Source organism: Lepidochelys olivacea, assembly GCF_965140295.1.
Source record: "Lepidochelys olivacea isolate rLepOli2 genome assembly, chromosome: 26".
Taxonomy (NCBI): domain Eukaryota; kingdom Metazoa; phylum Chordata; order Testudines; family Cheloniidae; genus Lepidochelys; species Lepidochelys olivacea.
In genome coordinates, this window is record NC_140436.1 from 15,013,568 (window position 1) to 15,083,579 (window position 70,012).

Sequence of the window (70,012 nt, forward strand, 5' to 3'; positions counted from 1 at the left end):
AACTCCCACCTTCCCCCCAACCCCCATGTCCTGTGTCCGCGAGCTGAGGGAGATGCTGTGAGGTGGGGCCAGGTGGGGTTGGTTGCCAGGTTTGATGTCCTGGGGATGGGATTTGCCGTTGTCTGGATTCTCCATGGCTATGGAGATCAGGCCTCCTAAGGACACCTGGGTGGCCTCTCACACCTGTGTCCTAACCTGCCCCCAGAGCAAACAGCCCTTCTCCCACTAGGGAACAGTGTAGCAGCTGGGGAAACTGAGGCACACAGGCTTCATAACAATATTACAGAGAATTCTCACTTCCTCCTAGCCCCTGACCTCCAGGCTCTGCTGCCTCAGTCTGGGAGCCGAGAAGCTGCCCTGCTCTGGCTGCTGCCTCTGGGCTGAGCTCTCTGCCGGTGCAATTGCGTTGGGCTGGGAGCCGCTGCACCCCAGGGACTCAAACCAGCCTGGCGGAGAGCACTCAGCCTCGCCCGGAGGTGCCCTGTTCCTATTGCAGTAGCAGGGGTTGGGGTGCTCAGCCCCTGGGGGCTCATGCTGGCCCCCGAGACCAGAGGCCTCTTGCGAATGAGTTGGCCTGGAGGTGGTGTTACGGTCTGAGAGGTGGCTGGGGGCAGAGCTGCATCCTTCTCCCAGCTCAGCTTTGCTGCTGGACGTGAGCCAGGCGCTTTGCTCCTGGTGGCGCCGGGCTAGGGTTGGGGTCTCTTTTGGCTTGTGCCCCAGCACAAGACCCTTCCCCCAGTTCCTAAAGCAGGGCCAAGGGCTGCCCCCCGCCAACCTCCTTGGTGGCCAGCTTTACTGCCGGCTACAGCCCAGCTCCCCTCTCTGGTCCCGGCGCCGGCAGTTCAAAATCACTGGGGCTTGTGTGAAAGGAGGGTGAGATCTGCAGGCCCCATAACACACCTGGCCCCCCTAAAGGGGCTTGTAGTCACATCTCTGGGGCAGCATCACTCTCCCCACATCTGCTCCCAGCACGGGACATGCTTCCCCCTCCGCCGGGGACAGTCGCCCCGAAGAGCCACGGTTCAGCCCTGCCCCATGCCTGGGTCCGTCCCGTTGCCACGCTGCCAGCCAGCTTTGAACCCGGGGCGCAGGGTGGGGGAAAGGACCATGGAAGGCCAAAAAACAACTGGAGTTGCAGCGAGCAAGGGATTTGAAGGGTAACAAGAAGGGTTTCTACAGGTACATTAGCAACAAGAAGAAGGTCAGGGAAAGTGTGGGCCCCTTACTGAATGGGGGAGGCAACCCAGTGACAGAGGAAGTGGAAAAAGCTGAAGTACTCAATGCTTGTTTTGCCTCAGTCTTCACAGCCAAGGGCAGCTCCCAGACTGCTGCACTGGGCAATGTTGTCAGATGCCACCGGTGTAGTGCTCTGCTCTGTTCGATGGCGATACCAGTCGGCTGCGTGCGCGTTCCCTCTGTGTACTGCCCCGGCTCTGTGCGGATCGCTGACGCAGCAGACCCCGAGAGAACCTCCAGAGACCACAGACTCTAGTGAGGTACGAAGGCACCCGGGCAGGTTTATTGTCGAAGAGAAACACAGTCTCTAACTCCCCGATTCATATAACTTATATACGGTTTGTTGCTAGTCCCTATGTGCTCCCTGACAACGGACACAGCTCAATCAGTGGTGGGACTTTCCACTGCCCCCTAGGCCGGACAAAGACATCCACTCAGGGATGTATCTTATACACAGGTACAAACCAGTTACAGAACACCCGTGACGTAGTGAGATGCAACCCCGCTACGTAACAACGCACCACGCTTCTACTGCCACCTCTCGCCTTGTACATGTTGGTTCGAACAAAACAACTCTCTCCATCATCCTAGCCCTTTGCCCCTGTCCTTGTTATCTCTGTGGACGGTATAAGAATGTTCTTGTACCATTCATGTATGGCTCTGGTATCCAGCCCCCTTTAGATATATGTTTATGCAACATCAGCCCTCTCCTTGCCAGCGTCTGTGAGCAGGGCCAGCCTCTGGCTCACAGCTTAACTGTGCTTTATGTCAGCAAAGTCTTGACCATTACTTTAGCCCAGGCCTTAGGCCTCCTACCGGGCCTCTGATACCAAGGGTTTATGTTTCAGGGCCTCATCTTACGACAGGCACACAGCATGGGGAGGAGGTGAGCAGCCCTCAGTGGTGGAAGAACAGGCTCAGGACTATTTAGAAAAGCTGGACATGCAGAAGTCCATGAGTCCAGATCTAATGCATCTGAGGGTGCTGAGGGAATTGGCGGATGTGATTGCGGAGCCATTGGTCATTATCTTTGAAAACTCATGGCGATCGGGGGAAGTCCCGGACGACGGGAAAAAGGCTAATGTAGTGCCCATCTTTTAATAAAGGGAAGAAGGAGAATCCGGGGAACTACAGAGTGGTCAGCCTCACCTCAGTCCCTGGAAAAATCATGGAGCAGGTCCTCAAGGAAACCCTTTTGAAGCACTTGGAGGAGAGGAAGGTGATCAGGAACAGTCAACATGGATTCATCAAGGGCAAGACCAACCTGATTGCCTTCTATAATGAGATAACTGGCTCTGTGGATACAGGGAAAGCGGTGAACATGAAATATCTTGACTTTAGCAAAGCTTTTGACACCGTCTCCCACGGTATTCTTGCCAGCAAGTTAAAGAAGTATGGGCTGGATGAATGGACTAGAAGGTGGATAGAAAGCTGGCTAGATTGTCGAGCTCAACGGGTAGTGATCAATGGCTCCATGTCTAGTTGGCAGCCGGTATCAAGTGGAGTGCCCCGAGGGTCGGTCCTGGGGCCGGTTTTGTTCAACATCTTCATTAATGACCTGGAGGATGGTGTGGATTGCACCCTCAGCAAGTTTGCAGATGACCCTAAACTGGGAGGAGAGGGAGATATGCTGGAGGGTAGGGATAGGATACGGAGGGACCTAGACAAATTAGAGGATTGGGCCAAAAGAAATCTGATGAGGTTCAACAAGGACAAGTGCGGAGTCCTGCACTTAGGACAGAAGAATCCCTACAGGATGGGGGCCGACTGGCTAAGCAGCAGTTCTGCAGCAAAGGACCTGGGGGTTACAGTGGACAAGAAGCTGGTTTGAGTCAGCGGTGTGCCCTTGTTGCCAGGAAGGCCAATGGCATTTTGGGCTGTATTAGTAGGAGCGTTGCCTTCAGATCGAGGGACGTGATCGTTCCCCTCTATTCAGCACTGGTGAGGCCACATCTGGAGTAGTGTGTCCAGTTTTGGTCCCTCCACTGCAGAAGGGATGTGGACAAATTGGAGAGAGTCCAGCGGAGGGAAACGAAAATGCTTAGGGGGCTGGAGCACATGACTTAGAAGGCGAGGCTGAGGGAACTGGACTCATTTAATCTGCAGAAAAAAAGCAGGGGTGCGGGGGCGAGGATTTGATAGCTGCTTTCAACTACCTGAAAGGGGGTTCCAAAGAAGATGGATCTAGACTATTCTCAGTGGTGGAAGAGGACAGAACAAGGCGCAATGGTCTCAAGTTGCAGTGGGGGAGGTTTAGGTTGGATATTAGGAAAAACTTTTCCACGAGGAGGGTGGTGAAGCACTGGAATGCGTTACCTAGGGAGGTGGTAGAATCTCCTTCCTTAGAAGTTTTTTAGGTCAGGCTTGACAAAGCCCTGGCTGGGATGATTTAGCTGGGGTTGGTCCTGCTTTGAGCAGGGGGTAGGACTAGGTGACCTCCTGAGGTCCCTTCCAGCCCTGATAGGCTGTGATTCTATGTGCGATGCCAGCTGGCAGATTCACGGACCAGCCGGTAGAGGGCACCGACGGCCAGCGCTTTCCTAGCGCCGGTTCTGCTGGCACATGGGGGTTCCCAGGATCTGGTGTGGTTACAGCCTGACCCTGCATAGCACAGGCCAGAGACCTGCCCCACAGTCATTCCTGGGCAGGTCTGCTAGAAAACCAGCCCTTGATGTACCGGCTCCGGGGCGGAGAAGCCTCCGGCCCGGGGGAGTCATCCCAGGGGTTCGTTACCCTCCGAGCCCAAGGTTGGTGCCCTATTTTAGTCTAAACTCCTCTAGCTTCGCGTTCTGGCCCCGGCTCGCGTTCGGCCTTGGCCGTGCAGCGTGAAGAGCCCGTTTGCAGGGGTGTGAAGCAGGAGCAGCCGCCTCCCGGCTGTGCTGAGCGCGAGGGGTTTCCTCGAAAGCCGAAGGGAGGCTGGGAGCCACCGGCTCCCCACTGACCGCTGGTGGCAGAGGGAGCGTGGGCTAGTGGTTCCATCAAACCTGGGTCCCACCCGCTAGTGGGGGTCAGGGAGGGTCAGGGAGGGTCCCCCCCCCATTGTGTTCTGGGAGGTTTTTTTTAAGTCGCTGGCCTCTGAAGCATGGGGGTGGTGCCAGCTGGAGATGGGCCCGTGGGGAGGGCCGGGCTCTGCGGGGGCACCGGGCTCTCTCTGTCTCAGGCCCGTGGCTGGCCGGCTCTGGCTCACACCCCCAGGTCTCCCTGGTGGCCTGAGACGGGTCAGGAAGAAATTTCCCCCAGGTCAGACGCAGGGACCTTGGGGGCTTGTCACCTTCCCCTGCAGCGTGGGGGGTGGGTCCCTTGCCAGGGTGTATCTCACGTCATCGTTCCCTGCCACTGCGGGGCACCGGGCACCTCAGCCCCTCCTGTTCTCCGCCTGGGGCACATGCCAGCCCGGGCTCCCGAGGGCTGGGATCTGTGGTTGTTGGGTCCATGGGTGGGGGTGGTCTGGGATATACAGGGGGGTCAGACTGGGTGAGCTGTTCCCTTCTGATCTTGACCCCTCCGACTCTAACCCTGCTGCGCTATGTAGTCTGGTCAGAGGGGGAGACCCAGGCTCTGTTCCGTTCACTGCATGACCCTGCTCCGTGCCTCAGTTTCCCCACCTCTAACATGGGGATAACGACCTACCTTGAGAGGCTCAGCAGATGAAGGTGAGGGAGACTGTCACGGAGTGTGGGGGAGTCCAGGCCCTGCACCCCTCTTCCTGGGATTCACTGAGACTCTCAGCCAGCCAGTAAAACAGAAGGTTTATTGGACAACAGGAACACAGTCCCAAACAGAGCTTGTGCGTACACCCAGGACCCCTCAGTCAAGTCCTTCTGGGGGAGCAGGGAGCTTAGACCCCAGCCCTGGGGTTCCCTGCGTTTCTCCACCCAGCCCCAAACTGAAAAGGAGGACTTGTGGCACCTTAGAGACTAACCAATTTATTTGAGCATAAGCTTTCGTGAGCTACAGCTCACTTCATCGGATGCATACTGTGGAAACCAGCCCCAAACTGAAACTAAACCCCCCCCAGCAGGCTCTCTCCTGCAGCCTGTCTTCACATTCCTGGGCAGAGGTGTTACCTCCCCCTCCCCCTCCTGGCTCAGGTGACAGGCTCTCAGGTCTCCCCTCCCCAGGGCACATTCCCAGGTCAACACTCCCCCCTCCCTGCTGCGTCACATCCTCACATCTCTCCCCCCTTCGAGACTCAACTGAGCGGGGTCACGCTGACCAGTGACCTGGGGAAGTTCGGGGCCCCCTCTCCGGGACAGCGCATCCCCTATCAGGTTGGCACTTCCCTTCACGTGGACCACGTCCATGTGTCCATGTCGTAATCCTGCAGGAGCAGGCTCCATCTCAGGAGTTTGGCGTTGGTCCTTTCATCTGGCGCAGCCAGGTCAGGGGAGAGTGGTCGGTGTAGACGGTGAAGTGTCGCCCGAAGAGATAGGGCTCTAGTTTCTTGAGGGCCCACACCATGGCCAGGCACTCCTTCTCGAAGGCCACGTAGTGTTGCTCCCGGGGTAGCAACTTCTTGCTCAGGTACACGATGGGGTGTCTCTCCCCCTTTTCATCCTCCTGCATTAACACTGCCCCCAGTCCCGTGTTGGAGGCGAAGGTGAACACCACAAAGGGCTTGTCAAAGTCTGGGTTTGCCAGGACTGGGCCACTGACCAGAGCCTCCTTCAGCGCCCGGAAAGCCTCCTGGCACTGCTCGGTCCAGACCACCTTGTCTGGCTTCCCCTTCTTGCATAGCTCAGTGATGGGGGTGGCTATTGTGCTAAAGTGGGGCACAAATCTTCGGTAGTATCCTGCCATCCCAATAAAGGCTTGGACCTGCTTTTTGGTGTGGGGAGCGGGCCAGTCTCTGATCACCTCCACCTTGGCTGGTTCCGGCTTTAGGCGGCCACTCCCCACCCGATGGCCCAGGTAAGATACTTCAGCCATCCCCACCTTGCACTTCTCTGCTTTTACGGTCAGCCCCCTGGAGTCGGTCCAGCACTTGTCTAACCTGGGACACGTGGTCCTCCCAGGTCTGGCTAAAGACACAGATCTCATCAATATACGCCACGGCAAAACTCTCCATCCCCCTCAGGAGTTGGTCCACTAGGCGCTGGAAGGTGGCCGGCGCTTCCCTTGAGGCCGAAAGGCAGGGTCAGGAACTCATAGAGCCCCAGAGGGGTGATAAAGGCCAATTTCAGCCGGGCATCTGCATCCAGGAGCACTTGCCAGTAGCCCTTTGTAAGGTCCATGGTGGTAAGGTACCGAGCTCCTCCCAGCTTGTCTAGGAGCTCGTCCGGCCTGGGCATGGGGTAGGCATCAGATACTACCCCTTCCGATAGTCACGGAACCGGACCGACCCGTCCTTTTTGGGGACCAGCACCACCGGCGAGGCCCAAGGGCTGGCAGAGGGCTGGATCACCCCCAAAGCCAGCATGTCCCGGACCTCTCTTTCCAGGTCCTGAGCAGTTTTCCCTGTGACTCAGAAGGGGGAGCATCTTATCGGCGGGTTCCACCCTGTCTGCACCCGGTGGACAGTCAGATTTGTGCGTCCAGGCTGGTTGGAAAACAGCTGTCGGGACGGATGCAGCACCCCCCTGACCTCAGCTTGCTGGGCAGGGGTTAGCTGATCCGAGAGGGGAATTGTTTCCAGGGGGAAACCAGCTCTGGTCCCAGGGAATAGATCTACTAAAGGGTCATCTCCCTGCTCCTCCCACTGTCCACACACGGCCAACACCACATTCCCCCTGGCATAATATGGCTTCATCATATTCACATGGTACACCCGGCGGTGGTGCGCCCGGTTCGACAGCTCCACCACATAGTTTACCTCATTGAGCTGCTTGACGACCTTGAAAGGGCCCTCCCAGGCGGCCTGTAGTTTGTTCTTTCTCACTGGGATGAGAACTATCACCGGATCCCCGGTGGCGTAGGCACGGGCCCGCGCCGTGCGGTCATACCAGACTTTCTGCTTCCTCCGGGCTCTGGCCACATTCTCCCTGGCCAGGCCCGTGAGTTCAGCCAGTCTCTCTCGGAAGATCAGGACATACTCCACCACTGACTCTCCATCGGGAGTGGCCTTCCCTTCCCACTCGTCTCTCATCAGGTCCAGGGGGCCCCTCACCCTCCTGCCATATAACAGTTCGAAAGGCGAAAATTCGGTCGACTCCTGGGGCACCTCCCTGTACGTGAACAGCAGGTGCGGTAAGTACTTGTCCCAATCCTGTGGGTGCTGGTCCATAAAGGTTTTCAGCATCATCTTTAGCGTCCCATTGAACCTCTCCACCAGCCCATTGGACTGGGGGTGATAAGCTGAGGCCCAGTCGTGCCGGACCCCACATTTCTCCCACAAGCACCGGAGCAGGGCCGACATGAAGTTGGAGCCTTGGTCTGTCAAGACTTCCTTGGGGAACCCCACTCGGCTGAGAACGGTCAGGAGCGCATCGGCCACGGTGTCGGCTTCAATGGAAGCTAAGGGCACTGCCTCGGGGTAGCGGGTGGCAAAATCTACCACCCCCAGAATGTATTTCTTCCCCGACCGGGTCGTCTTGGTGAGAGTCCCCACGATGTCCATGGCCACCTTCTGGAAAGGCTCCTCTATGATGGGCAAAGGTCTCAAAGCCGCTTTCCCCTTGTCCCGGGCCTTCCCCACCCTCTGACAGGGGTCACAGGATCGGCAGTACTGCCGGACCGTGGTAAAGACCCCGGGCCAGTAAAAGTTCTGTAGCAACCTCTGCCGGGTGCGCCGGATTCCCTGGTGCCCTGCGAGGGGGATGTCATGGGCCAGGTACAGGAGCTTGCGGCAATACTTCTGGGGGACCCCCAGCTGCCTCCTGATCCCACAGGACTCCACTTCCCCTGGGGGAGCCCATTCTCAGTACAGGAACCCCTTCTCCCACAGGAACCTCTCCTGGCAGCCTCTCCTCATGGTCCGTCCCACACCGAAGTCGGCCAGGTCCCTGAGCTTCCGCAAGGAGGGATCTTTCCTCAACTCGGCCTGGAACTCAGCGGCTGGGGAAGGGATGGGGACTGGTTCCCCCTCAGTGGCCAGGTCTGAGACCACAGTCTCTCTGAGCCGTGCCCCTCGGCGCTCCCTCCCCACCAGGGTAGGGTCCTGCGCCTCCGGTGTGGTACCCTCAACAAGGTCAGGGAGCAGTGCCCCTCGCCGGCTCTGGCTACAGGTCACAACCAGGGCGGCCTGGGGCTTGCTTGGCCAGTCCTCTAGGTCTCCCCCCATCAAAACCTCAGTGGGCAAATGGTGGTGTATCCCCACATCCTTGGGGCCCTCCTTGGCCCCCCATTTCAGGTGTACCCTTGCCACGAACACCTTAAATGGGGTCCCGCCCACCCCTGTCAGGGTCAGGTAGGTGTTGGGCACCACCCGATCTGGGGCCACCACCTCAGGCCGGGCCAGCGTCACCTCCGCGCCCGTATCCCAGTATCCATTGACCTTCCTCCCATCCACCTCCAGGGGAACAAGGCACTCTCTTCGGAGGGACAGTCCCGCGCCCACCCTGTAAACCGAGCACCCTGAGTCCAGAGCCTCCAGCCCTCTGGCGGAGCTGGCCTGGGGTACTCTTCCCTCCTGAGCAGGTGGTAAACTGGCAGCCCCCCTTGCCTGGGCCGTCTGCCCCTCGTCCAGCTGGGTCCCTACCCAGTTAACCCTGGGTAGGTTGGGTCTGCTCAGTCTGTCCCTGAGCCCGGGGCACTGGGACCGTACGTGGCCTCTCTGGCCACAGTGATAGCAGCTCAGGTCACGTTGGTCCCCTCGAGCGGGTCGGAGGGGCCCGACGCCAGGCGTTCCCCGTGGGAGGGGGTTCTCCCTATTTCCCCGCTGGGAGGCCCCCTGGTGACTCTCTCTCTGCATCGGGGGGGGGCCTGTTCTTTTGGGGCTCCTCCCGGCTACCCCCTGACCGACTGTTCACAAACTCGTCGGCCAGCTGCCCTGCGTGCTGGGGGTTCTCGAGCTTTTTGTCCACCAGCCACAGCCTCAGGTCGGACGGGCACTGATCATACAGTTGCTTCAGTACGATTAGGTCAAGCAGGTCCTCTTTAGCTCGGGCCCCAGCTGTCCACTTGCGGGCATACCCCTGCATCCGGTTGGCCAGTTGTAGGTAGGTGACCTCAGGCGTTTTACGCTGACTCCGGAACCTTCTCCGGTACATCTCGGGGGTCAGCCCAAACTCACGGAGCAGGGCCTGTTTGAACAGTTCATAGTCCCCTGTCTCCGGCCCTGTCATCCGGCTGTACACCTCCACGGCTTTGGGGTCCAGTAAGGGGGTGAGGAACTGGAGCCTGTCTGCAGGGTCAACCCTGTGCATCTCGCAGGCATTCTCAAAGGCCGTCAGGAAGCTATCCATGTCCTCCCCCTCCTTCCGCTGGGCCAGGAAGCACTTATCAAAGTTCCTTGCAGTCTTGGGTCCCCCCTCACTCACCGCAGCCGGGGCCCCACTGCTCTTCAGCCTGGCCAGCTCCAGTTCATGCTGTCTCTGGTTCTCCTTCTCCTGACGCTCCCTCTCCTTCTCCTGACGCTCCCTCTCCTTCTCCTCCTGCTCATGTTGACGTTGTTTCTCCTCATGTTGACGTTGTTTTTCATGATCCTCCAGCTCCCTCATTTTCATCTCCCTCTCCCATTCCAGCCGCATCTGCTCCAGGGATGGGGAGCTCCGCCGGGATCTTCCCCCAACCCCTCCCCCAGGCCTAGGTAGGAAGGGTCTCGGGATGTCCTCAGCAGCAGTCTGACCCCTCCCAGCCCGGTCAGGCCCCAGGGCCCACGCTGCGTCCCCCGGGCAGCTTCCCTCAGGGACAGGGATCGGGTCATCCAAGCGATCCCTCTCCTCCAACTGGGCAATCAGCTGTTCCTTGGTGGACCTCCCGATGCGCAGCCCCCTCTGCCTGCACAGCTCCACCAGGTCGCTCTTAAGGCGTTTAGCGTACATCTCCCTGCTGGCCACTCGCAGGCCGGGCAGCTTCCCACGGTTTCCAGGAAAAACCCTTAGTGTGCCAGTCCTTCTTGAGGTCACCACCTCTTTGCCAGGGTCGAGCTGCAGACTCCTCCGCCCCTGGGACCGCTCGCTGCAATCCCCCGGGGGACCCTGTTACTGCAAAAGTCCTTCTCTCTGGTCACACACTCCCAGGGGTTAACTGCCCCCCGAAACCGTCTCTCTCTGAATCTTCAGCACGCCTGGTCCCCATCAATCCCCCTTCGTTTTACTGTTCCCCAGTCACTTACTGCAGGAAGCGCCGTTCACGGGGTGCAGTACATCCCACCGCTGCCACCAGTTGTCACGGAGTGTGGGGGAGTCCAGGCCCTGCACCCCTCTCCCAGGGATTCACTGAGACTCTCAGCCAGCCAGTAAAACAGAAGGTTTATTGGACAACAGGAACACAGTCCAAAACAGAGCTTGTGGGTACACCCAGGACCCCTCAGTCAAGTCCTTCTGGGGGAGCAGGGAGCTTAGACCCCAGCCCTGGGGTTCCCTGTGTTCCTCCACCCAGCCCCAAACTGAAACTAAACCCCCCCAGCAGGTTCCCTCCTGCAGCCTCCCTCCACATTCCTGGGCAGAGGTGTCACCTCCTCCTCCCCCTCCTGGCTCAGGTGACAGGCTCTCAGGTCTCCCCTCCCCAGGGCACATTCCCAGGTCAACGCTCCCCCCTCCCTGCTGCGTCACATCCTCACAGATTTCAGAGTAACAGCCGTGTTCGTCTGTATTCGCAAAAAGAACAGGAGGACTTGTGGCACCTTAGAGACTAACCAATTTATTTGAGCGTGAGCTTTCGTGAGCTCCGATGAAGTGAGCTGTAGCTCACGAAAACTCAGGCTCAAATAAATGGGTTAGTCCCTAAGGTGCCACAAGTCCTCCTTTCCTTTCCTTTCCTTTTCACATCATCACAGAGACACTTTGAGATCCTCAGAGGAGAGTGATTGGCCAAGGCCAGAGGATTACAGCAAAGCAGGAGACCCGTAGAGCCCTCTGCCATGCTGAGATTTCCCCACCCTGGGGCCCCATGTCAGGTAGCCGGGGCTCATCCCCGCGGCCAGGCTGCATGGCAGTGCACTAGAGGTGCTGTGTCCTAGGCCTGGCCTAGGTAGCATAAATCAAAGTGACCCTCAGCGTAACCCAGACTTGGCCCCTCTGGGCTCTCCTCCCCTGGGAAGCTGGGGGCCGGATGGCCCAGTGGGTGCAGCTGGGAAACCCTGCGTCAGTTCCCTGCTCTCCCCCAGCACCTTGGTCATCGCTTTGTCCGACTCTCAATGGTATTTAGGTGTCGGACTCCCACTGACCCTCCTCAAGCCCTTGTGGCTCAGGCTCTCCATGTCAGCTGCCCGTGGGGTCCGGGGGGGAGAGGGGCTGCCCTGCCTCCCCAGCGGGTGGCGAGATGCCCAGCCCCTAGGGCTGGGGAAGTGCCTCAGAGAGACATGCCCGGCACATAGCCCAAGGGGGCTTACGCCACTGCAGGGGAGGGAGTGTCGCCTAGTGGGTAGTGTGCACTGCCCAGGGAGGGGGATCGGCGTGGCCTGTCCGCACTGATGTCCCGGGGGTTGGACCAGCCTGGCTGTGGGGGATGCCCTGTGGGATCCAGGGTGGGGCCTCAGGCAGCTCCCTGGCTCAGCTGCCCCAGGCTCTGGGCTGCCTTGCTCGGGGTACGCGGCTGGGAGAAGCGAATTGGGCCTTGGCCCTTTGAATGGGGCTGGTTCCACAGGCCCAGTGAGGGGCCTGGAGGAATTGCCTGCCCCCCTCCAGCCCACTTCAGCGCCGTGCCCCCCCTGCCCCCCACCCACAGCTCCTATTGCCAGCTGGCCCTTGGCAAGGGAAAGCAGAACGCAGGGTTGCTATGGAAATGGCACCGTTTCCCTGGCAACCCTCACTATGGAGACTGGAGGCTCTGGTGGGACCACGGCTGGCTGCGTCTCCCAGCGGGGCTGGGGCCGGGGCAGAGCTCTCTGCAGTGGGGGGCACCGGGGTGTGGTGGGACCCCATGGCAACTACACAGGCACCATGGCAACCTCTCCCCAGGCCCGGGTGGGGCAAGGCAGCTCCTGAGGGGCTATCAGCCCCCCTTGCTCCTCTGGGGGGCACCCCCAGCTTCTCCGGCTGGTCCTCCCCCAGCCACCTGCCGGTCCCACCCCAGAGCACAGCCAAGGCAGAGCCCAGGACATCTTCCGCCGCCTGGCTCCCAACGCCCTCCAGGGCTCCCACCCACTGTGGCCAGGTTCCCAGAGACCCCGCGAGGCCAGGTCGCTCTCCAGCCATGCCCAGAAACATTGGGTCTGATCCCCCCATTGGAGTTACCCTCCTGTCTCCGGGAGTGAGGGCTGCGCTCCCGGCCTGACTGGTGGGTGGGGAAACTGAGGCCCCGAGAGGGACAGGGAAGTGGCAGCTCAGGGACTAGATCCCTGTTGTTGCTCTGCCCAGTCTCTGTGCGCGGGTCAGTCACCGGGATGCGCGGCACGGCCCTGCGGAGCAGGGGGCATGTTAACCTGCCTGCTGAAGCGACGCCCAGCACAGCTTGTCGGCTGGGTGTCGCTGGGCTGGGTCTAACGAGGATTCTCCGCTGAGTGGGCGTGGAAGGGGCGTCCAGCTGCACACAGGGGCAAAACTCCCCAGGCCCGACCCAATGGCCACTGACTCCAGTGGCTCAGCTCGGGCCCCTTTCATTCCCAACGATCAGTGCCCTTTGCCAACATGGGCCCCACCTCCACCCAGCTGGGTGTTATCACCCCCATTATACAGCTGGGGAAACTGAGGCACAGAGCGGCCTCCGCAAGGCACATGGAGAGTCACCGGTGGAGCTGGGCTGCCCTGACCCCCTCTCATGCTCTGACTCCTAGGGCATGCTCCCCTCCCCCTGCGACGCGCCGGGTGCCCTTCCCAGGGCACGATTTTCTGTGGCCGTGAAACACAACGCTGCTGGGGGTGACACCGCTGTGGAGGAAGCCTGAGTGATCCGTGCGCCAGGGCAGACGAGAACCCAGCCCTGGAGAGTTGGCTGGCCAGACGGGCTGGTGGGTCGGGGAGCCGACCCCCAGGCTGAGGCTAAGAGGGGTGCGGGAGGGACTCCCGATGCTGGGCAAGCCATCCCTACGCCCCCTCGTTAAGGTTCCTGCACAAGGCCCCACAGTGGGGGGCCCCCACAGATCTCTGGACATGGCCATTTGGCCAAGGGGCCAGCGTGTCCCGCAGCATTCGTGGCAGAGCAAGGGCGGCTCTGGGGTCAGGGCGCCCCCATTGTTCTCTGCTCGGGGCACAGCCTGGGTCTGCCCACAAAGCCGAGGGCGGTTAATGGGCAGCCACCCTTGCTTCTGCGCCAAGTCCCAGGATGCATTGCTGCGGGGCTGCTCAGGTCGAGAGAGAGACGTCTGGTCTCTGTGGGCCGCCGGACCATCCGCAAGATCCCTCGTAGGCCACGTTGTGGGAGCCCTGGGCTGCATGAAAGGAACCAGAGATCCATGGGCCAGGGAGAGAACCCAGGAGTCCTGGCTCCCAGCCCCCTGCTCTAATCACTAGACCCCACTCCCCTCCCAGAGATGGGGAGAGCTCACCAACCACAAGCTGCGTGCTTAAACGGTGAGAGATTCGGGCTCTGGCTAGTGGCCACCTGAATTCTGAGCCATGCCGGGGGGGACGGGATGGGACGTTTCCAAGCCTTCCTCTGGGTTATTTTGAAATGAGCGCTGGGATTCTGACATGATCATGGGACTCCGGGCGCTGGGGCTTTGTGGCCATAGAGCTGGGCTCACAGTGGAATCGTTCAACCTGGCAGTGTTGCCCCTTGCAGAGAGACAACCACACGGCTTCCCGGGGCCGGTGCAAGGATATTTTGTGCCCTAGGCGAAACTTCCACCTTGAGCCCCCCCCCCCAAGTTTTTATCAACTTCGCTCACCACTGGCCACAGAAAGTGGGAGAGTCAAGAGGATGCGAGGAGCAATAGCTGTGTTGGGGACACTGTCTGTCAGCTTATCTTTCCATACGAAGTTCAATACCTCCTGCGGTGATGCACTCCTCTCGACTCGTCTTGCAATAGCTTGCAACTCACTGCACAAGTCAAAGGCTTCGATATCTTTGGATTCACCATGTGGCAAAGCTTGCTCCCGATTCAAGCAATGTTCCCTAATTTGCTCTGGTGTTGTATTTTGCAACCTAAACATCATATAGGAAGCCAAATACTGAACTCATTTGCTGCATCACTGTGACTCTTTCTTCGGCCCAGTGTATTGGTGTGTCGACGGCTGCAAAGTAAAAGTTGAATGTTGCTTTCGGGTTCGTCAGCTGCTTCGTGTGTGAACTGCTTCCTCTCTTGTCCAATATGGCTTGGATCTGGCTGAAAAAGTGCCAGTAGATCCAACTCCTCCGCAAGATCTGACTTGTTATGCTTTGACTTATAATCACTTAAAATTTATCTTTGTAGTTAATCTGTTTTATTCTACCTGAATCATAGAATCATAGAATATCAGGGTTGGAAGGGACCTCAGGAGGTCATCTAGTCCAACCCCCTGCGCAAAGCAGGACCAATTCCCAGTTAAATCATCCCAGCCAGGGCTTTGTCAAGCCTGATCTTAAAAACTTCAAAGGAAGGAGATTCCACCACCTCCCTAGGTAACGTATTCCAGTGCTTCACCACCCTCCTTGTGAAACAGTGTTTCCTAATATCCAACCTAGACCTCCCCCACTGACACTGAAGCAGTGCGTTTGGTTTGACATTTGTCAGAGACTCCCCTTGGGAGAACAAGCCTGGTACATATCAATTTCTTTGTTAAACTGATGAACTCATAGAAGCTTGCAGTGTCCAGCGGACACGGAGTTTCCTAGGGTTGTGTCTGGGACCGGAGATATTGGCTAGTGTCATTCGGTTGCACAATCTAAGGAGCAGCTTACATGCCAGAGGCTGAGCGTGAGCAGCCCAGGAGTGGGGGTTCTCTCGGCAGAGCAGGATAAAGCTGGCTCCCAGAGTTGAGGATTGGGGGACCTAGCAGATCACCGGTCTGGATAACAGCAGGGGAACGTCACACCCACCTGCTCAGTGAGACCTGGCACTTAGGCCATTTTCAATCCATTTTCCATGTGCCACATGGAGTTTATCACTTTCTAATTTCTTAATCAAAATGTCAAGTGGTACCAAGCCAGATACCTTCACATCACCGCAACGCGCTTGATCGGCCACCCTGGGAATTCATCAAAAAAAGCCCCCAGGTGCTGTGACAGGTTCTACTGTCCACGTTCTGTGTCTGGCACATGCTAGTCTAGAGAGCCCAACTCTTCCCACGGGAAGGATTTCAGTATCTGCCCATCCAAGGGGCTGTGGGGCTTCGCGCCAGCAGGGATCGGTGTCCCAGGACGGAGATCATTTGGGGGTGAGCCCAGCCGTGGTTTGAGCCCTACATGTGCACAGAAGTGGGTACTAGCTGTGGAATCTGTGAACTGGTGTTTTTGGGGGGCTGTATCTCAGAAGTCCCTGGCTCAAATGACCCCCAGTTTGGATCACCAACTCTCCCCCTCACCACCATGAGCACAGCACATGGATTTTCAAGCCCTGTGCAGAGTGGCCCTTTACACAGAGTTCCCGACCTGGTCCCTCGCCCATCTGGCCCACCAGCTCATCCCCGTGGCCCAGAGCCGGGAGTCCCAGAGAAGGAATCTCCCCATGGGAGGGTCCAATCCTGCAGGGACTGCCATCCCTGCTGCTCCGTGGGGCACCAGCTCCCTGGCACAGGGTATTTTGGGCCAGGGTGTTTTCCTCTCCCAGGGCAGCTGCACTGGGGAATGCTCACTTCCCACTCCCTGCTTCCTGCCGGGCACGCAGAGCCAGCTGCATCCTGGGGCCTGGAAGGAGGGAGGGTGATGGCGGGGAGCAGTTGGGCTCTGAGCTCCCCAGCGGCTGGTACTGACCATGTCACCCCCTCAACTGAGGCAGGGCAGGCAGAAATGGGGGACTCTTCCCCCAACAAGAGTCTTCTCCCTCATCCCAGCCCTCTCGCTGCTCAGCCCTGGTGCCCAGGGCCTGCCGGAGCTGCCTGAGCAGTGGGGTGTGGTGCTGTGCCCCGTGCAGGGGGCTCTGGGGCCCCCCACATTGAGAGGCAGGTCTGCCCCAGACCCTGACACTGCATTCCAGAGCCAGGTCCCAGTGTCACTCCTGTCGCTACAAGGGGCTCAAGCCAAGTGTCCACCCATCGGATGCCAGTCTACATTCGCCCAGCTTTCCGGGGCTGACCCCTTCCAGAACTGCTGCATCCCCATGTGGGGACACCGGGCAGCACAGGCTGGGCGCTAGAGTGCCTGAGAGTACCCCAAAGTCTAGCTGTGAGCAGTGGGCCCAGAGGGAACCCATGCAACCCCCTCCCCAGGGCTGGCACACCTCCCTTCCCCCGTTCCTTGGGCCAATGTAGGATTGCCTGACATTGCCCCTTTACATCCTGGCTCGGGCCAGCTCAGGCCAGCTGGGTCCCTAATGCTGGGGAAGCCGCAGGGCTGCTGTAACCACTAGGTGAACTAGGCGGCCGCCTAGGGCGCCAAGATTTGGGGGCGCCAAAAAGCGGTGCCCCAAAATAGGACCAGATAGCAATCAAGATGCTGGCTGCAGATCGCAGACTGTCGGGAGGCCGTAGCTGATAAGAACCACGCGCCCAATGAATTGCTCTCCCGCCATTTAGAAAGGCAGCGAAGACCTTTGCTTGTGAATGGATAATTGCACAGATATTGCTGTTTGTGGGGACATCACGGTCACAGTCCTCTGTCTCGCAGCTTGCACAGCAGCCAGGAGGAGAGTGGAGCAGCTTGCGGCGGGAAGTGTAAGGCCCCGCTGGGGCCGGGCGGTGCAGGCCGGGGCCGGCTTGCCCATGGCATGCTCGGAGAGCGGGCTGCAGCATTTCCAGGCAGAGGCTCTGCTCCCTGGGGAGAGAAGGGAGGGAGGCCGCGGCTGGCAGCTCTGCAAGCTCTCTCGTGTGGAGGGGCTAAGCCGCTTTAACCCACCTCCCTGCACCCCAGCTTTCTACCCTCCCGACTCTGCCTCACAGGCCTGCCTGGCCCATGCCCGCCTGCCGGAGCGAGAGCCCAGCGTTCAACTCCCCGGCCTGGTGCAGGACGGACTCGTGAAGGCAAAGCCGGCGACACGCTCCCATTGCCCTGTTGCAATTGCACTTGGCCCGCTGTTGCATGCCAGGGACTGGAGAGGAGAGCACCCATTTCACCTTGCAGCTCTTTGAATCCTACCCCCGCCTCCTCCCCGGCCAAACCCAGCTTGCGCCCTCTTCCCCCCTCCACACCCAAACCCGGTCTGCTTCCCTTCCACTCCCCATCAAAACCGATTCCCTCTCTGACCGAACCCAGTCTGCTTCCCCTCCCCATCAAACCTGATTCCCTCTCTGACCGAACCCAGTCTGCTTCCCTTCCCTATCAAACCCGATTCCCTCTCTGACCAAACCCAATCTGCTTCCCTTTCCTATCAAACCCGATTCCCTCTCTGACCGAACCCAGTCTGCTTCCCTTCCCCACATAACCCGATACCCCACTGACTCAACCGGGTCTTCTTCCCTTCCGCTCCCCAGCCAAACCCAATCCCCCACTGACTGAATCCGGTCTGCTCCCCTTCCCCACCAAACCTGATCCGCCAGGAGTATCCACCATTCTAATTTTATAAATTTTATTAATAACAATAATTGGATATTATAAAGGTAGAATAAAACATAGTAGATTTTGGTATGAAAGAACGAAGGAAGGACGTAAGGTGACTAAAAAGGATGTATTTCCGATTACAATCAACATCGCTTAATTGTCAGGAACAAGTTCGGGCCCAGCCCCACGCTGCCAATGGTGGCGACAGGGGGATCTGGGCCCTTCTGGGCAGGCGAGTCGCTCCTGCCCTATCGCTGGCTGGCACCAAACTGGAGCGGTGCCGGGACCCCACGCACCGGCTGCAACACTCGCTCACACGGGGCCCAACTGCCCCGCTGTCACTTGGGGGGCCCTCTCGACTGGGGGGCCTGGGGCAAACTGCCCCTTCTGGCCCCCTCTGGGCAGCCTTGCCAGGCCCCATGACCAGCTCGGAGCCTGAGCTGCAGCCCCGTTGGGAGGATCCGGCCTCGCCATTGAGGGGTGTGTAGTGCTGGACAGCAGACCCTGGGGTGTGGGGGCCAGGAGCGTGGCCGGGGGGAAGGAGTGGGGGCACTGGGGAGGGGTTTGGGGCTGTGGAGAGGGAGAAGGTTGGGGGTTCAGGTCAGGTGGAGGGAGGACTATTCACTGGGGTGGGGTGGGGGTGTGTGGCTGGGGGAGTGGAGAGGATTATGGCTGGGGGGAACCTGTTGGCCCCACATTCTCCCCTCCCAAGGATGTTCCAGGGTCTGGGGAGGCCCTGCCCCTCTGGGGGTCTGAGCCCATCTGAGCCTGGAGCTGGAGGAAGAGGCTGAAGGGAACATGAATTTAAACCTCTGTGGGTGGAGAGTTGGGGGGTGTTGGGTCAACTGGGGGCCTGGGGCCTGGCTCCGCGCCCAGCTTGGGCTATGTACCTGGGGCAGCCTGTTGCCCCCCAGTGTAGATCTGCCCCCGATGTGCAGTCAGCAGCATGGGGCACCAGACTCAGAGATTCACAGAGTCATTGGAATCATTAAGAAAGGGGTAGAAAATAGGACAGAAAATATCATGTCGCCTCTCTACAAATCCATGGTACGCCCACATCTGGAATACTGCGTGCAGATGTCGGCGTACCAGGTTGCCCCATCTCAGAAAAGATCTACTGGAATTGGAAAAGGTTCAGCAAAGGGCAACAAAAATGATTAGGGGGATGGAACGGCTTCTGTATGAGGAGAGATTAATAAGATGGGGACTTTTCAGCTTGAAAAGAGACGACTAAGGGGGGATATGATGGAATTCTATAAAATCATGACTGGTGTGGTGAAAGTAAATCAGGAAGTGTTATTTACTCCTCATAACACAAGAACTAGGGGTCACCCAATGAAATTAATAGGCAGCAGGTTTAAAGCAAACAAAAGGAAGTATTTCTTCACACAATGCACAGTCAACCTGTGGAACCCCCTGCCAGTGGATGTTGTGAAGGCCAAGACTACAACAGGGTTCAAAAAAGAACTAGATACATTCATGGAGGACAGGTCCATCAATGGCTATTAGCCAGGATGGGCAGGGATGGTGTCCCAAGCCTGTTTGCCAGAAGCTGGCAACGGGCGACAGGACGGATCACTTGATGATTCCCTGTTCTGTTCATTCCCTCTGGGGCACCTGGCATTGGCCACTGTCGGCAGACAGGACACTGGGCTAGATGGACCTTTGGTCTGACCCAGTCTGGCCGCTCTTATGAGTCCAAGGGCAGAAGGGACCATTGTGATCATCTTGTCTGACCCCCCGCCCCACCCCATGTAACACAGGCCAGACACCTGCCCCCCAATAGGCCCTAGCACAGAGCTGTTAGAAAGCCAGCCAATCTGCATTTGGAATGGCCAGGGATGGAGAATCCACCACGGCTCTGGGTAAGTTGTTCCCATGGTTAATTACTGTCACTGGTACAAATGTCCACCTCGTTTCCAGTCTGTTTGTCCAGCTTCAACTTCCCACCACTGGATGGTGTCAGACCTTCCTCGGCTAGATTGCCGAGCCCGTCATTCAGTCTTTGCTCCCCTGTAGGTCCTGACAGAGTGGGATCACATCCCCCCTTCACCTTCTCTGTGCTAAGCTAGAGAGATGGAGCTCCTGGAGTCTGTCGCTCTACGGCAGGTTTTCTAACCCTTTAGTCAGTCTTGTCGCTCTTCTCTGCCCCCCTCTCCAATGTATCAACACCCCTCCTTGAACAGTGGGCACCAGAAGTGGGCATGGGATTCCAGCAGCGGTCGCACCCAGTGCCAAACACAGAGGTGAAATAACCGCTCTGCTCCTACCCGAGATTCCCGTTTACCCATCCCAGGAGCCCATTAGCTCTTTTAGCCACAGCGTCACACTGGGAGCTCAAGTTCAGCTCATTCTCCAACATGCCCCCAAGTCTTTTTCAGAGTCCCTGCGTTCCAGGGCAGAGCCCCCAGGCATAGGCATGGTTCCTAGACACACACATTTATGCTTACCGTTTGCCTGTGCTCAGCTCACCAACCCAGCCCGGTCTCTCTGTAGCAGTGACCTGTCCTCTTCATTTCTTACACTCTCCCAGGTTTTGTGTTGTCGGCAAACTTCATCAGGGATGAGTTTATGGTTTCTTCCAGGCCATTGAGAAAAATGTTTACTAGCACAGGGCCAAGAACCGATCCCTGTGGGCTCCCACTGGCAACACCCATCCAATGTCAATTCCCTGCTTACAATGATATTTTGAGACCTGTCACTTAGCCAGTTTTCACTCCATGCAGTTTTCACTTCCATGGTCATTTTATATCATTCTAATTTCTTAATCAAAATGTAATGGGGGACGCAGTCGAACGCCTCACAGAAGTCTAAGTATATTACATCACCACGATTTCCTTTATCAACCAAACTCAGAAAAAAACCCTGTCCCCTTGCGGGAGCTCCTTGTGATGTCATCGTATCGCTGGTGATGTCACATGTCACCAGTTCGCCAGTCACCATCGCGTCCCCCAGGGCAGACAAGATTCGAGCATCTCCCGGCACAACGTCCCCCCTCCCCTGGCGACTGTTCCCCGCCAGCCCCTGCCCTGGGCTGGCAGAAGAGGAGGTTTCCCATGCTGCTCTATGCCTCCCATTGCACCCCGGTCCTGGGGATAGCCCCGGGGAGGGGAGGACATGCTGGTTACCTGCTGCTGCGATGGGCCTGAACCGGGAAAACCAGATTAGAGGGGATCCAAACTCTTCCCCGCGCTGACTCCCCCCAATGGTTTCCTTCCGTGGGCATTTGCCCGGGACCAGTGCCAGCCAGCCAATCATGGGAGCTGCCAAAAGGGCTAGAAAATGCCACCCTGTCCCTGCAGCAAACGAGACGTGGCCGCAGCTGGGATCTGCGCCGGCAGCCGAGGAGCAGGGTCAGAGCCCAACCTGGCTGCTCCATCCTTCTGCCCACCGGCCTGTCACCGGGATGCTAGATCTCCCCTGGGACCACCCCAGTGTAGATTTGGGGTGTGGGGTGGCATGGGGTGAGGGGTTGTGTGTGGGGTGGGGATGTAGGGCTGTGTGTGGGATGAAGGTGGATATGGGGTGGGGTGGCCAGGCCATATTTGAGTGAATGGCATTGCAGCCTGGTGTGCTGGGTCATTATGCCACAGAGGTTTGGCCTGGCCCCCCTCCATCATGAGGGGGTGCAGGGGCTCATGGGCTGGGGGTCTGGCTGCTGGTGGAGGAGGGGAGCCTGAGAAGGGAAGAGGAGGGTCAGATGGGGGAGCAAATTTCTGCCCCCCTTTAAATGGCGCTCTGCAGCCCCTCATTAGAGTCACTTTAAGCATGTAACAGAAGACTGGGGTGTCGCTCTCCTTCTGCACCCCATGCCCCCATCCCCCACAGCAGAGCACCCCCCCAGCATTTCCAGCTCCTCCTCCCATCCCATTAGCACTCAAGAGGTTGCTCCTTGGTTAGAGTTTTTTAAGTATATTTGGAACAAAAAGAGGCCAGACGGAAATGGCAGAATTATTAATAATAATGCAGAAAAGGCAGAAATATTCAAGAAATATTTCTGTTCTGTACTGGGGAAAGAACAGATGACATCATTGTATTATATAAGACTCTTCCCATTCCACTCTTAGCTCTGGAGGATGTTAAAGAGCAGCTACTAAAGCTAGACATTTTAAAATCTGGTCCAGATAACATGCATCCAAGAGTTTTAAAAGAGCTGGCTGAAAGCTTGCTGGGCCATGAGTGGTGATTTTCAATAAGTCTTGGAACACGGGGGTAGTTCCAGAAGACTGGAAGACAGCTAATGTTGTTCTAGCATTTAAAAAGTGTAACAGGGATGACCCAGGTAATTATAGGCCTGTCACTCTGACACCAATCCTAGGCAACACAGGCTGATACAGGTCTTAATAAGAATTAAGGGAGGGTAATATAATGAATGCCAATTCACATGGTCTTATGGAACATAGATCCTGTCAAAGTCACTTGATAACTTTTTTTGATGAGGGGACAGGGTTTGCACTCGGACTGTTTCGTCTCGGGCCTGGGTTTATATCGCCAGGGATTCTACTGTGATGCCCAGCCAGGGCCGGCCTTAGGGCAAATGGGTGCCCTGGGCAAACTTGTATTCTGGTGTTCCAGCCACCCCTAATCCCCGCACTGATCCACCTGCACCCACAGCCCCTGCACCCCCAGCCCCTGCCCTGATCCACCTGCACCCCTACCCACTGCACCCCCATCCTGCGCCCCCAGCCCTGCCCTGATCCACCTGCACCCCTACCCACTGCACCCCCATCCTGCACCCCCAGCCCTGCCCTGATCCACCTGCACCCCTACCCACTGCACCCCCATTCTGCGCCCCCAGCCCTGCCCTGATCCACCTGCACCCCTACCCACTGCACCCCCATCCTGCGCCCCCAGCTCCTGCCCTGATCCACCTGCACCCCTACCCACTGCACCCCCATCCTGCACCCCGAGCCCCTGCCCTGATCCACCTGCACCCCTACCCACTGCACCCCCATCCTGCGCCCCCAGCCCTGCCCTGATCCACCTGCACCCCTACCCACTGCACCCCCATCCTGCACCCCCAGCTCCTGCCCTAATCCACCTGCACCCCTACCCACTGCACCCCCATCCTGCACCCCCAGCCCTGCCCTGATCCACCTGCACCCCTACCCACTGCACCCCCATCCTGCGCCCCCAGCCCTGCCCTGATCCATCTGCACCCCCACCCACTGCACCCCCATCCTGCACCCCCAGCCCTGCCCTGATCCACCTGCACCCCTACCCACTGCACCCCCATCCTGCGCCCCCAGCCCTGCCCTGATCCACCTGCACCCCTACCCACTGCACCCCCATCCTGCACCCCCAGCCCTGCCCTGATCCACCTGCACCCCTACCCACTGCACCCCCATCCTGCACCCCCAGCCCTGCCCTGATCCACCTGCACCCCTAACCCACTGCACCCCCATCCTGCACCCCCAGCCCTGCCCTGATCCACCTGCACCCCTACCCACTGCACCCCCATCCTGCACCCCCAGCCCTGCCCTGATCCACCTGCACCCCTAACCCACTGCACCCCCATCCTGCACCCCCAGCCCTGCCCTGATCCACCTGCACCCCTACCCACTGCACCCCCATCCTGCACCCCCAGCCCTGCCCTGATCCACCTGCACCCCTACCCACTGCACCCCCATCCTGCACCCCCAGCCCTGCCCTGATCCACCTGCACCCCTAACCCACTGCACCCCCATCCTGCACCCCCAGCCCTGCCCTGATCCACCTGCACCCCTACCCACTGCACCCCCATCCTGCACCCCCAGCCCTGCCCTGATCCACCTGCACCCCTAACCCACTGCACCCCCATCCTGCACCCCCAGCCCTGCCCTGATCCACCTGCACCCCTACCCACTGCACCCCCATCCTGCACCCCCAGCCCTGCCCTGATCCACCTGCACCCCTACCCACTGCACCCCCATCCTGCACCCCCAGCCCTGCCCTGATCCACCTGCACCCCTACCCACTGCACCCCCATCCTGCGCCCCCAGCCCTGCCCTGATCCACCTGCACCCCTACCCACTGCACCCCCATCCTGCACCCCCAGCTCCTGCCCTGATCCACCTGCACCCCTACCCACTGCACCCCCATCCTGCGCCCCCAGCCCTGCCCTGATCCACCTGCACCCCTACCCACTGCACCCCCATCCTGCACCCCCAGCCCTGCCCTGATCCACCTGCACCCCTACCCACTGCACCCCCATCCTGCGCCCCGAGCCCTGCCCTGATCCACCTGCACCCCTACCCACTGCACCCCCATCCTGCGCCCCCAGCCCTGCCCTGATCCATCTGCACCCCCACCCACTGCACCCCCATCCTGCACCCCCAGCCCTGCCCTGATCCACCTGCACCCCTAACCCACTGCACCCCCATCCTGTGCCCCCAGCCCTGCCCTGATCCACCTGCACCCCTAACCCACTGCACCCCCATCCTGCACCCCCAGCCCTGCCCTGATCCACCTGCACCCCTACCCACTGCACCCCCAGCCCTGCCCTGATCCACCTGCACCCCTAACCACTGCACCCCCATCCTGCGCCCCCAGCCCTGCCCTGATCCACCTGCACCCCTACCCACTGCACCCCCATCCTGTGCCCCCAGCTCCTGCCCTAATCCACCTGCACCCCTACCCACTGCACCCCCATCCTGCACCCCCAGCCCTGCCCTGATCCATCTGCACCCCCACCCACTGCACCCCCATCCTACACCCCCAGCCCTGCCCTGATCCACCTGCACCGCTACCCACTGCACCCCCATCCTGCGCCCCCAGCCCTGCCCTGATCCACCTGCACCCCTACCCACTGCACCCCCATCCTGCACCCCCAGCCCTGCCCTGATCCACCTGCACCCCTACCCACTGCACCCCCATCCTGCACCCCCAGCCCTGCCCTGATCCACCTGCACCCCTACCCACTGCACCCCCATCCTGCGCCCCCAGCCCTGCCCTGATCCACCTGCACCCCTACCCACTGCACCCCCATCCTGCACCCCCAGCCCTGCCCTGATCCACCTGCACCCCTAACCACTGCACCCCCATCCTGCACCCCCATCCCTGCCCTGATCCACCTGCACCCCTAACCACTGCACCCCCATCCTGCACCCCCAGCCCTGCCCTGATCCACCTGCACCCCTACCCACTGCACTCCCATCCTGCGCCCCGAGCCCTGCCCTGATCCACCTGCACCCCTAACCCACTGCACCCCCATCCTGCACCCCCATCCCTGCCCTGATCCACCTGCACCCCTACCCACTGCACCCCCATCCTGCACCCCCAGCCCTGCCCTGATCCACCTGCACCCCTACCCACTGCACCCCCATCCTGCACCCCCAGCCCTGCCCTGATCCACCTGCACCCCTACCCACTGCACCCCCATCCTGCGCCCCCAGCCCTGCCCTGATCCACCTGCACCCCTAACCCACTGCACCCCCATCCTGCGCCCCCAGCCCTGCCCTGATCCACCTGCACCCCTACCCACTGCACCCCCATCCTGCGCCCCCAGCCCTGCCCTGATCCACCTGCACCCCTACCCACTGCACCCCCATCCTGCGCCCCCAGCCCTGCACCCCCCTGAGGAAACTGAGCTGGATGCAGAGAGCCGCTAGCTTTGCTGCTCACTCCCCCAGCCTGATGGCTGCTCCTCCGTGCACCCCTAGCGGGGGTGAGGGGGGGTAGGAGGAGCGACATCAGGGCTCCCTGCGTCCAGGTCACTTTCCCCAGCTGGGCTGAGTAAAGGGAAGCCAGGCGAGCAGCAGCCCCGGTGGGGAAGCGACCTGGGTGCACAGAGCACTCGGCATTGCTCCCCCCTCCCCCCACGGCCCCTTGGGGGGTGCAGAGGAGCATCGGGCGAAGGGGGAGCAGTATCTGTATGTAACCGCTCCCCACCCCCACCCCAGCAGCAGCTTCCGACTCCCCCGGGCAGCGGGCACCTCTCACTGCCACACGGCGCCCCCTTGACCATGGCACCCCAGGGCGGTCGCCCGGGTGGCCCACCCCTAAGGCCGGCCCTGCTCCTGCCATTGACGTCCATGGAAATCAGGCCTGGGTTCTTACTGCGGGTCTGTACAGCGGCCAGCACAACAAACCCTGGGCCCTTGGGCGATTCCCAGCGGCTCCTCCAGCCTGACCCTAGCTAGCACAGAGAACGTCCCCTCGGTGCCACGCACAGAGCCCAGCGACGTGTGTTTGGTCAATGCTTCTTCCCGCAAGACAGCTGGGCTGGGCAGCTACCAGGAGACAGAGACCCCCCCACAGCCCGGGGCAGTTTGGGCCAAGGGTTAGTCACCCGCGCCGGCATAAACCAGTGCCCCCTTCCAACTGGAATTTGTCTAGCTTGGTGCTTGCTCTGCCTTCCTCTGCTCGAAGAGCCTTTGGAAACCCAGCGTCCTCCCCTGGTGGGTTTTCATACGCCCCACCCAGGCCCACCTCACTCTTCCTTCTGAGCAGCTAACCAGACTGAGCGCCTCGCGTCTCTTACCAGAAGGTCTTTTCCAGCCTTCAGATAACCTGGTGGCTCTGCTCGGCCCTCTCACCCCCTTCTCACTCTTTCTAAACTGGACACCAGAACCGAACTCTCTATTCTAAACTGAGCCCTCTACTTGGCACTGGTGAGGCCTCATCTGGAGTCCTGTGTCCAGTTTTGGGCCCCACACTACAAGAAGGATGTGGAAAAATTGGAGCGCATCCAGCGGAGGGCAACAAAAAGGATTAGGGGTCTGGAACACGTGACTTACGAGGAGAGGCTGAGGGAGCTGGGATTGTTTAGCCTGCAGAAGAGAAGAATGAGGGGGGATTTGATAGCTGCTTTCAACTACCTGAAAGGGGGTTCCAAAGAGGATGGCTCTAGACTGTTCTCAATGGTAGCAGATGACAGAACGAGGAGTAATGGTCTCAAGTTGCAGTGGGGGAGGTTTAGATTGGATATTAGGAAAAACTTTTTCACTAAGAGGGTGGTGAAAGACTGGAATGCGTTACCTAGGGAGGTGGTGGAATCTCCTTCCTTAGAAGTTTTTAAGGTCAGGTTTGACAAAGCCCTGGCTGGGATGATTTAGTTGGGGATAGGTCCTGCTTTGAGCAGGGGGTTGGACTAGATACCTCCTGAGGTCCCTTCCAGCCCTGATAGTCTGTGATTCTATGAACTGGCTCTCAGCCTCACCAACACACGACGGGCGGTGCTACCTCACGGCAAACGAGGAGTATAACAACAACGCTCTGCCAATAACCGGCGTGACAGCCTGGATATCACCTGCAGGGATAAGTCCCAGAGCTGGTGACTTTCGTGTTGACCCCACGGCCGTTTGTGGAGAGCCGACACACCGCGAGTGTTCGCTAAAGGGAGCTACTCACATTTCGTCAGCTTGTTCAGTTTATTCTTGATTATTACAAAGAATTATCCCCTTAGAAAAGCCGCAGCCGTCTGTGCATTTCGATAAGATACATATTTATAAATTGGTTACAAACATCGACTGTTGGGCAAAATATCCCCAGGCCCCACGCGCTGGGAGCCGATGTTCAGTACTCTGGGGCTGGAGCCCCCACGGGGAAAATTTGGTGGGTGCAGAGCCCCCCCCGGCAGCTCCCCGCCCCACCCCCGGCCCCAGGGGGGGGGGGGAGAAGCCAAGCGGGGCGGCGCGTTCAGGGGAGGAGGCGGAGCGGAGGTGAGCTGGGGCCAGGCGCGGGGCGGGGAGCTGCCGAGGGGGGCTCTGCACCCACCAAATTTTCCCCGTGGGGGCTCCAGCCCCGGAGCACCCCGGGAATCGGCGCCTAAGGTGCCACTTTTGAATTGATCAGTGGGGGGAGAGGCCGCTTCCCCTGCTCCCCCCAGCTACGCTCCCCCGCCCCTAGGAGCCAGAGGGACCTGCTGGATGCTTCCTGGGAGCTGCCCCAGGTAAGCACCGCCGGGACTCCCCACCTCGCCCCCCGGCAGATCCCTCTGGCTCTTAGGGGCAGTGTGGGCACCCACTACGGTGGCCCACGAGACCCTCCTGCCTGGTTCTGGGGGGCAGTCAGGGGAGGGGGGTGGATGGGGCAGGGGTTCTGGGGGGGGGCATCAAGGAATGCCCGGGGTTGGATGTGGCAGAAGTCCCGGGGAGCGGGGGTGGGCCACAACCCCCTCGTAGGATGAGGAGGGAACCAGTTGTTAAGATTTTGGCAGCTCATCACTGGGTAAAATGAACCTATTAGCTAAGCCCCCGGGATTGGATCAAGCAAACTCAAAAAGATTCACAAGTGTCCAGAAGAACAGCTTTGGACTGGCCGGGTCCCTCTGTCCTGTTAGCCCCAAAAACTGCAACCTCTGAGCCCCGGAAAGCGATTCTGGACAGATACCGACTATGCAAGTGACTGAGTGAGCTCACGGGCAATACACTAAGGGGGAGCGATTTTCCACCAACGTCAGGAAGTGGAGATCAGGAATATCACTCCGCAGTCACTGGGTAAAGGCATGTGACTGAAAGGAGAACGAAGCACAAAACTCAGCGGTGAAAAGTAAATTAGATCTCGGAATTCTTTTTCAGGTTGAATAATCTAAGGTGTTACCGGAGTCACAGAGAAGGGGATTTTGCTTTTAGAAAACCAGTGAACCATCTCTCCACAGCGCCCCTTTAACAGCCCAGCCCGATTGCTTCTTTTTTCACTTCAAAATACCAAAGAGTGAGTGAAAGGAATGTCAGTTTCTTGTTTTTTCTTTTTTTTTTTTAAATCAGGCATTTGGGAGTTTTAGGAGATCATCAAAAATCTCTGAAATCAAGGGCACTGTGTATTGTTTGGCAAACAGGAGAATTTTCGCAGGTCTCAAACTAGGTGCTAATGCCCCAGTTACACATGAAAATGGCGATTTTCTTGCACGAGTCAGCTGTTCTCATGTGCTGCTGGGTAGTTAGGAGTGACGGTGCTCGGAGACCACGGCAAGCAATGAGCCTGGCAGGAATGCCTAGGACACAAGAGACAGATTCGAGATGTTCTTTAAATGCACCTGGAATAATTTGTGTTTGCCTCCAGTAGCTGCAGATCTAACCCCCGACTGCACATTGAATCGCCCAGCCTGGCAATGCACCCACCATTTGCGCATGGGGGGGGTGTCCCCCTTTGAAAACTAGCTAATCCAGTACTTGGTAAAAGGACCCAAGCAGGGACATTTCCGATGTGGTAACGATGCTTAACCCTATGACAGCGCCGCTCAGCCCGCCATGCCCCTCCCGAGCTGTGCGACCGCGAAGTGTTAACAGCCCTATCTGAATGCTGGGGAAACGGCGACAGAGGGATGAAGGCCAAAAGTCTCTAGGCTGAAAGCCGCACATTCGGCACGTCACTCCAGAGTTCAGCGCCCGATTTCCACAGGTGCTGAGCCCCTGCAGCCCAGCCCTTTGGCAAACCCAGCCGGGACCCATCTATGGAGCTGGGCCGAGGCACCAGCACTGGGCCATCTGGGGCAGTCAGACACCCACTGCTCCTGCATCCCTGGGGTGCCTCAGGCCACTCGGAGAATCACCAGGCTGAAAACTGGAGACTGAGTGAGTGGCTCCGCAGGGAACAGAGCCCAGGACTTCCCGTGGTCAGTTTCTGTGGGATTCCCCAGAGCTCACTCCCAGGCTCCCTCTGGATCTGAGCTGTGCCCGAGGGAGGGGCGGGGGGCTGCCCTAGACGGGCAGAGAGCCTACAGCACAGCAGCATCCCCCCGCCCGCCGGGCAAGGCTACGGCGGGCTCTGCTCCTGGCACCAGGCGCTGGGGGCAGCCCCCTGTCAGGCGTCGGTGGCGACCCCCCCGCTGCGCAGCGAGGCCTTGGAGACCTCGGTGCTGACGGTGGACAGGGGGACGCTCTCGTACGTGTCCGGCTCCCCAGCGCAGCTGCAGCGGTGGAGCAAGGCTTTGAGCTCCTGCTGGAAGTTGGTGTTCAGGAAGCCATAGAGGACGGGGTTGACGCAGGTGGAGGCCATGGCCGCCAGATGGCAGAGGGAGAAGAGCAGGTCGTGGTGGCAGCCGGAGATGGCCTCAGGGGCCCAGTCGTACAGGGCGTTGAAGACGGTCAGGGGCAGCCAGCACACGGCGAAGGCGGCGACGAGGCAGGCCAGCAGGACGCTGACCCGCCGGTGGCTGGCGGCCCGGGGCCCCTGCGTGGGCCGCTCCAGGACGTCCCGCCGGCGCCGCAGCCGCAGGAAGATGCGGCCGTAGCAGGCCAGGATGAGCAGCAGGGGCAAGCAGTACTGGCCGAACAGCAGCCCGGTGGTGTAGGCCAGGCGGTGCCCGTCCGACGGCCACTTCTCCACGCACACCAGGTGGCCGGCGAAGGCGTCGAAGGGCAGGCTGAGGTTGCGGAAGGGCTCGTCCGTCAGGACGCTGAAGGCGAGGAAGGGCAGGGAGACGCAGCCCGACACCAGCCAGGTGACGCTCACGGCCAGGTAGGCGTGGGTGGCCCCCGGCTTCCAGCCGGTGGGGTTGACGATGAGCTGGTGCCGCTCCAGGGCGATCCAGGCCAGCGAGAGGATGGAGACGGTGACGGAGACGCACTGCGCGAAGGGGCTGGCCTTGCACAGGAACTCGCCCAGCACCCAGCGGTCCATGAGGGTGTAGATGACGGTGACGGGCAGGCACACCAGGCTCATCAGCAGGTCGGAGCAGGCCAGGTTGGCAATGAAGATGCTGGTGACGTTCCTCATCTCCTGGTGCCGGGCGACGACGCAGAGCAGGCAGAGGTTCCCCACCAGCCCCACGGCCAGCAGGGCGCTGTAGGCCACCACCAGGACGGTGCTGTTCCCCACCGAGGGGCCGCACGGCCCGCCCTGCTCCCAGGGCAGGCTCAGCCGCTCCGAGACGTTCAGGTACGTGAGCTTCAGCAGCTCCTCCATCCTCTGCTCCTGGCCGGGGCGGGCAGCGGCTATGCCGGGGGCAGGACACTCTGCTCACCGCGTCCCCAGCCTGGGCCAAGACAGGGAGCAAGAGCTGGGGAGGGCAGCACGAGGGCATCGCCATGGGTCCGACCCATGCCCAGCCCCTCCCCGCAGGTCCAAGCCACGCCCGGCAGCCCCCACATACCCGAGCCGCTCCCAGCGCCCCCAAGTGTCTGAGCCGCCCCCGGGTCCCCCAGCCCCATGTGCCCAAGCCGCTCCCAGTGCCCCCCGGAGCCAAGTCTGACGCTCCCGGGAATCCTAGCAGCTCAGCATCCGCGCGTGGCCCTGCCAAGCGTACTGCCCCGGATGCCTGAGGCCCCCTGCTCCCAGGTGCCCGAGCAGAGCCCACCCCATCACCTATCCCAGCGCCCCCCGCGTGCCCCAGCCACACGGGTGGCGCCGGGAGCCCTCCTGCAGGGGTGCCAAGGGCGAGTGGGAGGTAGAGGGGAACAGGGCGCTGGCGGGCTGGAGGCGAGGTCCCAGCAGGGCAGGGCAGGGAAGCCTAGCGGGCACCACAGGGGGCTGATTTAGGGGATTGCTGGAAGGGAGATGCCCAGATCCATTCATGGGGGGGGGCAGAGCCCCCGATGGGGCCAGGAGAGCCCCCACCAGGGTGGGCAAGTCGGCTCCACGCTGCTGTCATGTGGCATCCTCCCTTGGACGCTGTGCCAGGAGGGAGCCCAGCGACCTGCAATGGGCTGGGGTGGGCAGGGGCTCTGGGCCCCCAGGGGACAGACAGACAGACAGACCCCCCCCGCCCCCAGCTCCCAACAGACAGACAGACAGACAGCTGGACAGTGTCTGATGGCAGCCGGAAGGGGTTTACACAGCCTGGGTGGCCAATACCCCGGGGGCACCCATGGGGCCAGGCCCCTCCCCCAGGGCTGGGAGGGACAGTGCTCTGGCCTGGGGCGGGGGGGGGGAACAGGGTGAGGCAGTGAAACCCCCGCCCCCCGCCGTCCCTCCCTGGGAGCCCCCCACAGCGGGGAGCGGGAGCCAGATGGTGCATGTGTGGGGGGGGGGCGACGTGTGGGGGGGGGCGATGTGTGTGTCTGCGGGGGGGGGCGATGTGTGTGTGTGTCTGCGGGGGGGGCGATGTGTGTAGCTCTGTGCGGAGCCGAGCAGGATCGAGCCGGGGCAGCGCAGCCCAGGCCAGGAGCCCCCCCGCCCCGCACGGACCCGCCCCCTCACCTGGCTCCGGCAGGGTCCGGTCCGGTCCGGTCCGGCTCGGCTCCGCAGTGTCTGGCCCCGCTCCGGGCTCGCGGCTCCGCAGCGCTCCCGGCCGGCGCGGGAGGGGCCCGGCCCGTCTTGAGGCGGCGCGGAGACGCCCCGGGCCCCGCCCTGGCGGGGGCGCCCTGCGAGGCGGGGGCGGCTCGGGGGGGGCCCAGGCGGGATCCCCCGGCAGCGGGGCCCCGCGGGGCTGGGAAAACACCTGAACTGCGGGAGCCTCCCGCCCCCCCGCAGCCCTGCGGTGCCCCTCACTCCCGACCTGCAGCCCCCTTTACCCCAGCCCTGCGGTGCCCCTCACTCCCGACCTGCAGCCCCCTTGTGCCCCAGCCCTGCCCCCCAGCCCTGCGGTGCCCCTCACTCCCGACCTGCAGCCCCCTTTACCCCAGCCCTGCCCCCCAGCCCTGCGGTGCCCCTCACTCCCGACCTGCAGCCCCCTTTACCCCAGCCCTGCGGTGCCCCTCACTCCCGACCTGCAGCCCCCTTGTGCCCCAGCCCTGGCCCCCAGCCCTGCCAGTACCCCCTCACTCCCGACCCGCAGCCACCTGTTACACCTGTGGGGGGCAGCCGGGTGGCATGGTGTGACATACCCACAGGGAATGGGGGGCAGTGTTTTACACACATGTGGGGAGCAGGATGGGGACTCATTGACACACCCGTGGGGAGCAGGGGGCAGAGTGTGACACACCCATGGGAGGATGGGGGAGTGTGGCAGGGTGTGACACACCCGTGGGGGGGTGCTCAGGCAGGGCAAGCTCAGCCACTGTCTGTAGGGTCCCTGGGATAGAGCCCTGCCTGGGGTGAAGAGGGCGAGGGACCCCAGGAGCAGGGCAGGAGGCCTGGCTGAGCGGTGCCAGGGACCCCGGGCAGGCTGGGCTGGGGGCTGACCGTGGCAAGGGGCACGTGGACATGTGGGAGCCCTGCTGCGCCCCTGGGGGAAGGGGCATTTGGCACCTTCCTCAACCCCGCACCAGCACATGCCGCAAGCGGGCCTGGCCGCCAGCGCAGAGCCATGCTTGCCGGAGCCCCGGTCCCGTAGCCCCGGCGCTGGCAGGGGCAGCTGTGGGGCAGGGAGGAGCCCTGTTTGCAGTAGGGTGCTGGGGGTTGGGTGCCCCAGGTCCGAGCCCAGCCCTCCAGCCTGGTCTCTCCTGACTGTGGCGATGGCCTCTGACCCCTGCGTGACGCTGGGCAGGTTCCTAGGGCTCAGTGAGGCACGTGGCTGTACCAGGGCCCGGCCCCCATGTGTTTGGGGTGGGGCCCAGGAGGAATGCTGGCTGCAAGCCAACCCCTGCCCGCCCAAACAGCCTGGCCAGGAGGCAGCGTGAGCAGCCACTGAGGTGGGGGTCAGGACATCTGGGTTCTGTTCCTGATTCTTTTATCATCTGCCCCTGCACAAGTCGCCCCTTTGTGCCTCAGTTTCCCCATATTTAAAATGCTGAGGACGCGACTGAGCCTCTTTCATGCAGCGCTGCAGGATGGTTGGCGGCTGAGGGCTCTAACTGCAGAGATACCCCCCGCCCCGGCATAAACCCAGCGGCAGCTACTGCCAGTCGCCCGTCGGGACAGTGCAGTGCCTGGCACTTCCAGTGGCCCTTTGCAGCCTCTCTGCTTTACCCCCTTTGCCTCGGTGGGCAGGGGAGATGGGAAGCGGAGAGGAGGCCGTGGGTGGGGCAGGAAGTCACAGCTGGGATTTGAAAGCAGGCCGGGTTACGGGAACACAACTGCCGCAGGGAGTTTGTTTATACACAGAGGCAGGGTGATTAAGATAACAAAAGGCTTGGCATTAAATTAAATTAAGGATCCTGAGATGATCCTGAAAACATTGCCAGACACTCCAGAGAAGAGACAGGAAACAAAGGGTAGGAATAAATGGTCAGTTTTCAGAATGGAGAGATAAATAGTGGTGTCCCCCAGGGGTCTGTTCTGGGACCGGTCATAGAATCATAGAATATCAGGGCTGGAAGGGACCTCAGGAGGTATCCAGTCCAACCCCTGCTCCAAGCAGGACCAACCCCAACTAAATCATCCCAGCCAGGGCATTGTCAAGCCGGGCTTTAAAAACCTCTAAGGAAGGGGATTCCACCACCTCCCTAGGTAACGTATTCCAGTGCTTCAACACCCTCCTCGTGAAACAGTGTTTCCTAATATCCACCCTAGACCTCCTACACTGCAACTTGAAACCATTACTCCTTGTTTCAGAGTAACAGCCATGTTAGTCTGTATTCGCAAAAAGAAAAGGAGGACTTGTGGCACCTTAGAGACTAACCAATTTATCTGAGCATGAGCTTTCGTGAGCTACAGCTCACTTCATCGGGTGCATACTGTGGAAAGTGTAGAAGATCTTTTTATACACACAAAGCATGAAAAAATACCTCCCCCCACCCCACTCTCCTGCTGGTAATAGCTTATCTAAAGTGATCACTCTCCTTACAATGTGTATGATAATCAAGGTGGGCCATTTCCAGCACAAATCCAGGGTTTAACAAGAACGTCTGAGGAGTGGGGGGGGGGGGGAGGAAAAAACAAGGGGAAATAGGTTACCTTGCATAATGACTTAGCCACTCCCAGTCTCTATTCAAGCCTAAGTTAATTGTATCCAATTTGCAAATGAATTCCAATTCAACAGTTTCTCGCTGGAGTCTGGATTTGAAGTTTTTTTTGTTGTAATATCATAACTTTCATGTCTGTAATCGAGTGACCAAAGAGATTGAAGTGTTCTCCGTCTGGTTTTTGAATGTTATGATTCCTGATGTCAGATTTGTGTGCATTTATTCTTTTACATAGAGACTGTCCAGTTTGACCAATGTATGTGGCAGAGGGGCATTGCTGGCACATGATGGCATAGATCACATTGGTGGATGTGCAGGTGAACGAGCCTCTGATCGTGTGGCTGATGTGATTAGGCCCTGTGATGGTGTCCCCTGAATAGATATGTGGGCACAGTTGGCAACGGGCTTTGTTGCCCCTCTGCCATGTACATTGGTCAAACTGGACAGTCTCTACGTAAAAGAATAAATGGACACAAATCAGATGTCAAGAATTATAACGTTCATAAACCAGATGTCAAGAAGTATAACGTTCATATCATACACATTGTAAGGAGAGTGATCACTTTAGATAAGCTATTACCAGCAGGAGAGTGGGGTGGGGGGAGGTATTTTTTCGTGCTTTGTGTGTATATAAAAAGATCTTCTACACTTTCCACAGTATGCATCCGATGAAGTGAGCTGTAGCTCACGAAAGCTTATGCTCAAATAAATTGGTTAGTCTCTAAGGTGCCACAAGTCCTCCTTTTCTTTTTGCCATTACTCCTTGTTCTGTCATCTGCTATCACTGAGAACAGTCTAGATCCGTCCTCTTTGGATCCACCTTTCAGGTAGTTAAAAGCAGCTATCAAATCTCCCCTCACTCTTCTCTTCCGCAGACTAAACAATCCCAGCTCCCTCAGCCTCTCCTCATAAGTCATGTGCTCCAGCCCCTAATCATTTTTGTTGCCCTCCGCTGGACGCTTTCCAATTTTTCCACATCCTTCTTGTAGTGTGGGGCCCAAAACTGGACCCAGTACTCCAGATGAGGCCTCACCAATGTCCAATAGAGGGGAACGATCATGTCCTATTCAACATATTCATAAATGATCTGGGAAAAGGGGTAAACAGTGAGGTGGCAAAATTTGCAGATGATAAAACATTACTCAAGATAGTTAAGACCCAGGCAGACTGCGAAGAGCTACACAAGGATCTCACAAAACTGGGTGACTGGGCAACAAAATGGCAGATGAAATTTAATGTTGATAAATGCAAAGTAATGCACATTGGAAAACACAATCCCAACTAAACCTATAAAATGATGGGGTCTAAATTAGCTGTTACCACTCAAGAAGGAGATCTTGGAGTCCTTGTGGACAGTTCTGTGAAAACATCCACTCAATGTGCAGCAGCCATCAAAAAAGCGAACAGAATGCTGGGAATCATTAAGAAAGGGATGGATAATAGGACAGAAAATATCATGTCGCCTCTCTATAAATCCACGGTACGCCCACATCTGGAATACTGCTTGCCGATGTGGTCACCCCATCTCAAAAAAGATATATTAGAATTGGAAAAGATTCAGAAAAGGGCAACAAAAAGGATTAGGGATATGGACCGGCTTCCATATGAGGAGAGATTAACAAGACTGGGACTTTTCAACTTGGAAAAGAGACGACTAAGGGGGGATATGACAGAGGTCTATAATATCATGACTGGTGTGGAGAAAGTAAATCAGGAAGTGTTATTTACTCCTTCTCATAACACAAGAACCAGGGGTCACCAAGTGAAATTAATAGGCAGCAGGTTTAAAACAAACAGAAGAAAGTATTTCTTCACACAACGCACAGTCAACCTGTGGAACTCCTGGCCAGAGGATGTTGTGAAGGCCAATACCATAACAGGGTTCAAAAAAGAACTAGATACATTAATGAAGGATATGTCCATCAATGGCTATTAGCCAGAATGGGCAGGGATGGTGTCCCTAGCCTCTGTTTGCCAGAAGCTGGGAATGGGCGACAGGGGACGGATCACTTGATGATGACCTGTTCTGTTCATTCCCTCTGAGGCACCTGGCATTGGCCACTGTCAGCAGACAGGATACTGGGCTAGATGGACCTTTGGTCTGACCCAGAGTGGCCGCTCTTATGTTCTTATATAGAACCCAGATGTATCGGCCCGATGCTGTAACCCACTAGACCCCCCTTCCCTCCCAGAGCTGACATAGAACCCAGGAGTCCTGGCAGGGTCCCTCTCAACTCTGAGAGTTAGTAACAAAGTAAGAATAGGCATTAAAATTTTAAACCTAACCAGTGTCCCTTAAGTGGCTTGCCACAAGATGTCAAAACATGTTAGTGTTCGAGTTGAGTAGGTATAATACTTATTTAATTTTCTTTCTTTTATATAGGAATTAGATCCAGGGCTCCTGTCAGCTAATTGCTAAGTTATCTGCCAAAAAAAACTAGAGTTTTCAAGTGCCTAAGTACCCCTGGAATCACAGTTAAAGTTGCCCCCCACCAAAATCTGAAATGGTGCCCCCTGCCAGTCCAGCTGTGCTAACCGTGGGCAGTGGCTTGCAAGTCCCCTAGAAACGCTCAGGAATGTGGCGTTTCCCCTGCAGAATTTTTTTTCCGGCAAAAAGTTGAATACCGAAATACTTCTCTTCGGCCATGCTGCAGCAGTGCCTCATGGGAGCTGTAGTTCCGGTGCCTGGTGCCCCCGTTCGCCTCCATAAGCTGGGGTCCCCTGTCCGACTACATCTCCCATGATGCACTACGGCCTCTCCTCTCCTATTCTCTCAGTGCAGGGCCCACAGGCCCGCTGGGGAGCTGAGATGGCAACTCGCTGGGGCAGGGCCTGCGTGCGCGTGGATCTTGCGTATGCATAAGCGTGTGGGTCTGTGGGCATGCCTGCTCAGCTCCCTGCTGGCTCCTGTAACATTCCTATTCAGCAGCCACAGTGACCCCCACGCTGGGTGAATCTGCTCCAGGGGCACTGAACCAAAACCCTGGGGTAGGAGCAATTCTCAGGCCAGCCCCAGTGGTTCTCTCCTGACAGTCAGGGAGGTACTGCTGCAGAGAGGGGCACTTCACCAAGGAGGTCAGAGTAATTATCCCCATTTTACAGATAGGGAACTGAGGCACAGAGGGGGGCAGTCGCTGGTAGAGCCGGGTCTTGATCCCAGGACTCCTGGGTCCCAGCCCAGTGCTTTGCCCACTAGGCGCCAGTTAAAATATCAGCGTTTCTTCTTCACTGACCCCCGCTTGGGACTGGCCCTGGGCCAGGCCCCGTTGCTGCAGCACCTGGAGGTCCCAGCTGAGGCCAGGGCCCCGTCGTGCTGGGCACGGAGCAGAGACCCAGCGAGAGCCGGGCCCTGCTTAGCGAGCTCCCAGTCGGGCTCCCCGGCCAGCTAAGGCTGAGAGGAGAGCAGCTGTTTCCCCAGCGTATAACCCTCGGCATGTTGCCAGCTCCTCCAGGCCAGCCGCCATCTGCGCCGGGCTCTGGGCGAGCTCAGCTCCCTGGGCTGGGCCCGGGGCTTTTCCCGCCCGCGCGGCGACACCTGCCTTGTGGCTGCTGCCGTCCGCGCCCAGGTCACCCGTCCTGCTCCAGGGCAGCGTCCGTGCTGAGCCCCCGGCACTGAATGGCAGGAAACTCCGGGCTCCCGGCACCACTGGATCTGGGCCCTCGGGCCGATCACGGGAGATGTCTCTGCCTTTCCTGTCCCGAGGTCTGGGGGAATTGCAGCTGCCCCTGCCTAGCCACGCATCTCAAACAACTGGGCAAGCAGTCATCCGCAGGGGCAAGGTGGGATCATTATCCCCACGGTATGGGTGGGGAAACTGAGGCATACAGTGGGGTGGCAGTTTGCCCAGGCCACTCGTCAGCACATCCCTAGTGCTCACTTGTCTCCCGGAGCTGGGAGCAGAACCCAGGAGTCCCCTGCCTTGGCCACCAGATCCCCCTCCCCTCTCAGAGCCACACCTGGAACCACTGCCTTGCCCCACTCGGACCACCAGAGCTCACTGCTCCTCTGCCAGGAAGAGAACCCAGGAGTCCTGGCTGCCCTGTATGTCCTTTAGCCAACCCCAGCGGGAGCCCTGCCCCCCAGCTCATTGCCCTGTTGCCTCCTGTCACCCAGCCCCATGGGAACCCCTCAGTGAGGGTTGGCAGGCAGCTTCTGCTGTCATGCTCCAGGCCAGGGATTTGGTGCTAACCTGCAGCAAGGGAGCTGCACGCCCCCCCGCCCCCGCTCCCCCCACACCCCTGAGGCAGTGCAGGCAAGCTCAGAGCCCTCGGATGCCGGTATGGCACCCCGACCCCACAGGACGGGCAGCCCCCTGGGCAGGGACCTGGGCACCAGGCAGGCCCTGCGGGGGCCTCCCACCCGGGGTAGCCAGGCCTGGCTGAGCCTGTCCAGGATCCGCCTGCCACTTCCCATGCTGGGCAGCAGGGGCCATGCCGCCGCAGCCCAGATGGGTGCTGCCCTGTTGGGGGCTATTCAAGGGGCTCATCTGGGTCTCTCCCGTGGGCTCTGGCCAGTGACGCGGCCGAGCAAGTGCCCCACGGGGTGCCCCAGGAGCAGGGCAGGCTAGTGGGGGAGGCCCTGGGGTGGCACCTAGCACACGAGCACCTGTTGCCAGCTCTCCCGTTGAGGCTCCATGCCCCAGTTTCCCTTTGGGCTGGCTCCCCAGGGGGCCGTCGCTCGCTGCAGGGGGATGTCCAGCACCTGGCGCTGTGGGGCGCATCTAGGTCCTACTGCGATACACCGAACACTAACAGACAGCTCTGGCCAGGACCCCTCGGGCACCGACACCCCCCGCCTTATGCCCCTGCAGCAATTGCTCCTTGGGGGCTGGGAGGCTGCTGGCGGCTCTGTTCTCTCCGTCTCTGCCCCTGGCCGCCTGCTTCCCGTCACCAGGGATTTCAGCTCTGATTAGCCAGGATGCAAAGCACAGCCTGGGGCATCTGCCAGCGCACAGGGGCCCTCCCTACTGCAGACATGCTTCGCTCACATGTACCAGCCTGGCCAGCACAGAGGGATGGGGGCAGGAGGCTGGATCCCCTGGGGGCTGGTTATTACAGCAGTGGCCATGGGGGCTCCCTCCCAGCCCCCAGCAGCTGGTGCTGGCTCTGTGGGTGACAGGCACTGACAGGCGTCTGGGCTGGGGGGCTCTGGTTCGTGGGAGAAGCGGGGGTGCAGGCTCTGGGGCTGGAGACTTGCGCTGGGCCGTGGGGCACACATGTGGGGCTGTGTTGAACCCGTGTCAGCACGTGGCAGGTCTGCGTGTGAGCTGGAGAGGGGCATACCCAGGCTGAGCCCTTCGCGTGTGCACCGGGGGCTTATGGGCCAGGATCCCGAGGCCCCCACCGGCCAGTGGCATCCACAGGGGCATGAAGGCCAGAAGGGCCCATTGGCCTGTCCCCAGCCAGCGCGGCTCCCGTGCATCCAGCCAGGCCTGACGCAGCGACTGTAGCCAGGCACCTGCGGCCCGGCTCCGGCTGGAGAAGCGCCAGCCCTGGGACAGCCTGGCCTGCTCTGGTGGGGACCTGGAGACCCGGGGACCCGGCGTCCAGGCCCCATTCATGCTCTCGGCCGGCACAGGCCCGGTCCCTGGGCAGGCGCGGGAAACGCAGCCCAGCCTAGCCGAGGGGGGACGGGCGTTCGGAGGAGCGCACAGAAGGAAGGGACGTTTCCCGGCACTGTCTGAGCGAGGCCGAGAGGAGACGCAGGGAGAAGCTGGGAACAATGGGCGGAGCCCTGCCCTGGGAATCGGGTGTTGTCCCAGCTCTGCTACTGCCCTGCTAGGTGCCCCTGGGTGAGTCACTTAGCTCTGGAGGTGATGCGCACACTGGGGCCTCTCCTGAAGCCTGTGTCCAGCGCCCAGCACAATGGGCTGGGCTCAGCCGGGGCTGCTGCTGGAAGGACCTGCCCTGCCAGCGAGAGGCGCTGAGCAGAGGGGCAGTTCAGTTCCAGGGTAATACAGCCACCAAGAGACACGAGACATCTGCTCTCCAGCCCTGGCTTGTAAATGCCTGGCTCGCGGCCCAGCTGAATTCGCCTGGGGGAAGTGGGCCCTCGACCCTGGGCCGGGGAATCGGCCGAGGGTCCCTGGGCCCTGCTTCATTCCCTGTCACTGGGGCGAGGCACAAGGAGTCCCAGGCCTCCTCCCCCGACACTGCTGTTTTGGGTGCGGGTCCGGCTCACGCCCAGTCCAGCCCTTCCAGGAGCGACGCTGGGGGCAGCCAGGGAACCCCCTGCTTTCCCCGGGGCCTGGAGCTTGCAGCCTGGTCCAGCTGTGGCCTTGCCGAGGCCCTGTCAGGCTCGGCTCTTCGCTATCCCGCTGCGCTCCTTGGCGGGGGCCGCGTTGGAAACAGATTCATCGGCCAAGCGCCATCCGCTCCGCGCTGAGTCGGAGCTGGAAAATCACGAGCTGGCTTCAAAGCCGCCCGCTGGAAGGCCAGTCACCCGGGGTTCTGCACCCGGGGCCACGTCTCCTAGGGACCACGGCGGTTTCGTCTGGAGCCCTTGTGGCATCACCCGATTCCCGGCCGTACGGATCTAAGAGCGAGACGAGCGGGCGTCAGCCTCTGTGTGCCCGGGGCTCAGGGCCTTTCTTCGAAGCCACAGGCCGGGTGCGCCCGGCGCTCAGCCCGGCTGCTCGCAGCCTCCCCTGCTCTCTCCAGAGCTGGGCTGGAAAGAAGGTTTTAAAACCCAGGGCGGCTCCTTCCGAGCGCTGGTGTCTGGTGCCATCACGTGGGCACGGCTGCTCTGCGGATGAGGGAGGTCGCGGCGGCTCGGAGAGCTCCCTCCTGGCATCGTGGGGGGGCCGGCGCAGGCCGCTAGCGGGGATGGGTGCGCCATGGTCTGCCCAGCCCCTATTTTAGTCTCGAACAGGGAGAGTCGCGCTGGACTATTCACGCTGGCCCGAGGGAGTTGGGCACCCAGAGCCCAGGGGGCTGCAGTTCCCTTGGGCACCAGCCCGCTTTGCTGATCGGTCCGGGAAGGCCCCGCGGGGAGTCACCCCACGGCTCCCCGCTCGCTGGCAGCGTTTCTTCGCTCACTGCGGCCTGGGCTGGGCTGGGCGAGGCGGGTTGCTCTCCATCTGGGCCCTACGTGGCTAGGGGCTTCCCGTGGGTCCGACCCCATCCCACTGGCTGGGGCGGTGCCGGGACTCAGCCCAGCGAGCGGCCCAAAGCCGCCCCCCTTCCCCCAGGGCTCACGAGGGGTCGGGGCTTGGCTCAGCCCCAGAGGGTTTGGGGTCCCGCCCCACCCCGCCCCTGGCATCACCTGGCCCTCAGGCCCCTGGCCTGCTCCGAATTCACTGCCCCACTGGGCCGAGCTGCACCATGGCCCGTGGCCAAGCCCAGCTCCCCCCGGCACGGCTCCCGTCCCGCACGCTGGGGGCTCCCAGCTAGCGACTGATGGCAACAATGCAACAGCACGAATCTGAGAGCCAAGGAAAAGCCCCCCAGCCCCGATCCCCCAACTCCATCCGCACCCCCCAGCTCCCTATCCCAGCCCCCCAAATCCATCCCCCTCCTCTGTCCCAGCCCCCTCCTCTGTCCCAGGCCCCCAGCTCCCTATCTCAGCCCCCCAACTCCATACCCTGGCCCCAGCCCCAGGCCCCCATCCTCTGTCCCAGCCCCCCAGCCCCAGTCCCCCAACTCCATCACCACCTCCCAGCCCCCAGGTCCCTATCCCAGACCCCCAACGCCATTCCCACCCCCGATTCCCCCAGCCCAAAGCCCCCAACTCATACCCCCTTCCCCCCAGCTCTCTATCACAGCCCCCCAACTCCATCCCCATGCCCTGTCCCAGCCCCCCAGCTCAGATCCCTCAACTCCATCCCTGTCACGGAGTGTGGGGGAGTCAGGGCCCTGCACCCCCCACTTCCTGGGGTTCACCGTGACTCTCAGCAAGCCAGTAAAACAGAGGTTTATTAGATGACAGGAACATGGTCTAACACAGAGCTTGTAGTTACAGAAAACAGGACCCCTCAGTCAGGTCCATCTAGGGGGGTAGGGAGCCCAGACCCTGGTTCTGGGCCTCCCCCCATCTCCCCAGCCAGCTCCAAACTGAAACACCTTCCCGCTGCCTCCCCCAGCCACAACCCTGGCCCCTCCTCCAGCCTTTGTCCAGTTTCCTGGGCAGAAGGTGTCACCGGGCCCCAACCCCCTCCTGGGCTCAGGTTACGAAGGGCAGCCACCATCCTTCATGTGCTGGCCATCAAGTGTCATCCCTCAGTGAAGTCACCGCCTTGTTTCCCATCCCCATCTCGTATTGGTGCAGTACCCCAGGGAAACTGAGGCACGCCCCATGTTAGCAGAAGACAGTAAACTCGTAAAAGTCCCATGCACTATTCCCAGGTTAATACTCCCTACTCCGTCACATCTCTCCCCGCTTCGAGACTGAACTGAGTGGGGTCACTCCGACCAGTGACCTGGGGAAGTTCAGGCCCCAATCTCCGGGACAACTCATCCGCTATCACGTTGGCACTCCCCTTCATGTGGAGACCAGCATCACTTCCCCACAACCTCAGCTGTGCTGAACACAACTGTCAGCGTTCACTCCCCACTCTGAGCTCTAGGGTACAGATGTGGGGACCCGCATGAAAGCCCCCTAAGCTTATTTCTACCAGTTTAAGTTAAAAACTTCCCCAAGGCACAACTCCTTTGTCCTTGGACGGTACGCTGCCACCACCAAGTGATTTAGACAAAGAATCAGGGAAAGGCCCACTTGGAGTTCCCGTTCCCCCAAAATATCCCCCAAGCCCTTACACCCCCTTGAAGGCTTGAGAATAATTTACCAACCAGATAGGTAAACCAGATTCTTAAAAAACAGAACTTTATTATAAAGAAAAAAAAAGTAAAAGAAGCACCTCTGTAAAATCAGGGTGGAAGGTAACTTTACAGGGTAATCAGATTCAAAACACAGAGGATTCCCCACTGGGCAAAACTTTAAAGTTACAAAAAACAGGGATAAACCTCCCTCTTAGCACAGGGAAAATTCACAAGTTGAAACCAAAAGGTAATATAGCGCGCCCTGCCCTATTTACTTACTCTTTCTCCAATATTGAGACTCACTTTACGATGGTTTATAGGGGAAGGAGTTTTCTGACCTGGTGCTTCTCTGCTTCCCAAGAGAACACACCCAACACAGAGCACAAACAAAGCCTTCCCCCGCCCGGATTTGAGAGTATCTTCTTTCCCCATTGGTCCTTTTGGTCAGGTGCCAACCAGGTTATTTGAGCTTCTTAACCCCTTACAGGTAAGGAGGAATTCTAGGCTACCCTTAGCTATATGGTTATGACAATAACGCCATCCACAGCCTCAGAAACAACTCTGACATCGGGATCAAAACGATTGACAAAGGAGGTGCTGTCGTCATCATGAACAGGTTGGAATATGGACGAGAGGCTGCCAGGCAGCTCTCTAACTCCACATGCTAGAGGCCACTATCCTCTGACCCCACTGAGGATTACCAAAAGAAACTCCACCATCTGCTCAAGAAACTCCCTGAAGACGCACAGGAACAAATCCGCACAGACACACCCCTGGAACCCCGACCTGGGGTATTCTATCTGCTACCCAAGATCCATAAACCTGGAAATCCTGGGCGCTCCATCATCTCAGGCATTGGCACCCTGACAGCAGGATTGTCTGGCTATAGAGACTCCCTCCTCAGGCCCTACGCTACCAGCACTCCCAGCTACCTTCGAGACACCACTGACTTCCTAAGGAAACTACAATCCATCGGTGATCTTCCTGATAACACCATCCTGGCCACTATGGATGTAGAAGCCCTCTACACCAACATTCCTCACAAAGATGGACTACAAGCCGTCAAGAACACTATCCCCGATAATGTCACGGCTAACCTGGTGGCTGAACTTTGTGACTTTGTCCTTACCCATAACTATTTCACATTTGGGGACAATGTATACCTTCAGATCAGCGGCACTGCCATGGGTACCCGCATGGCCCCACAGTATGCCAACATTTTTATGGCTGACTTAGAACAACGCTTCCTCAGCTCTCGTCCCCTAACGCCCCTACTCTACTTGCGCTATATTGATGACATCTTCATCATCTGGACCCATGGAAAAGAAGCCCTTGAGGAATTCCACCATGATTTCAACAATTTCCATCCCACCATCAACCTCAGCCTGGACCAGTCCACACAAGAGATCCACTTCCTGGACGCTACAGTGCTAATAAACAATGGTCACATAAACACCACCCTATACCGGAAACCTACCGACTGCTATACCTACCTGCATGCCTCCAGCTTTCACCCTGACCACACTACACGATCCATCGTCTACAGCCAAGCTCTGCGATACAACCGCATTTCCTCCAACCCCTCAGACAGAGACAAACACCTACAAAATCTCTATCAAGCTTTCTTACAACTACAATACCCACCTGCGGAAGTGAAGAAACAGACTGACAGAGCCAGAAGAGTACCCAGAAGTCACCTACTCCAGGACAGGCCCAACAAAGAAGGTAACAGACCACCGCTAGCCGTCACCTTCAGCCCCCAACTAAAACCTCTCCAGCACATCATCAAGGACCTACAACCTATCCTGAAGGATGACCCATCACTCTCCCAGATCTTGGGAGACAGGCCAGTCCTTGCTTACAGACAGCCCCCCAATCTCACCAGCAACCACACACCACACAACAGAACCACTAACACCGGAACCAACTCCTGCAACAAACCCCAGTGCCAACTCTGTCCACATATCTATTCAAGGGACACCATCATAGAACCCAGCCAAATCAGCCATACCATCAAGGGCTCATTCACCTGCACTTCTACTCATGTGATATATGCCATCATGTGCCAGCAATGCCCCTCTGCCATGTACATTGGCCAAACTGGACAGTCTCTACATAAAAGAATAAATGGACACAAATCAGATGTCAAGAATTATAACATTCATAAACCAGTCGGAGAACACTTCAACCTCTCTGGTCACTCAATAACAGACATAAAAGTCGCCATTCTTTAACAAAAAAACTTCAAAAACAGACTTCAACAAGAAACTGCAGAACTGGAATTAATTTGCAAACTGGACACCGTCAAATTAGGCCTGAATAAAGACTGGGAGTGGCTGGGTCACTACAAAAAGTAATTTTCCCTCTGTTGATATTCACCCCTTCTTGTCAACTGTTAAGAATGGGACCCTAATTCCTAATTCCTAAGACCCACCCTAATTGAATTGGCCTCGTTAGCACTGACCACCCCACCCCCGACTTGGTAAGGCAACTCCCATCTTTTCATGTGCTGTATATTTTTAGCTTCTCATTGTATTTTCCATTTCGTGCATCTGATGAAGTGGATTTTAGCCAATGAAAGCTTACGCCCAAATAAATGTGTTAGTCTCTAAGGTGCCACGAGGACTCCTCGTTATTTTCACCTCCATATCATAATCCTGCAGGAGCAGGCTCCACCTTAGGAGCTTGGCGTTGGCTCCTTTCATCTGGTGCAGCCAGGTCAGGGGAGAGTGGTCGGTGGACACGGTGAAGTGTCACCCGAAGAGATAGGGCTCTAGTTTCTTGAGGGCCCACACCATGGCCAGGCACTCCTTCTCGATGGCCATGTAGTTCTGCTCCCGAGGTAGGAACTTCTTGCTCAGGTACACGATGGGGTGTCTCTCCCCCTTTTCATCCTCCTGCATTAACACCGCCCCCAGTCCCGTGTCGGAGGCGTCAGTGAACACCACAAAGGGCTTGTCAAAGTCTGGGGTTACCAGCACTGGGCCACTGACCAGAGCCTCCTTCAGCGCAAAGAGAGCCCTCTGGCACTGTTCGGTCCAGACCACCTTGTCTGGCTTCTCCTTCTTGCACAGCTCAGTGATGGGGGTGGCTATGGCGCTAATGTGGAGCACAAATCTTCGGTAGTATCCTGCCAACCCAATAAAGGCTTGGACCTGCTTTTTGGTGTGGGGAGCGGGCCAGTCTCTGATCACCTCCACCTTGGCTGGTTCCGGCTTTAGGCGGCCGCTCCCCACCCGATGGCCCAGGTAAGATACTTCCGCCATCCCCACCTTGCACTTCTCCGCTTTTACAGTCAGCCCAGCCCCCTGGAGTCAGTCCAGCACTTGTCTAACCTGGGACACATGGTCCTCCCAGGTCTGGCTAAAGACACAGATCTCATCAATATACGCCACGGCAAAACTCTCCATCCCCCTCAGGAGCTGGTCCACTAGGCGCTGGAAGGTGGCCGGCGCTCCCTTGAGGCCGAAAGGCAGGGTCAGGAACTCATAGAGCCCCAGAGGGGTGATAAAGTCCGATTTCAGCCGGGCATCTGCATCCAGGGGCACTTGCCAGTAGCCCTTTGTAAGATCCATAGTGGTAAGGTAGCGAGCCCCCCCAGCTTGTCTAGGAGTGCATCAGACCTGGGTATGTGGTAGCCATCAGACACGGTGATGGCATTAAGCTTCCGATACTCCACACAGACCCGGATCGACCCGTCCTTTTTGGGGACCAGCACCACCAGCGAGGCCCAAGGGGAAGCATCTTAGCGGCGGGTGCAACCCTGTCTGCACCCGGTGAACAGTCAGATTAGTGAGTCCAGGCTGGTTGGAAAACAGCTGTCGGTACGGATGCAGCAACCCCTGATCTCAGCTTGCTCGGCGGGGGTTAGCTGATCCGAGAGGAGAACTGTTTCCGGGGAGGAGCCAGTCAAGGATTATCTCGCAGTGAAGTCACACCCTGATATCCCACCACCCTCAGTATTGATGCAGACAGTAAACTCGTAAAACTCCCATACAACATTCCCCGGTTAATACTCCCTCCTCCGGCACAGGGCCAGCACGTGAAGGATGGCGGCTGCCCTTTGTAACCTGAGCCCAGGAGGGGGTTGGGGCCCAGTGACACCTTCTGCCCAGGAAACTGGACAAAGGCTGGAGAAGGAGCCGGGATGTGTGGCTGGGGGAGGCTGCTGGAAGGAGTTTCAGTTTGGAGCTGGCTGAGGAGAGGGGGGCGGGGAGGCCCAGAACCTGGATCTGGGCTCCCTACCCCCGAAGATGGACCCGTCTGAGGGCTCCTGTTTTCTGTACCTACAAGCTCTGTTTTAGACTGTTCCTGGCTAATAAACCTTCTGTTTTACTGGCTGGCTGAGAGCCATGGTGAATCGCAGGAAGTGGGGGGTGCAGGGCCTGGACTCCCCAACACTCCGTGACAACTGGTGGCAGCGGTGGGATCTAATGCACCCCGTGGATGGCGCTTCCTGCAGTAAGTGACTGGGGGCAGTAAAACGAAGCGGGATTGACGAGGACCAGGCCTGCTGACGGCTCAGAGAGGAGCAGTTGCAGGAGGCAGAGGAGACACCATCTTCCCCCAACTCCCCTGTCCCGGATCCCCCCCAACCCCCTCTGCCCTGGGCTCAGCGATCTGAGTCCTCCTCAAGGAAACCCTGTTCCAGGCAGCCCCTCGCCCTGGTGAGCTGCACGGACACCCCCCCCCCACACACACACACAGAGGGGTGCAGGTGGCCCATCCCCCTCGGGCGCTGGGAGCAGCAGATCACTTAATTGTGTCTCCTGCAGCGTTCGGCTGTTTTGAGGGAGCACAGGCCCTGGCAGGGCCTGCACCCAGCCCCGCCCCCCCAGCTCTGCTGGTGCCCCTCACTCCCGACCCGCAGCCCCCGCCCCCCCAGCTCTGCCGGTGCCCCTCACTCCCGACCTGCAGCCCCCGCCCCCCCAGCTCTGCCAGTGCCCCTGTCACGGAGTCCCTGGGCGATGCTCTGGAACTGCTCCCCATGAAGCCAGTCAGGACTCTGGGGCAGTCGCCTTTCTGTGAGCAGCCTGTCTTCAGGACACACAGCTCACTCAGCTTCCACCTTCCTGGGTCTGACCTCAGAGCATTCAGCATCCTCTGCCCCTCCGTGCGCTTCCCCCCAGCAAGTCCGCCCAGGCGGGGTCCTGGGGGGGCCAGAGGGTCCTGCACCCCAACTCCGCAGTCAGACGTGACTCTCAGCCAGCCAGTAAAACAGAAGGTTTATTAGACGACAGGAACATGGTCTAACACAGAGCTTGCAGGTGCAGAGAACGGGACCCCTCAGCTGGGTCCATTTTGGGGGGCAGTGAGCCAGACAACCATGTCTGCCCTTCACTCCATGTCCCAGCCAGCCCCAAACTGAAACCCCCTCCAGCCCCTCCTCCTCTGGGCTTTGTTCCTTTCCCGGGCCAGGTGGTCACCTGATTCCTTTGTTCTCCAACCCTTTAGCTCTCACCTTGCAGGGGGGGAAGGGCCCAGGCCATCAGTTGCCAGGAAACAGGGTGTCGGCCATTCTCTGTGTCCAGACCCCTGCACACACCTGCCCTCTAGGGCTCTGCAATGATCATACACCCTTACCCCACCACCTAGATACTTAAGAACTGCCTAGGGGAAACTGAGGCACCCCCATACTATTCAGAGGAAACATTAAGAAGAGTCCCACTTCATCACAGCCCCTCACTCCCGACCTGCAGCCCCCGCCCCCCCAGCTCTGCCGGTGCCCCTCACTCCCGACCCGCAGCCCCCGCCCCCCCAGCTCTGCCACTGCCCCTCACTCCCGACCCGCAGCCCCCTACTCACCCTGCCCTGTCCCCCTCAGCTCTGCCACTGCCCCTCACTCCCGACCCGCAACCCCCGCCTCCCCCCCAGCTCTGCCGGTGCCCCTCACTCCCGACCCGCAGCCCCCGCCTCCCCCCCAGCTCTGCCACTGCCCCTCACTCCCGACCCGCAGCCCCCGCCCCCCCCCCCCAGCTCTGCTGGTGCCCCTCACTCCCGACCCGCAGCCCCTGCTCGCCCAGCCCCGCCCCCCCCCAGATCTGCCGGTGCCCCTCACTCCCGACCCGCAGCCCCTGCTCGCCCAGCCCCGCCCCCCCCCAGCTCTGCTGGTGCCCCTCACTCCCGACCCGCAGCCCCCTGCTCACCCTGCCCCCCCAGGTCAGCTCTGCCGGTCCCCCCCCCAATCAGCTCTGCCGGTGGCCCTCAAGCCTGACCCACAGCCCCCCCACAACGAACCATGAACTGTCCTACAGAAATGCCCTAACGGTAAGAGCAGCAGGACGATGGGACGGGCGCCTCGGGAGGTCGCGGACACTCCAGCACTGGAAGTTTTCAAAGCGGGGCTGGAGCCGTCTGTCTGGGATGGTTTAAACACAACAAATCCTGCCCTGGGTCCCATCTACCCCTTCGGCTCTAAATCTTTCCCGAACCCTCCTCTTCTGGCCTTCACACAACGCCCAATGTCACCAAACTCATCATCGTGTCACCCTTCTGCCAGGTGGAGCAAGCGGGGCCGGGTTCCTGTCCATCGAAACAACCCGGACCCGGCTCGGGCCCCACCCCAGGGCCCTGGGACAATTACACCCCACCCCAGGCGCCTCGGAGAGGCCAAACCTCCCCTCTCGCAAGCACGGAGTCTGAGTGTAGAAAAGAAACTTTTAATGAAAGGAGGGACATCCCCCAACGTTGGTGAGGGAAAATGCCCCCGGCGGGATTCCTAGTCATAACCCTGTGAGCAGAGAGCCCGGGGCAGAGCCTCCCGCCTCATGGGCCCGAGTCCTACAACCAGCAGTGCCTTGGCAGTACCCCCTCTGCCAGGGGCGGCCGGCTTGCAGAAATGGTGGTGGTGCCCAGAACGCCTAGAGCCCGCCCCCCAAACTCTGCCCCCCACCTGCCTAAGGCTCTGGGAGGGGGTTTGGGCGGGGGGCGGGGGTCTGGAGTGCAGGCTCTGGGCTGGGGATTGGGGTGCAGGACGGGGGCAGGCTCTGGGAGGGTGTTTGGGTGCAGAAGGGGTGAGAGGCTGGGCTCTGGGAGCGAGTCTCTGGGCTGGGGGCGGGGGTGCAGAAGGAGGGGTTGAGGGGTTCAGGCTCTGGGACCGAGTTTGGGTGCAGGCTCTGAGCTGGGGGTGCGGGTACAGGCTCTGGGAGGGAGTTTGGGGCCAGATGGGGTGCAGAGGGAGGGGGTGCGGGCCCTGGGAGGGAGTTTGGGGGCTGGACGGGGTGCAGAGGGAGGGGGTGCGGGCCCTGGGAGGGAGTTTGGGGATGGGAGGGGGTGGAGGGAGGGGGTGCGGGCCCTGGGAGGGAGTTTGGGGATGGGAGGGGGTGGAGGGAGGGGGTGCAGGCCCTGGGAGGGAGTTTGGGGGCCAGAGGGGGTGCAGAGGGAGGGGGTGCAGGCCCTGGGAGGGAGTTTGGGGGCCAGAGGGGGTGCAGAGGGAGGGGGTGCGGGCTCTGGGAGGGAGTTTGGGGGCCAGAGGGGGTGCAGAGGGAGGGGGTGCGGGCCCTGGGAGGGAGTTTGGGGATGGGAGGGGGTGGAGGGAGGGGGTGCGGGCCCTGGGAGGGAGTTTGGGGGCCAGAGGGGGTGCAGAGGGAGGGGGTGCGGGCCCTGGGAGGGAGTTTGGGGATGGGAGGGGGTGGAGGGAGGGGGTGCGGGCCCTGGGCGGGAGTTTGGGGCCAGAGGGGGTGCAGAGGGAGGGGGTGCGGGCTCTGGGAGGGAGTTTGGGGGCCAGAGGGGGTGCAGAGGGAGGGGGTGCGGGCTCTGGGAGGGAGTTTGGGGGCCAAAGGGGGTGCAGAGGGAGGGGGTGTGGGCCCTGGGAGGGAGTTTGGGGCCAGAGGGGGTGCAGAGGGAGGGGGTGCGGGCCCTGGGAGGGAGTTTGGGGACGGAGGGGGTGCAGAGGGAGGGGGTGCGGGCCCTGGGAGGGAGTTTGGGGCCGGAGGGGGTGCAGAGGGAGGGGGTGTGGGCCCTGGGAGGGAGTTTGGGGCCGGAGGGGGTGCAGGCTCTGGGAGGGAGTTTGGGAATGGGAGGGGGTGGAGGGAGGGGGTGCAGACTCTGGGAAGGAGTTTGGGGGCCGGAGGGAGGGGGTGCAGGCCTAGGAGGGGGTGGAGGGGTGCAGCGTTTACCTGGGGCTCCCAGCCAGGCCAGGCCGGAAGTCTCCATGTGCTGCTACCCCTAGGCACTGCCCCACAGCTTCCCATTGGCCACAGGGGGGCTTGGGGCAGGACACAGACCCCCCCCGGCTCAGGGGCCAGTAGCCACGTGGAGCGAGCAGGCACGAGGTGGGTGGGGGCCACCCAGGGGACGCGCAGGGGGGACGGCGGGGGCCGAGAGAGAGACCCGGCCTCAAACGTTGCTGGAGCCAGGCCCTGGGCCAGGAATATTCCTGGTCCCCAGGCACCAAGGGCCCATAGAACTCGCTGCCCGGCCCGTGCCCTCTGCCCCCTCAGCACACCCCACTCACAGGGGTTGGCTTTGGTCAGCGAGGACCCAGCGTTCAGAGGCGCATCGGTGTGAGTTCCCCTCCCACCCAGGGAAGAAGGCACCAGGCTTCCTCTGCCTGGCCACCCTGCCTGCTGGTGTTCCTCTGTGCCTCCCGCCAGCCCCCCATTGTCCCCCACTGCTCCTGCCAGCCGCCTCCCGCCTCTCTGCCATGACCCCTGTAGGTCAGCTTCTCAGTGCTTCTTAGGTCGCAGCAGGCTGGGTGGAAACACTGCTGCCCGGTGATCCCGGCTCTGATGGAGCTCGTTAACGGAACAGAAAGGCTCCTAATGAAGCCTGGTTAGCTCTATCTTTGATCCGTGGGAAAGTTAAAGGAGGGGAGGGCAGGGGACCCTTTTAGAGACTTGGACACCTCTCCCAATCTGTCAGGAGTGGACCACATTTGCATAGACATACCCACTCTGCCTAGGTGCGCAGCTGCTTTCCCAAATGATCACTGTCGGTGTTGGATCATATTAAAGAAGTTCTGTATTAAAATCACAAATGAGTTTGATTCCCCAGAGTTTAAATTCCAGGGTATTACTAATGAAGAGCTCTCTTGGTTTTTGGTGCTCTTTCTCTCCCTCTCTGTGTGAAACCTGCAAGCTGCTAATTGTGTTTAGTACATTCTAAGACAGAGTCTGTTCTCAAAGCAATTCACAGAGAGAGAGACTCAAAGCAATACTCTGTAACAACAGAAACAGCACCCAGAGACTCCCCGCCCTTCTGTTGTATTAACAATTGTGATTAAAATAGAGATAGAGGATGTATGTGGATGGATGCTTGGTGTGGATAATAACTGAATGATCAGGGAGGTGCCAGCCTAAGAATCCAGTGTCCATCGGCTGAAGAAGGCGTCAAGTGGAAATAACCAGAGGATCCCCGGAGGGCAGACTGGAATCCACCCAACAGCCTCAAGGATGGGAGAACTAAAGAACAAGATAACATCTGGCAGCACGGAGTCGTCAGGAATGTGCCATCTGCCGATTGTTTCAGCAACAGCATGATGAAGCCATTCCCACAGACTGGCATAGGAAGAAATTCCTATAAAAATAGACTCTAGAAAGTGAGAACTTTGGGGTCTGATTCTGCAAACCAACTTCCAGGAGCATCAGATGAGCATCTGACAAGGCCCTGCTCCCTCCGCATGTCCAGGCCACCTGGCCAGTGGCTTGGCATGAGCAACTCTAAGGCTGGTAACTATGATAACAACCTTGCAGAACCTGTGTGTGTGTGTGTTTGTATGAATGAATGTGTGAATAAATATGAGATGGAATGGAATGTTATCGCTACAACGAACTGCTTACTCGGATTCGTTCTGTATTCACAATAAATGTGGCATTTTGCCGTTTCCCCTTTAATAAGATCCTGCTGGTTTTTATTTTATGGGTATAACATGGGCTGGTGCTGGGTTACAGATCACGCCAGTGCCTGACTGCAGGGCAATGACACGGTGTTGTCCTGGTTGTATGGGTAAAGGGGGCAGAACTGTGCTTATCTGGCCTGGATTGAGGGGCTCACCCTCACCTGAAGCTCGCTTGCCAAGCAGGGGTAGGGATGCCAGAGGCCAGTAGTAGGAGGAGACTGGCTGCGGGGAAGCAAACGCAAAAGCTGTTTCTAGGGATGTGGCTGACCTAGGGACATAAGATACCTGCAGTTCCCTGGTGTTCAGTTGGTTGATGGGACATAACTGAGTGTCTTTCAGAGTGGTAACCATGTCAAGGAATCCTTGTGGCACCTTAGAGACTAACAAATTTATTTGAGCTTTTGTGGGCTAGAACCTACTTCATCAGATGCATGGAATGGAAAATACAGTAGGGAGGTATAAAGTCCTGCACTTAGAATGGAAGAATCCCAATGCACTGCTACAAACTAGGGACCGAATGGCTCGGCAGCAGTTCTGCAGAAAAGGACCTAGGGGTGACAGTGGACGAGAAGCTGGATAGGAGTCAGCAGTGTGCCCTTGTTGCCAAGAAGGCCAATGACATTTTGGGATGTATAAGTAGGGACATTGCTAGCAGATCGAGGGACGTGATCGTTTTCCCTCTATTGGACATTGGTGAGGCCTCATCTGGAGTACTGTGTCCAGTTTTGGACAAGAAGGATGTGGAAAAACTGGAAAGAGTCCAGTGGAGGACAACAAAAATGATTAGGGGACTGGAACACATGACTTATGAGGCGAGGCTGAGGGAGCTGGGATTGTTTAGTCTGTGGAAGAGAAGAATGAGGAGGGATTTGATAGCTGCTTTCAACTACCTGAAAGGGGGTTCCAAAGAGGATGGATCTAGACTGTTCTCAGTGGTAGCAGATGACAGAATGAGGAGTAATGGTCTCAAGTTGCAGTGGGGGAGGTTTAGGTTGGATATTAGGAAAAACTTTTTCACTAGGAGGGTGGTGAAACACTGGAATACGTTACCTAGGGCTGTGGTGGAATCTCCCTCCTTAGAAGTTTTGAAGGTCAGGCTTGACAAAGCGCTGTCTGGGATGATTTAGTTGGGGATCGGTCCTGCTTCGAGCAGGGGGTTGGACTAGATGACCTCCTGAGGTCCCTTCCAACTCTGATATTCTGTGATTCTATGAAAAGAACAGGAGGACTTGTGGCACCTTAGAGACTAACAAATTTATTTGAGCATCAGCTTTCGTGAGCTACAGCTCACTTCATCGGATGTATTTTCCACTGAATGCATCCAATGAAGTGAGCTGTAGCTCACAAAAGCTTATGCTCAAATCAATTTGTTAGTTTCTAAGGTGCCACAAGGAGTCCTCATTGAGAGTCTTTGTTTCTGGTTGGCTGGGGGTTCCTGGAGCTGATTTCAGTGCTGACCCCTAGGTCTGCTCAGCCTCAGCCCCCAGGTGGGGACAGTGACCACAGAGGCTCCCCTGACTGTGGGTCCCTGCTGAGGTCACCGAACGGCTGAAGGTGATGTCACAGGAGCTGCTGGCTGTGGCTCTGAGAACAGCAACTGGGAGGGGGATGTTAAGGGTCAGTCACTCATGCATCCGATGAAGTGAGCTGTAGCTCACGAAAGCTCATGCTCAAATAAATTGGTTAGTCTCTAAGGTGCCACGAGTCCTCCTTTTCTTTTTGCGAATACAGACTAACACGGCTGCTACTCTGAAACTGGTCACTTATTGGACTTTCACACGGTAAGGTGGGAAACTGAGGCAAAGGACACTGCCCAGCGCACTGTGGGGTGGCCTATGGCCACATGCTTTTGAATCGTGGTTGTGTTCTCCCAAATTAACATTGGGTTCCCTTTTCCTGTCATAAAAGTTGGATTTTGTTACACAGACTCAGCGCTCGTGCCGGGGGGGAGTTTTCCCAGTTTTCTGGGTGGGCCTCAAGCCAGTTGTATTTGGTGGTGTTACGGCTGCTTAGCGATCGGCCCCACAGCTTCTCTCTCTCGACAGCGTCTCTCGCCCCACAGACATTGGTTCAATAGACGCTATGAGCCCACCCCAGTCTCTCTGCCCTTCCAGTCAGGGGGGTGGTCTGTCGCTGTGGCCCCTGGGCCCCCGGCCATGGCCCATCGCTCTGGGTGCTGCACAGAGAACAGCAGAGGGTTCCTGGCCCAAAAGCGACCCCCTGAGTCTAGGCTGAGAGACTCGCAGTGGGGATGAGCCAGGGGAGCCCTGGGGCTGGGAGAGGAGGCTGATCAGTGGGATGCTGGGGCCGTTGTGATGTCTAGTGTGAACTGCATCCCCCGGGCCGGAGACCTGCCCCAGGCCAGAGCAGCTATTTTAGACAAACAGCCAATCTTCATTTTAAAAATAAGGGCCACTCCCCACCCCCACCCACTCCCCAGCATCCCTACACCTCAGGTGTGGTCTTTGGGATCCCCTCTCCTTCATCTTCACCCACCTGCCCCAAGTCCCTCGGATGGGCCAGCCTGGAGATTGAAGGCCACAGCACCAGGATCCCGGGGCCCTGCTCCTCTGCTGGTTCTCATTGGTGGGTCTCAGAGCACTTTACAAAGGTGGGTGAGTACCATTATCTCCGGAGGGGGAAACTGAGGCGTGGACAAAGGAAGGGACTCACCCACTGTGCCCCAGTGACTGAATAGGACCCAGGCGTCCAGAGTCCCAGAATCCTATTCTAAGCATGAGGCTACCTTGTGGCAACTAGAATGGCCCATCCACTCCGCTAATGGGGTGGGGGGTCCTGGGGTGACTCCAGCGCGTGGATCAGCTGCGAACCTGCATTAGGGGTGTCCTCTAGTGCCAGGTGTGTGGTAGCAGCACAAACCCTCTGGGCCGCACCAATCCTGGGGGGACCCCGGACTGCCAGCCGGCAGCCAAGACAGGCACCCTGGCTCTGGCTTCTCCCTGCCCCATCCCTGGGGGCTCTAGCCAAAGCCTCTCTGCAACCCCTGGGCCCCGGTTGCTGGCTCCCTGGGTGCCTCCCCGTGGGGTCTGAAGCAGGGCAGGTGCCGAAGGAGCTCAGGCCAGAGCTGGAGGGAGCCACCCACCCGCTCAGGAGAGAGGAGAATTCATTGCCCAGGGCTCGCTTGGTCCCATGGTCCCTGGCCAAACACCTAAGGATCTGGGGTCAGTCAGGGTTACAGAACCACCCACTTGAATTGACGCATGGAGCTGTGAGTTCAAGAGGACCCCAGGGCCGGGATAGCAGGGAACTGCGGGTCGGGAGTGAGGGGCACCAGCAGGGCTGTGGGGGGCAGGGTTGGACTGGCACGGGGCTGCGGGTCCGGAGTGAGGGGCACCGGCGGAGCTGGCAGGAACCCGGGGCTGGGCTGGCAGGGGGCTGCAGGTCGAGAGGGAGGGGCACCAGCAGGGCTGGGGGGGGGGGGGCGCAGGGCTGGGCTGGCAGGGGGTGAAAAGTGGTTCAAGAGCAGCACCTGGTGGCCGGCGGCAGCATCGCTGCCCAGACGTGCAAGAGCAGCGGGGCCCGAGTCGGATCCCTGCTCCCCTGGAGACACTTTATCAATGGGGAAACCGAAGCACCAAGTGGTTTTATTTCCCTCTCCTGCTTCGTGCCCTAGGGGGTGCCGGGTACTGCCAGCTCGCCCCATTTCACCGCGAGTCTCACGGGCCCTGGGGCGTTTGTGAAGCCCCAGCTCCTGGAGTCCTGGGACGAGGGCGAATTTTGGCTGCTATGGAGGCGTCTCTCAGCCCCGGCTGGGGAGAGAAGCCGGAAGATGAGAGGAGATGGCGAAGCACCGAACCCAGCAGCGACCGGTTTGAAACGTCTCGGGGCTTGGGGGCCTGATGGGCTGGCGACACCGGGCCCCCTAAGAGGCCAGGAAATGGCTGTTTGTTGGTGACAGCGGGCTCTGGGCTCCAGGGACGAGACAGGGGCTCCAGCTCCAGGGCACGTTACAACCCTGCTGCAGCTGCTGGCCGGGGCTGGCCCGACCCATGTGGAGTGGTGGCTTTTCTGGCCACCTGCCTGGGAGAGGAGCTGCAATCAAATGGCCCCCGCTGGTCCTACAGCGGGCAGATTTCCCGTCTGCCCCACTCCCCACCCTGCCCACCTACCCGCTCTGGGTGGCACCGCCCTGTCCTGCAGCTGTGGGTATGGGGCCAAGAGCTGCCAGGGCCTGTCCTTGGTGCTGACCTGCAGCCAACTTGGGGTGATCCCTGAAGGGCAGGTGGGGGAAGAGTCTGTGGTGGGACAGGCCAGGGGAAGGGTCTGTGAGGGGGCAAGCTGGGGGAAGGATCTCTGGTGGGGCAGGTGGAGGGAAGGCTCCATCGTGGGGCGAGCCCGGGGTAGGGTCCGTGAGCGGGCAGGCCAGGGGAAGGGGCCGTGGGGGGCAGGTGGAGGGAAGGGTCTGTGGCAGGGCAGGTGGGGGGAAGGGTCCATGAGGGGGCAGGCCGGGGGAGGGTCCATGGTGGGGCATGTCAAGGCTGATTCTCCACTCTGGCACTTCGAGTGCAGGAAGTGGGGGCCCACAAGGACTCTAAAAATTCATACTGGCCACTCCAGGCTGGTATTAAATTCCTACGGTTACAGCTTCTCTCCAGCCTTGGATCGGTAGATGCTGCCGCCACCCAAGTGCAGAGCCCCCTTGAGAGCCCAGGAAGGCGCCTGTGGGAATTCCTTCCTGTGGGGCACCCCCAAGCTCTTTCACCCCCCTCCGCTCTGGGGAAGAGCTGAGAAAGGAAAAGAAAAAGGAAATCAGCTAATTAACCAACGTGCACAAACCTCCTAGGACACAGAAATCCAATCCAATACTACAAAAAAGTAAATTTTATTAATTAAAAGAAAGAAGAAAATGCACCCCCGGCACACTGGAAACTCGGCGTCTGTGGGACGAGAGACATGAAAGGGCTTTTGGGGAAATCATTCATAGCCTAACTCAGAGGTGGGCAAACTACGGCCCGCGGGACCGTCCTGCCCGGCCCTTGAGCTCCTGGGCGGGGAGGCTTGCCCCCAGCCCCTCTCCCGCAGCCACGCCGGTATCACGGCTGGCTCTGTCCGGGCGGCGGGGCTGCGAGCTCCTGCTGCTCTGAGTGGCACGGTAAGGGGGCGGCGGTGAGGGGGGGTTGGGTAAGGGGTAGGGAGTTCCAGGGGGGCAGTCAGGGGACAGGGGGTGATTGGATGGGGTGGAGATTCTGGGGGGGGTGGTCAGGGGATGGGGAGAAGTTGGTGGTTGGATGGGGGGCAGTCAGTGGACGGGGAACCGGGGGGTTGGATGGGGGTAGGGTCCCGGGGGAGCTGTCAGGGGGCAGGGGTGTGGATAGCGGTCCGGGCAGTCTAGGGACAGGGAGTGGGGGTGCGGGTTGGATAGGGGATAGGGTCTGGGGAGGTACCAGGGGTGGGGGTGTGGATAAGGGTCGGGGGGGGCAGTCAGTGGACAGGGAACCGGGGGGTTGGATGGGGGTAAGGTCCTGGGGGGGCTGTCAGGGGGCAGGGGTGTGGATAGGGGTCCAGGCAGTCCAGGGACAGGGAGCCGGGGGTTTGGATAGGGGGTAGGGTCCCATGGGGGTGGTTAGTGGCAGGAGGTCCCGGGTGGGGGTGGTCAGGGGACAAGGAGCGGAGGGGTTGGATGGTCGGGGGTTCTGAGGGGGCAGTCAGGGAGCGGGAAGTGGGAGGGGGTGGATAGGGGGTGGGGGGCAGGCTGTTTGGGGAGGCACAGCCTTCCCTACCTCTGTTAGCCGACAGCCAAGGATGTTTGGTGATGTGCCAGCTATGCCCGTTTATACCATCCGTGACTTTAACCGCTAGGACGCACTGTCCCTTCGCGGCGGGCAGCCCGGGCTAGGCTGATGGATGCCCCAAGGTCCTAACCACCCGTGACTTTAACTGCTAGAGCTCAGAGCTCCTTCGCAGCGGGCAGTCAATACTGACTGACAGGTGCCCCAATGGCAGCACTAAGAGCCTCTCCACACCCGTGACTTTAACTGCTAGAGCTCAGAGCTCCTTCGCAGCGGGCAGCCAGGATTGACTGACAGGTGCCCCAAGAGTTTGCCCCGTGGAGGCGGCACAACTCAACGCTAGGCTCTTAGTACTCTCACCTAATGGCCAGGCTTTAGAGCCAAAACGGCTGAGGTTCTTTAATTGTGTTGGCTGCTTTACAGTAAACCAGAGAAAACAAGTCAGGCTTATGCACAAATGGTTACCAAAATTTATTAAGCTAGATTCTAATCATGTGGTTACAAAATTGCTAGTGCCTACTTATTTAAATGTAGAGATGTTACACACACAAACAAGTTACAAAACTGAAGCCACAATCCCAAAGAAAGAAAACAAAGTATAGAGCTCTATTTCAAAATATGTGTACACTAAAGATAGGAGATCAGGTGTGGGTGCTTCTTACCCTCCTTGCATCTCTCGATTCCAGCGGTGCCAAGCCAGGATCGGTCACTCAATTCCGCGGAAAGACGAATAAGGGACAAGGCGTAGGGACCCTCTTAGCTGCACAAGCCTTGGGAGGCTGTCACTTATCTGACCAGCAGATAGATAGTGAAAAGCACTCAAAAATCAGGGTGCTGTAGGTCCCCTACTTATACCTCTGTACTCCTTTCTTCTCTTTCTCCTTTCTTATGCCAAATTGAGGCTGGTCTGTCTGGGTGACGCCAGCTTTCGCAAGTGTAGTTTACACTTGCAAGGGAGAGAAACAATAAGTTTCGACTACTGGACATTTCTTTTATCAGGGTAAATATTTTCCCACCTAGGATGTTGGGGTGTGTGCATCACGCTATTTAGTAGGGGCTAAGAGCCATGTCTGTCACAGGGCCTCTGCCTGCTGGGAGCTTAATCGTCGTATCTGTTCCCAGAGGCACATTGTAGCAGCACACCTGTGCTTTCACAGCTTCAAAGGCTGTGCTGGAATATATGTTAAGTGCCCTGTTCCGGCTTCCTCCTGTGTTTCCAGCAATGCTGGTCTGAGGGGGGGGGTGGGGGGGCGCTGGCTGTCTGGCTACAACCTGGCCCTCCGTACAGTTTCGCAACCCTGATTTGCCCCTCAGGCCAAAAAGTTTGCCCACCCCTGTCCTAACTCATGCCCCAGTCGTGGTCTTTGCTGCCCAAGCAAGCCGTGTACCCTACAGATGCCGCGGGGGGGCCTCGGGAACAGTCCTGTACCAGGGCACTGAAGGCAAATGGAAACCTGTGGCCTTTGCCAGCCGAGGACTGTCTGACACCGAGACTCGCTGGCCCCTTCACCAGCTGCAGTTCTGGGCCTGGAAACGGGCCGTCGCTGAGGAGTTTGGGACTACCTGCGTGCGGCTCGTTCAAGTGTGGACAGACACAATCCGCTGACTTCTGCGTTAAGAAGCGCCAAGCAGAGATGGGCGCCCGCCTCGGCTAGCTACGAGTTCAGCGTTCCCAACTTACTGCCGGGCTCCCCTTTCTTGTCTCACCCAGACTCATTGCTGGCGAGTGGGGAAGGCGCCCGGGGGGGGCTGCTTTCCCAGATCACTGGGTGGGGGCTCGGTTCTGTTCTCTATGGTTCAGTGATCGAACCCGGCGCTGGTGTTGCCATCTGCCCCGGCGGCTGGGTTCCGGGAGCACCAGGCTGTTTATCGCACGAGTCTTTACACCCGAGCTCATCAGCTGGGCCTGGACATTTGAGCTCCCTGGTGGCTTCTCCGAAGGGATTTGCTCAGGTGCCTGCAGAAAACATTCCCTCCGTTCACCCTTCTTATGGCCGCTGTGTGCTGCCGGCTCCCTCCACCCCGAGGTGGCTGCATTTCCGTGGGGCTGGAGGTACAGTGTGGGGCGAAAGGAACTGAAGCATGAAGAAGTTACTGTGTTCTCAGCATTGGTCTCCGCTGTCACCCAGGCTCGGAACAGATCCCAGCGAGAAACAGGCCCAGCCTGGCTCTGAACAGCCCCGGGCCTCGCGGGAAGAGCCCCCTGCCACCTGTACAGCTCAGGCTTAGCTCATGTCCGCTGCAGCCTGACCCTTTGCAAGGCAGAAAACAGGCCCAAGATCCACCAGCCAATCGCCGCGTCTGACTGGGCCCTGCCTGGGGCGTGCTCCGGCACGGAGCGTCCTTAGCGCCGGCTCGATCCTGGCCTGGCCTAGCGTCCCGCCGTTCCCATCAACCTCTGCACGGGAACCTCAGCCCAGCCCCGGCACGGCGCCACGCTAAGCAAAGACGCCAGCAGTAGGGGACAATTAATAAATAGAGTGGCAGGGGGACAGGCGAGCGCGCGGGGGTGCAGCATTCACACACAGGGCCCTGCTGGCTCAGGTACAGTCACAGCTGCCCTGGCTCACATCTCTCTGCATTACCCACAAGCCCTCACCCGCTTGGGAGCCCAGGGCCACTAGGACCTGGCGTGACTCGCTTTCCCCACCGCAGAGAAACAGCAGGATCTAGCCAGCCCTCAAACCCTCTCCCAGAGCTGGAAAGGGCCCCAGCAGCTGAGCCGCCCGCATGCAGACCGACATTAGCAGAGATCACTGAGGCTGCACTGGGGTCGGGGCAGCTGGAAGGGACTGAGTGTGTCTGTGTGTGCCAGGACCCTGGGGCCTCCCTGCCCTGCCCTGCCCCTCCCTTGCTGCGTGGCCCAGGACGAGTCATCTGCCCTCTCTGGGCCTCTCCTTCCCTCCCTCCCACCCACCCTCTGCCGTGACTGTCGAAGGGTGAGACTCGCTCACTGTTTAAACCAAGGCTCTAAGTGCTGTAAAATCCACACGCCTCGCTCCATGCAGCGTCCCATGGCAGTCCTTGGTAGGGCGAGCGGTCCAAATTTGGGATCAGTTGCGGGAGGGTTCCCCAGACAGACCCCCCTAAAAAGCCTGTGATAACAAAATCCTCTGCTGTATCTAATGTTTAATTCCCACACACCTGGGCCTCAAACGCCAACCTGAGCCCCAGCCCCCGCCCCCGCGACTCATCTCAGCTAGTGCCCGGCCCCCACAGCTCCTGCAGGAAAACGTGGGTTCAGGCCTTCTGGAGGATGCCCCGGGGAATGCCAGCAAGGGGGCAATCCAAACCAGCAAACCACGGAGAATGAAATCCACACGTGCAGCAGAGCTGGGGCAGACGTGCAGGCAGCCAGGCCTCAGCATAACTGACAGGTCCACGGGCTGGGAGTGGCTCGTCCCATCACTTTGTGTTGTCCGGGTTTCAGGTCATTCGGCCCCCGCCACCTTCTGGAAGAACGCGAGGCAGCACGGGGCACCCGTAACTCTGTGCTGACAAGGTCTGGGGGAGTTAATTTAGATCGTGAGCTCGTCAGGGGCAGGGCCTCTCTCTCACTGTGGGTCCGAGCAGCACCTCACACAACGAGGCCCTGGGTTTTGAGGCTTCTAGGAGCTCCTGTAAATAATGCACTTCATAACCATGTATGAGAAGATCCCAGGATTGCCCGTCTGTGTCACACTGCAGGCCAGAGCGGCTGGTGAGTCAGTGGGAGCTGCTGGAAACTACCCCCAGCACGGCTGAACGCTCGGTCTGTCTGGAATCTCACCGGATTCATATCGCTGGGATTCGCAGGCTGTTACCAGCCAATTGTTATGTTCTGTCATGGTGACTCCCGGGGGACAGCAAGGCCTGGATCTATGCCACGCCAAGAGTCCTCTCCCTTCGTGCCAGCAGAGGTTCCTCCACCAAACTCCACTTCCCCCTAACTCCCAGGCAGCGAAACAGAGGCCCAGCGAGCAGAAATAACTCAGGCAGAGGCAAGCAAGTGGGAATGCTGGGACCAGACACCAGGGCTCCTCGCAGCTAACCCAGCCGCACAGGCAAAGAGCTCCAGGCAGAGCGTGCTGGGGCAAGGATTTCCCCATGGCTGAGTTAACAAGAGCGCCCCTCAGCATCCCCGGACCTCTGCCCCTTGGTTAGCAGGGAGAGGAAGCCAAGCACAGGGCCAGCAGTCAGGAGACCTTGGTTCCATTGTCAGCCCTGCCACTGGTCTGCTTGGACAAGTCACTGCCCCTCACTGCCTCAGTTTCCCCACCGGTAAACAGGGGATAATTCTACTGACCCCCTTTGTAAAGCGCTTGGAGCTCAATGGGGGGGAAAAAAGCCAGATAAGAGCTAGGACTCCCCAGTGTTCACACACTGTGCATGGTGGTATAATGGGGTGACACATACAGGTTCACCTCTTTCTCTCAGCTGTTCGTGGGGCCAGCGTGGGCTTGGGGCTGAGGCAGGGTGTGAGAACGGGAGGTTCTGGGGCAGCTGGACTGCGGGAGCTTGAAGCAGGTTGTTGGGAGGAGCAGTCTGGTTTGGGCAGGTGGAGGTTGCACTGGGGAAGTGCCCGATTCGGCTGGGGAGCTGGGCGGGGACGGGTCCAGGATGCTGTTACAACCTGTCAGCAGGGAGTGCAGCCACGGGAAGGCCGGAGCGAGTTGCGGGAACCAAGAGAAACATGCGTGACGTGCAGTTCCATCAAACCCGGGCGGTTTGGCTGGGCTGTCCGATGCCGTGTGCACCCGGGCTCTGTGTGTGTGTGTAAGCGACAAGCCTCTCATGCTCCCCACTTGCAGCTGGAAGGTCTGACCCCCGTCACGGCTTTGGAGGGCAGAGTTTGGGTCACGGTGATCTCGCTGCCCAGATGAGGCTAGCAACACTGAGGCTCCCAGGCTGGGAACAGGGCATGTTCTTAACTCCAGCCAACAGCCCAACCAAGAGGAGGCAGTTGGCATTTTTCATGAGTTAGCCTTTAACGTAACCTGCTAACGCATCTGAAAACTCCCATCGGCCCTATCCGCACCCTGGGGTCCGTTCCTGGCCCTCTGCCCCTGCCTGACTGCAAGTCGCGGAGCTGAGCGGGCCCAGAGGCAGAAACGCAGATGCGTAGGGAGCAGCCAAAGTTCTGCCAAACCGTAGCCTACGGGATTCGGTGGCAGCTGAGCGAGGGTTTTGTAGATCATAGTATCGCTTAAGTCCCGTGGTGACTCTGGCTTTAGGGCTTGTCTAGGGGGGGGAGGGGGGGCCGTAACCTGGATGAAGTCGAGTTAATCTGGCAGGGAAAGGCGGGGAGCTGAGAGGGAGCCCTTCCTCTCAAGGGCCAGCTGGGGGGGGGGTCAGCGCTGAGCGGGCCGGGAAGGGGTCAGGGGATTGGGGGGGGCTGGGCTGGGCAGGGGGCGGGTGGGCCGGGAAGGGGTCAGGGGGGCGGGGGGGCTGGGCTGGCCTGGGGGGCGGGCGGGGAAGGGGGGTGGGGGGCACTGGGGGTTCAGCGCTGAGCCGGCTGGGAAGGGGTCAAGGGGGCAGGGCTGGCCTGGGGGGCGGGCGGGGAATGGGGGTGGGAGGCGCTGGGGGGGTGAGCACTGAGTGGGCCGGGGAAGGGGTCAGGAGGGCGGGGGGGGCTGGGCCGGGCTGGGGGGCGGGCGGGGAAGGGGGGCGCCGGGGGGGTCAGCGCTGAGCGGGCCGGGAAGGGGTCAGGGGGGCCTGGGCTGGCCGGGGGGGGGGGCGGGCGGGGAAGGGGGGTGGGGGGCGCTGAGTGGGCTGGGGAAGGGGTCAGGGGAGCGGGGGGGGGGACTGGGCTGGCCGGGGGGGGGCGGGGAAGGGGGAGGGGGAGGGGCGGGAACGCGTCTCTAACACGACGGCGCCGCGCGGAGACGTCGCGGGTGCGGCGGTGACGTCACCCTCGTCGCGGCGCGGCGCGGGGCGGGGCGAGGAGCGCGCGCCCGCCTCGCGGGGCGGGGCCTGGCGCACGCCGCCCGCTTCCGGCGCGCGCGCAGGCCGGCGCCGGAAGCGGCGCGGCGGGGCGGGGCGGGGCGCGGGCGGGGGCGAGAAGATGGCGGACGGGGACAGCGGCAGCGAGCGCGGCGGCGGCGGGTTCGGCGGCCCGCGCGGGCCGGGCCCCGAGCAGGAGACGCAGGAGCTGGCCTCCAAGCGGCTGGACATCCAGAACAAGCGCTTCTACCTGGACGTGAAGCAGAACGCCAAGGGCCGCTTCCTCAAGATCGCCGAGGTGGGCGCGGGCGGCTCCAAGAGCCGCCTCACGCTCTCCATGGCGGTGGCCGCCGAGTTCCGCGACTACCTGGGCGACTTCATCGAGCACTACGCGCAGCTGGGCCCCAGCAGCCCCGAGCCGCCGGCGGCGGGCGGGCCGGGCGAGGAGGCCGCGCCGCGCCGCGCGCTGAAGAGCGAGTTCCTGGTGCGCGAGAACCGCAAGTACTACCTGGACCTGAAGGAGAACCAGCGCGGCCGCTTCCTGCGCATCCGCCAGACCGTCAACCGCGGCCCGGGCCCGGGCTTCGCCGCCGGCCCGCCCGGCCTGCAGAGCGGCCAGACCATCGCGCTGCCGGCCCAGGGCCTCATCGAGTTCCGCGACGCGCTGGCCAAGCTCATCGACGACTACGGCGGCGACGAGGAGGAGCCGGGCGGCGCGGGCGGCGCGGGCGGGCTGGGCGCGGAGCTGCCCGAGGGCACGTCCATCACCGTGGACTCCAAGCGCTTCTTCTTCGACGTGGGCTGCAACAAGTACGGCGTCTTCCTGCGCGTGAGCGAGGTGAAGCCGTCCTACCGCAACGCCATCACCGTGCCCTGCAAGGCCTGGGCCCAGTTCGGCGGCGCCTTCTGCCGCTACGCCGAGGAGATGCGCGACATCCAGGAGCGCCAGCGGGACAAGCTCTACGAGCGCCGCGCCGGGCCGGCCGGGCCGGGCAGCGGCAGCGGGGCCGGCGACGACTCGGACGGGGACGACGTGGACGACGACTGAGCGGCGCCCCCGGCCGGGGAGCCGCCGCCGCCGCCAGCCCCCAGCCCCGGCCGAGAGAGAATCCAGCTTCACCGCAGACACCGCCCCGGCCCCGGCCCCGAGTGCCCCCGGCTCCCCCCCCCGCCCAGCCCCTTTCCAGACCCCCCCCACCCCCCCAATGGAAACCAGCACCCCGGCGGCCGCGCCGCCGCCGGGCGCTTGAAGAGAAGAAGGGAGAGGCCGCCGCAGCTATCCGGATCCGAGGGTGCAGGTCGCGATGGGGAAGGAGGCCGGGCCTAGCCGGGGCGGGAGGGGAATCCCGGCAGCTTCGGGCCTAGCGTTGGGACGAGCCTGTTTCCGGACCAACGTCCATTCTGTCCTTTCCTTTGCAGACTTGTTTTCTGGGATGCAAACTGCTCCGCTCCGGGCGCCGCTGGAGCCGTCAGCGAGCCAGCTCCAGCTGGCGGGGTTCTGAAGATTACGGGACACTTTCTTGTTTTGATTTTTTTGTTTTTGTTTTGTTTTTAAACATGGGGGTTGCGAAGAGGTAGGTTCAAGGAAAAACAGGCATAAAGCACAAGGAAAGCTGAGTGGATTGGTTGCTGCTCGCTGAAGTTCTTCCCCTTCTCTCCAAGTAAGGTGGTCTTGGAAAAGAAACGGCGGCGTTAGCAGCAGGGAGAAGTAGGAGCCAAATCTCACCTGGCTCCAGTGGGTTGACCCAGCGAATAAGTGGAATCCAGCATGAGAGCTGGGTTTTTAAATCTTTAAACCATAACTTGGTTGAGAACAGCAACCTGTGGCTCCAAGTCTAGTCTGTGAAAGAATGACTGGCACAAAGTGAGACATGAGCAAACTGAAGGCTTCATTCATCTTCGGTAGAAATCAGTGGACATGTTCGACTATGAATCTAAACACCAAGAACCTCAGGTCCAGAAGTCCATCACTTGTTCTTTTACAAGAATTTTTAAAAAGAGAACTCAATCTGTTTCCTCAGTACCTCACATTGTGTAACAGCAGAGTTGGCAAAAATGCAGGATGGATTGTTCAGAGCAAGCACACAACCTGTGGGAGCTTCACATCCATCGCTGAAAAGGAGCAGAAACAAAATGAATAAGCTCTGTGACTATAAATATACCCTAGCAGCATTTTTTACCACCTTGAAATTTCACCATAGACTGGCTACTGCCCATTCGTCCAGCTGTCGTTCCAGAATTAAGTTGGGGCTCTTTCCAGGGAGCACCACTTCTGTATTTTAAATGGATTTTCACTCTCAGATGATTTGATTTTTTTTTTTTTTTTAAGCTAATCGAGTCAGCCCTACCCCTCCAGAAAGGTATTTCTAGACACCTAGTCGTATACTAGTAACTTTGAACTGAATGGAGTGTGTGCTGTTCATTCCAAAGTTTCAGGTATTACTTGGGTGACATCATAGAATCTTTCATATTTTTTTTAAACTGTGCATGCCTGTCCTTTATTTGAGCTGCCTTTTTAATTTATTGCATACCCTTATTACCTTATTTTGTTATTACTCTACCTATACTATCTTTATTTTGTATTTATTGGAAAATAAGGAACATACAAAAGGCATTTTTTTTCATGCAGTTGTGGCTGGGGGGGAGATTGGGTAGGATTTAAAAAAAAAAAAAAAAAAAAGCTTTTGAGATAGCTATAAAAATCAGTTATCAGAACATTAACCAGAAGTTTGTTTCAGCCACAGACATGTATTGTTGCCCTTTTTAAAACAAATTCTTTCCTTCCGTTGTCCATGGTAAGTCTTTTTAACACCAATTTTTAAAGAGAAATTTTTTTTAAATTCTTCTCCGTTGCAAAGAACCTGGTTTCCTAAACTGTACGGGAGCAATAGTTTTTCTTGATGTTCTAATTACATCCGTATACTTGTACTGTATTTTGTACTCTAAGGCAGCTGTTTTCAATAATGTCCTGCTGTATTTACCTATGTATTTTGTTCAGATGTGTTCAGTTCTTTGCTGCGGAGAACAAATTTCCATCGTTTCAGCAGACAGAAGGGCTGAGACATCACAGCACTTAGGGGTGTAGAAAACTCTGCGTAACTAATTACAGATTGGAGGCAGCAATGAGAATTGAAGGCTGCAGATATTGGGTGTATAGTGGTGTAATTTTTCCATTCATTTTAAAACTATGTACAATTTATGTATAGACCAACAACTTGTTTTGTTGCTTCAATGGTGATTCACCTTTTTCGTTGCTCAGCTGCAGTGAGCCAATTCACTTTTTGCAAAGATGCCGTACCTCTCCTTTTCAAGAGGATTATATTTTTTGGCTGAATTGCAGTAACTAGCCTTACCTTTCTACTTATGTGGTAGCGACAGGGTCTTGATGGTCCCTTGCCAGTGGCTACATAAGCTATCATTAGCTGTCTAGGAAGTATGTGGAAGTGGACAGATGCATATATCATGTATGCCAAGAACACTGCCATAAATGGCACCAGCTTTGGCAACCAGAAACATTTCTTCTGTAGTCATTAGACCAGATAAGTGATGTATTGATCGATGTACAAAACTCCTATACAGCTCAGTTTGGCCTTCCAGCAAACATTAGGTGTGGTAAGAATGCAGTGGGTTTCCAGAAGAAATTTTATATTCAGAACTGTTAACCTGCCTGTATCCAACTAAGCTATCACGAAAGGTGGGTTGATAATTCTTAACTGCTCTTGAGGATTCTCTTCCTACAGCGGGTTCATGGCCGGTCTTTCCGCTGCAGGAAGATGGAGCCCGATTCTAGTGGCACAAGGCCATGTTGAGCATAGTGAGTGGTTCACTGACCTGGGAAATCATTCCCTGTTGTTGGGGGAGGGGCAACCGGAATCTGGAGACAGGGTAGGTGGGGCGGAAAGGAGGGAGTTTGCCTCAGAACTGCAGAATTTCTGCAGAGATTTTTAGTTTTCTATTGTACTTGGGCCCACTCTGAATATTTCTTGTGAGAGGCAAAGAGGATCATTCAGAAATATGTATTGGGTTATAAATTAAGTGGATTGATTCTGCTGGGGCTCCAGAAAGTCCCTGCAATCCACAGCTTCTTAAAAATTACACTGTATATTTTACAGTGCATCACTCTGACACTAATTTGTAACATCTTAGTTATTTGGATATTCAGAACAGTCCTATTTCTCTAGAATTTGGCATCACAAGATTGGGACATCTGGATGTGATCGGTATATCCACCTACTCCAGGCAAGCATGTTAACTGGATTGTTTGTGGGATAATCAAACAGTTCACCTTGATCCTTAAGCAAGTCCTGTGTAGTTAAAAGGGGGGGAAATTTGCCCCATTCTTGGTGTTACTGCTTGGATCGAGAAGGTGACCTCTGTAACCAGAAGGGTTGGACACTTTTATTTTAAAAAAAAAAAAAAAAAAAATCCCCATAAATTTGGATTCTGTAGAAAAATGGCAAAACACCTCTGGAGGGGAGATTTCCTGAATTTATGGAACTTCCGGATTTCTGTTGTCCCTGCAATGACAGTTCCAGAATGCAACTATGTCAAAGCATCTGCTGTACAAAACAAAATGTAAATCTTGTATAGCACCAAAACCTCAAATGTAAATACTCGAGGCATATAGGTATAAATGCCCGTAGCGTTATGGGTCGGTGTTCTGTTCCATAGCTGTTTGCTGCAAAAGGATTCCTGCTGCTGCAGCAGGAGCTGCCTTTAGAAAGCAGGCAGCACTGTCAGTTATCCTGGAATCCTTTTGTAATAAATCACAGGTCTTGTTAAGGAAGAGATTCAAGCTTCTGCTTCAGTTTCCCTCCCAAAAAACACGTAATTATCCTGTCTGAATTTTAAACGTTCAGGGTAAGGGGCACAAGAGGCTGGTTACAATAAATCCCCTCATATTGAGTGGCCCGTCGATGACTGCACACTTCCGATATGGTAATAGCTGAGGAGGACTTGCTAAAATGTGATCTTTTCCCATCCGAAACAAGGGTGTAGAATATGATCTACACAAACTATTATAAAGTGACTGACAACTCACAAACTACTTTGCTCTTGAGAGAGTGGCAGTTTCTTGAATTTTTTTTTTAAATTTTGGTGGAAAACTTCAGTGCATAGTATATGCACAGAGATCTTCTCTTACAAGTGTAACAGAATTATTATGGTACTTTATCTGATGCACAATTAATCTCTCAGCAGATATTCTTTGAAAAACAGTGTGGCCTTTATTCTAACTTGCAGGGGAGGGGAGAGGAAAATCTAGAGGTTTC

General features: G+C 58.7%; 1 protein-coding gene and 1 pseudogene across 2 annotated transcripts; one reads left to right on the plus strand and one right to left on the minus strand.

Moving 5' to 3' along the window:
• Positions 1 to 27,556: 27,556 nt before the first annotated feature.
• On the minus strand, positions 27,557 to 31,990 carry LOC311513234 (neuropeptide Y receptor type 4-2 pseudogene; annotated as a pseudogene). Its single transcript, XR_014714651.1, has 2 exons — positions 31,891 to 31,990; positions 27,557 to 30,727 (listed from the first exon to the last, which is right to left on the minus strand). The product of XR_014714651.1 is annotated as a neuropeptide Y receptor type 4-2 pseudogene (transcript).
• Positions 31,991 to 64,858: 32,868 nt separating this feature from the next.
• On the plus strand, positions 64,859 to 65,892 carry PURB (purine rich element binding protein B). The gene has a single exon (XM_084615413.1). It carries the CDS (start codon positions 64,864 to 64,866, stop codon positions 65,788 to 65,790), a length of 927 nt encoding a protein of 308 aa, XP_084471539.1. The 5' UTR covers positions 64,859 to 64,863; the 3' UTR covers positions 65,791 to 65,892.
• The last annotated feature ends 4,120 nt before the right edge of the window (positions 65,893 to 70,012 follow it).

Bases quoted from the DNA above. Each gene is read 5' to 3' on its own strand.
- PURB (XM_084615413.1), top strand. From the start codon at position 64,864: ATGGCGGACGGGGACAGCGGCAGCGAGCGCGGCGGCGGCGGGTTCGGC.